Consider the following 71,246-nt stretch of genomic DNA (forward strand, 5'->3'; position numbering starts at 1 on the left):
TTGTTTGTGAACATTTGGGTAAATGCCCCAAAGTGGGATTGCTGGGTCATAGGGAAGCTCTATGTGGAGTGGTTTGAGGAACCTCCATACTGCTTTCCAAAGTGGTTGAACAAGTTTACACTCCCACCAACAAAGCAGTAAGGTTCCCTTCTGTCCACATGCCCTCCAGCATCTGTTGTTATTAGAGTTCTTGATTATAGCCATTCTAACTGGGGTGAGGTGATATCTCAATGTTGTTTTGATTTGCATTTCTTTTATGACTAGGAGGTTGAGCATTTCTAGATGTGTCTACTGGCCATCCTTCTTTCCTCTTCAGAGAAGTTTCTCTTTAAGTCTTTAGCCCACTTATTTATTGGGCAGTTGTTTCTTTGAAGATTTGTTGTTGGGGGATTTAATTTTTTGAGTTCCAGGTATATTTTAGATATGAGACCCTTGTCTGTTGTCTGGCTAGTGAAGATCTTCTCCCATTCCGTGGGCTTTCTATTGATCTTGCTAGCTATGTCCTTTGCCATGCAGAAGCTCTGCAATTTCATGCAACCTTTCTTTGTCCAACCTTTCTTTGATTTGTTGTGTTTCTGGTTCTCTATTAAGAAAATTTCGGCCTGTGCCAAGGAGACCTTGGGTTTCTCCTATTCCATCCTGTAATGATTTGAGTGTCTACTTTGACTCCGAGGTCTTTGATCCATTTGGTGGTGATTCTGGTGCAGGGTGATATATAAGGATCTAGCTTTAGTTTTCTACAAATAGTTAACCAATTTTGCCAGCACAATTTACTGAAGAGGCTGTTTTTCTTCAATTCTATTTTTTAGCTCCTTTATCGAAGATTATATGGCTATAGGTCTGTAGGTTCATTTCTGGGTTTTCAATTCTATTCCGTTGGTCCTGAGGTCTGTTCTTGTGCTAGTACCAAGCTGTTTTGATTACTATGGCTTTGTAGTAGAGTTTGAAATTTGGTATTGATATTCCTCCAGCACTGTTCTTTCTGTTGAGGATCGTTTTTGCTATTTATTGTTCCATATGAATTTTTGGATTGCCTCTTCTGATTCCTTTAAGAATGAGGTTGGAATATTGATAGGTATCAATATTCCAATGGCAATACTTGGGAAGTATTGCCATTTTCACAATGTTGATCTTTCCAATTCAGGAGCATGGGAGTTTTTGCCACTTTCTAAGTTCTGTTTTGATTTTCTTTTTCAGGTTTTTATTTTTTATTTTATTTATTTATTTATTTTTTGGGTCCGGTCGTGGGGCCTGAACTCTGGGCCTGGGTGCTGTCCCTCAGCTCTTCAGCTCAAGGCTAGCGCTCTACCACTTGAGCCACAGCGCCACTTTTGGCTTTTTTCTTTTTGCTTATGTGGTGCTGAGGAATCGAACCCAGGGCCTCATGCATGCAAAGCAAGCACTCTACCACTGAGTCACCTTCCCAGTCACTTTTTTCAGGTTTTTAAAGTTTTCATCATAGAGGTCCTTCACTTCTTTGGTTAAGTTAAATTCCTAGGTATTTTATTTTTTTGTGGGGCTATTACGAATGGAGTTGCTTTCCTAATTTCAGCCACACTTTTCTTATTGTTGGCATACAGAAAAGCCATTGATTTTTTGAGTGTTAATTTTATACCCTGTTACTTTGCCAAAGTTTTGAATCAGCTTGAGTAATTTGAGAGTGGAGTCCGTGGGATTTTTTAAATACAAGATTGTCCCTGAGCTTTTCTGCTCAAGGCTATGGCTCCACCATTTCAGCCAGGGCTGTGCTTCTGCCTTTTTTTGGTTGTTAATTGTAGATAACAGTGTCATGGACTTTCCTGCCCAGGATGGCTTTGAACCGTGATTCTCAGATCTTACCTTCTGAGCAGCTAGGATAACAGGCGTGAGCCACTGTAGCATGGTCATAATTTTTTAAATTCCCATCCACTTTGTCTCCCCTCTGTAATCTGGCTCTCCTGTCTCACCACACAACAGACATTAATAAATTAATTCAAACATTTGTGAGTATTCACTTAATAAATAGGCAGATTCGAATCTGAGCCTTTGTCACAATATGCTCACTTGCTAACCCAATTATCTAACCCATGACTTCCTTCCTCCAGCTGTACTCTGTCTGACTTGCTTGACCTTCCTTCCCACCCTGCAGCTTCTCTGCTCAGGCTCCCTTGGCTCTCCTGCTCCTTTGATCTTCTGTATCTGCTTGGTGCTTTCTTCCTCATCACGTGATTCCCAAGGCAGCTGTCTTCAGCTCTTCACTCTCTTTTAAGTCTAGGCTGTGAACTTCCTGTCATTATACACCACATTTGATGGCATGTGTGTCTCTTCCTCACAGGGGAGTTTGTAGATTTCACCTGGCCTCTAACTCATTACCATCAGCTCCTGCTTTAGCCTCTGGGTGTTGGGCTTACAGTGTGAGCCACCGACGCCTGGCTGTATAATTTTCTTGCAGGAGTCATGCACTGGTGATCTTGGATTCCTCAGCTGTTAGGACAGAGCTCATCTCTGCCTGGTGAGTGGTGGAGAGATGAATAATGAATAGCACTCTCACTAGCACCACCCCTCCCTGAATGCTCATTCCTCTCTTCCTTGACCTCCTCAACAACTTTCCAATTGTGTTGTTTCTAATTCATACCCTGACCATCCTGGTGAACAATGCACTGATACCCATACATCAAAGCATTCCTAGAGATTTGCAACTCTTGCCATCATTCTTTTCAGGCAAAATGAACAACTGAGTACACCACTAGAATTCCTTCCATTGGATAGATTTTTTTTTTCTTTACTACTTTCTTTAAGCCTTCCTGACTTTCAACCCCAAACTACCCCACAGTGAGACTATACTGCAAAGCTAATTACTTTCAGGTAATTTTATTGCACTGGGAAGAACTAACTGTAAATCTGGTCTTCAATTTTTATTCCCCAAGCAACTGGACTTAGGGTGTTCTCCACAGTGTTGGGAAAGAAAAGTAGGTTGGGAAAGAGAAGATAGTGTGGCAGAAATATGGACTAAGTACACTATCTGCACAATTTCTCAAACAACTCACTTGTATCTTCAAAATGGACTTGAGCTTGTGCCTGACATATGCATTTGCTGATCAAATGAAGCAGTGGCCATGGACATGAGTTATGGATTAGACAATGCTAAACTGGGTAATTCAGATTTCATAGTGACTTGTTGTCCAAGGTCTATAGTCTTTGTGAAGGCACAGTAGCAAGCCAGAAGATATTTCTCAGGGGAGATAATTCCCCTATAGAACTTGGAACAAATTGGTTCCAGAATCTTAAGGCTGTGTGTTGTGGTTCACTGATAGAGAGCTGTCAAAAGATGATGGAACATCCCTAACATCCCAACATTTCATGTTGGATACAGTAAGTTACTCAGTCCACATGTCAAGAGTCTTTGTGTGTTCTGGGTCCCACTTAAATCTAGCAGCTTATTAGGATACCCAGTAAATGGGTCAATATTGCATGACCAAATGAGGCATGCTGTCTCCAAAATCCTCAGTGGTTCCCTAGGTTAGAGCACTAGTGCATCAATTACCCTTTCTGTTGGAATACCTCACTTGATACAGAACACTGACTCCTAGAAATGACATAGTCCCATTTGGCAAAGATTGGTTTTCTTGTTTCTGTATTTGGGTATAAATATTATGGGTATTATTTTGCTTTCCAGTCATTTTTTAGTAATTGAGTTATTAACTAAATAAAGGTGAAGAACCTAATCATAGTACTTGCTCACTAGTAAGTAATTAAAAGACAAAAACATAGTGTCAGTTTGTTCTGGTTTATGGAACCTGTCATTTTAAAGTCTTACTTCAAATGGAAATGGACATTTGTGAAGTTTTAAAAGACTATATAAGTTCAAAGCCACTGCAGGCAGGAAACTTTGTGAGACTCTTATCTCCAATAAACTACTCAAAAAAAGCCATAAGTGGTGTTAGCTTTGAGCAAAAGAAGCTCAGGGACAGTACTCAGGTCCAGAGTTCCACACACACACACACACACACACACACACACACACACACACACACACACACACACACACACACACACACACACACACCCAAAGACAACAAAAAACTTCAGGCCATCGAGATCATTCCCAACGAGAGATTTGTTGTGTGACCTGTGTGTAGCCCAGACAAAAGACCCTAGCTCCCACTGCAGTGGTAGCAGTATAATATAGAGAAGCAGATAAATTACAGGTATTGTGGTATTACAGCCCCAAAGAGCCAATTACATTTTGGATGTAGCTGGGGAAAAATCAAGACGACTCGAAGAATTTTGGTGATTTTATATGTATATGTATACATATATATGTATATATACACCATTTATTAGTTATTGTGGTTTTAGGTATGTCTGAGGGAAGGAGCGAAGTTGAGAGAACAGAACGTTATTCAGAAGAACATTTCAGTCTTACCATGGTATCATCATGAAGGCATCCTGGTGGAGTGGTCCTGTTGTTATTTGTGATAGATCTGCGCTGGATTTTTTTTTTTTTTTCTTTTCTAAACTCTAGATAGGGCTGGGAATGTGGCTTAGTGGAAGAGTGCTTGCCTAGCACACATGAAGCCCTGGGTTCGATTCCTCAGTACCACATACACAGAAAAAGCTGGAAGTGGAGCTGTGGCTCAAGTGGCAGAGCACTAGCCTTGAATAAAAGCAGCTCAGGGACAGTGCCCAGACCCTGAGTTCAAGCCCCAGGACTGACCAAAAACAACAACAAAAACCCTAGATAACATGTTAGCTATTATGAATAATTATTATTGTTATCATCCCAATAACTTAGTTTCTCAATCTCTTGTGGTGGGGGAAGGGGAATAGTTATGGAAAAGGCGACTCTCGCCCAACCTTTCCATTCATCCTTCAGGGCTGAGAAACTGGAGCGTCCAATGTCCAATCATCTTCCAAGATTCTTGCGTCGGCGAGTGGGCGGGGCTCCGTTGGATTTGAATCTCTCCGCTTCTCCGGCTGGGCCACGTCCGAAGCTCTGCAGGTCCTTGAGGATACATACTCGAACAACTATCTATTAAAATAAATCGAGCTTCTTCTTCGAGATGAAGTCGCGAAACAAGAAGGAAAATATACATATTAGTTATGTCCTAGGCGTTGTTTTTAACTCCTTTTGTTTTTCTTCTGTAGATATAAACACTGCTTCCCAGCGTCGCGGACCTGCCGGGTCTTTCTTTGCGCGTGCGCAGATGTCAGGGAGGGCGGGCCTGCTTCCGGGTGGCGCGTGGTGGGGGCCTGAAGGCCCGCCAGCTGGCCCTGCCGCCACCAACATGGAGGCCTTGTACCGGGTCCCGTTCTTGGTGCTCGAATGTCCCAACCTGAAGCTGAAGAAGCCGCCCTGGGTGCATATGCCGTCGGCTATGACGGTGTATGCGCTGGTGGTCGTGTCCTACTTCCTCATCACCGGAGGTAACTCGGGCGGTCGGGGCCCGGCGAGCTCCGGGGGGCGCCGGGGTCCCGCCGGCCCGGGCCGGGGAGGGGCGGCCCGCCCTGCCCTCGGAGGGTGTGGGGGGGGGAGACGCTGGGGTCCCGGGGGTCAACGTGCAGGAGGTTTCTGTGCCCTCGGGTCCTGTCCGAAGTCTGGAGGGAACGAACTCCTGTTCTCTCCTCGTCTCTTAGACCAGAGACGCGAGTTGTGCATGTTTTGAGGTTCAGATGGATGATTTGTTTTTTTCTTTTTAATTTTCACTGTGGATATTCTTGTGGTGTCAAAGGACTCGGGGAAGTCCACGATTGCCTGTGTGTGTGTGTGTGTGTGTGTGCGTGTGTGCGTGTGTGCGTGTGTGTGTGTGTGTGTGTGTGTGCGCAGGCCTGGGCACCGTCCTGAGCGCCCAAAGGCGAGCACTCTACCACTTGAGTCACTCCTAGCCTTTTGGTTTTTTTTGCTCGTTAATGGAAGATAATCCATAACAGGCTTCGAACTGCCATCTTCCGATCCCAGCCTCCTCCTGAGTAGTTAGGATGACAGGTATAAAAGCCCACTGGGCCACCCGGCCTGGGACTTTTAACTTCTCTTTTGTCCTGGCCTCTGGCACCTTGGATGAGAGTTGACAATCCTTAGGTTTCTTTAGGACACTTGGGTGTCTACCTTCGTATGAATTGGGATCTCCTGAGACCAATCTGAGACTGGAGAGGAGATTTGCAGAAGACACTGTGTTTCAAAAACCACAAGTGGAGAATCTTTAAGAAAAACGAGAATCAGTAAGACAGTTTTTACTGTCAGGAGTTTTTTGATTATCATTCCATCCTTCTTCAAGTAGCAAATTGCTAAGGGGCGTGGCCTGGTGTAGTGGTGAGTTGGCAGTCTGACTGCAGTCCTCTGAGCAGCCTCCTTCCCAAGCTACCATTCCTAAGATTTACTTAGGACTGCTTTTAGAGTTTGGACAGTGGTATACTTAACTTGGAATATAAAAGTAAAGCTCTTCAGGATAGCAGAAGTGGTTCTACTTGTAGGAGAATAGTCATTTTATTGTCATTTTCATAAATAGGCTATGAGAATACTTGCTACCAAGAGAGAGAAATAGGAAACTGATCAAGTGTGTGCAGGCGTTAGTGTGTGTGTGTGTGTGTGTGTGTGTTTGTATGCATGCATGCATACGTGTGTGTGCCCTTGTGTGCCACTGCTGGGGATTGAATTTAGGGCTTGTGTACTGGCCTTAGTTTTTTCACTCACAGCTGACATTCTATCATTTGAACCATAGCTCCAACTCTGGGCTTTTTACTGGTTAATTGGGGATATGAGTCGCAAGGACTTTGCTGCCTGAGCTGGCTTTAATCCTGGATCCTCAGATCTCAGCTCCTGAGTAGCTAGGATTACAGGCATGAGCCACCTGCACCCCGGCTCTTAGTTTTCTGTGTTTGCAGGAGAGATTCTCTGTCTCAGTCTCTGGGTAGAAAGTGGAAAGGACAGTCTTTAGTGGTCAAGGTCATGAAATAGTTTGTACATGAATTAATCACTGGAAAGGATTCTCTTCTAAAATTTTGTGAGTGTATAGTGCGTGCCAGTGGCTCACACCTGTAATCCTAACTATTCAAGAGTCTGAGATTGTTATCTCCAACTCACCAGCAAAACTCTATAAATGGAGCTATGTCTCAAGTGATAGAATGCCAACCTTGAGCTTAAAAGCTAAGGGATGATGCCCAGGCCTTGAATTCAAGCCCTAATACTGGCACACACATATGTGATGAGTGTACATTTATAAAGTAACAATTTAATTCAGGGATAACTGAACAAGTATAATGATCTTGCCCACTTATAATATCATAATTCAGGTGTGTGTTAAATATATAATTTTTTTGCCATTACAAATTGTCACAAATGCAATGGAGAAGATGAATAAGTGAGATAATAGAGTTAGGAGGATCATTTAGAATAGAACATGATTTTTAAGGAAATAGCATGTAAGCCCAAATTTGGAGTGGAAAGGGCATGGTAGGCAGAGGGAAAAGTGTGGATAAAGGTAGGCTCAAGGGACAAATGAGTGGTTTGGGAAGTCTACTTAGACTGTAGTAGGTTGGGTGGTAGGGATAATACACATGGGGCATGATATGTGTAGACTGGAAAGTTCTGGGAGTTGAATAAAAGAAAGAATAAGAAGGAGAAGGACTTGGACCAAACCTTGAGGGACTCCGATATTTAGTAGTTATATAGAAGAGGAGCCTCAGGGAGGTTGCAGGAAAATGGGGAGTGTCACAGAAGCTGTAAGAAGGGTTACATGTTAGTAATTGACTGCCTGCTCCTGGGAAGATGGTAGCTGAAAATTGTCCAGTGAAATTGGCAACATGGAGGTTCCTGGCGAGCTACATAAGAGTACCATTGATGGTGGCAGTTGAAGGGTGAATTTGCTTATTTTTTTCAGAAAGAAGTCTGGTTTTCTTTAGAAAAGGAAGGCTTGAAATTGTATAGGTCTTAAGACAAGGGAGGGTTGATATGAGGAAGAGCTGGAAGAAACTGGAGAAAGAGATGTCTAAAGGGATGAAGTCCCTGAGAGGTAAGGGGGCATGGAGTCCTGATCATTGCAGAGAAGGGATCCTACGTTGTTGAAGGGGGGGACAGCAGGGTGAGAGATAGAGGTACCAGGAGTTTGCAAAATATATGGGAAGGCAGGGCACCAGTGGCTTACTCCTGTAAATCTTAGCTACTCAGGCTGAGATCTGAGGATTGAGGTTGTAAGCCAACCTGGGCAGAAAAGCTTGTGACACTGATCGCCAATTAACCAGTAAAAAACGATAGGGCAGTGGCTCAAATGATAGTCAGTCTTGGGTGTGAAAACTAAGGGATAGCTTCCAGGTCCTTAGTTCAAGACTCAGTACTGGCACCAAAAGAAAAGAAAATTGTTTGAGAAGAAATTTTATCTGGCAAGGGCAAGGGAGACAGGCCTGCAAGGCTTTAGAAAAGCAGGACCTGAGGGTGTTTAAGAGCAGTGGAGGAGGTAAAAAGTAGATATTGACAGTGGAACTTGAAGATGTTAACAGTCATGACTGAGACATAACCATGGGCATTAATATAATAACTGTGAATCACTAGTACCATGTGTCTGCCAGATGGTATGTTTTTAAATGTACATTTACACAAGAAAATGTCTCTAGCATCTCTCTCAATTTATAGAAACAAGTCCAAGGATATGTGGGACATTTTAGTGAACTAAAATAGAACCTTTAATGTTAAACGTCTCTTACTATGGAGTCATTCTTTGAATATTAGCAAGTATTACTGAGTAACTTTCTTTTATGAAATTGATAAATCTTTTAGAGATGATAGTGGTTTTTAGAAGTTACTCTAAAACAGAGTTGTTTCTAGGATGTTTAGAAGAGTAGCTAGACCTCATCTGATGATAATAATGTGATCAAAGCAGGCTTCTTTAATGTAAGTGGAGTGAAATGTAAGTAGCTGAAATGAAAACTGTAATCCTGTTTTTAAAAAAATTAGAAATTTAAATCTAATCTGTACTATTGTCTTACATTCAGGAATAATTTATGATGTTATTGTTGAACCTCCAAGTGTTGGCTCTATGACTGATGAACATGGACACCAGAGGCCTGTAGCCTTCTTGGCCTACAGGTAAAAAATACCTTTTTGAATGACTTGGTGGTGGGAAAGAAGGTTGCTGGAACGTATGTATTTATTTAAAAATACAAAACTGGCGTGTGTGTAATTCTAGTACTTGGGAAGTAGAGGCAGGAGGATCACAAGCTTAAAGATAGCCGGGGCTACATAGTGGAGTTCAAGCCTAACTTGGTTATATAACAATAGCTTGTCTCAAGAAATAAAAATCTAGCAAAAACTGTGCTTTAAAATGTATAATTCTAAAGTGACAGGAAGTGGGCCAAGAATAAGAGAAGTGTATTACTAATTTATTAGAAAATAAGAATACTACAAGCTGGGCTCCAGTGGCTCACAACTGTAATCTTAGCCGCTCAGGAGGCTGAGATCTGAGGATTATGGTTCAAAACTAGCCCACAGAGTAAAATCCCCATGAGACTTTTATTTCCAGATTACCACTCAAAAACTGAAAGTGGCACTGTCCCTCAAAATGGTAGAGCACTACTTTTGAGCAAAAGAACTCAGGGACAGCACCCAGGTTCCGAGTTCAAGCCCCATAGCTGACCCCCCCAAAAAAAAAAGGAAAGAAAAGAAAAGGAAAAAGATTATATATCACCCTTTAAAGGAGGGTAGTTTACAATCATAGACTATTTTGAAGGTCAGCAAAATGTAGACTTTTTAAAAAATTATATATTTTTTTTATTGTGAAAATACCATACATAGGGGTTACAATTACATGAGCAAGGTAATGAGTACATTTCTTGTCAAGCATTGTTGCCTCCTCCTTTGTTTCCCCTTCCCATCCTTGCCCTGGACTTTTTTTGGTAAATAGAATTTTATTGGAATTAAGTGTGTCCATACGATCTGTGACTACTTTCAAGATGTAGTAGTACATTGAGGAAGTATGACAGACCATGTGCCCTAGAAGTACAGAGAAGATTGAATGGGGGGCCTTACACAGTATAGGCAAGTGCTTTATCACTGAGCCAAAGTGTCAACCCTTTTAAGATATTTATTACACAAACAGTTAAAAAATTTGCTGGGTGCCAGTGGCTCATGCCTGTAATCCTAGCTACTCAGGAGGCTGAGATCCGAGATCATAGTTCAAAGCCAGCACAGGCAGGAAGGTACGTGAGACTCTTATCTTCAATAAATCATCAGAAAACTGGAAGTAGCACTGTGGCTCAAGTGGTAGAGCGCTAGCCTTGAGCTGAAGAGCTGAGGGACAGTGCCCAGGCCCAGAGCTCAAACCCCACAACCAAAAAAAAAAAATTTGTAGGAAGCTGGGCACTGTTGGCTCACACTTGTAATCCTGGCTACTTCATGAGCCTGAGCTTTAAGGATCACAGTTCAAAGCCAGCCTGGGAAGGAAAGTCCGTGAGACTCTATCTCCAAAAACTACTTAGACAAATCAAAAGTGGGGCTATGCTTCAAGTGGTAGAGGGCTAGCCTTGAGTGCAAAGAGCCTCAAAGACAGTACCCAGGCCCAGAGTTCAAGCCCCAGAACTGGCAAGAAAAGAAAAAGAAAAAGGATTTTGAGATCTTAAGAGTTCCCTTTTCATAATGAAACACCATTCCAGTGAGCTTTGGTTCACTGGAGCTTATCCAGTCCTCTAAAATCTACTTGATGAACATCTACCTAAATATCTATATGTTTATATTTACAGTAATGCTTTTGGACACATAGAATACGCCTTGGCTAAAGGTGGCCTTGCTCAGTGGTAGGGCAAGACCCTAAGTTCAAACCCCAGTTCTGTCAATAAATGATATAAATAAGTAATAATTCTAGAAAGACATTGTAGATCTCTGGAACAAACTGCTGATTGGCGTTCTTATGTCAGGGAGACTGTTTAATACTCTCTTCTTCAGCTCTATTTGAATTTGAATACTAAATACAATTTTTTTTTTTTGGTGCTGGTCCTGGGCTTGAATTCAGGGCCTGGGCGCTGTCCCAGCACTTTTGTGCTCAAGGATAGTGCTCTACCACTTGAGCCACAGTGCCACTTTTGGTTTTCTGGTGGTAATTGAAGATAAGAGTCTCATGGACTTTCCTGCCTGGGCTGGCTTTGAACCACAATCCTCAGATTTCAGCTTCTTAAATAGCTACAATTACAGGCATGAGCCACTGGTGCCTGGCCTCTCAATACATTTTTTTTTTTTTTGTCAGTCATGGGGCTTGAACTCTGGGCCTGGGCGCTATCCCTCAGCTCTTCAGCTCAAGGCTTGCACCCTACCACTTGAGCCACAGCACCACTCCCCACTTTTTTCTGCTTATATGGTGCTGAGGAATCGAACCCAGGGCCTCATGCATGCGAGGCAAGCGCTCTACCACTGAGCCACCTTCCCAGCCCCCCCCAATACATTTTTAATAAAAACAATTAGTTAATGATAATACATCCTGTATTATCTAATAACTTCTGTATCATACCTGTATGCTTTTAAAAATATATTTTATTGTTATTGTAGAGGTGATGTACGGAGGGGGTACAGTTACATAAGTCAGGCAAAGAGTACATTTCTTTTTGGACAGTGTCACTACTTCCCTTACTCTCTCCCTGTTTTCCTGTCCCATTCCCATCTACAAGTTGTATAGTTCATTGTCCACATAATGTCTAATGACTATCACTGCTGTATATGTTCACCTGTTCACCTTGTCCCACCTTTTCTGTAAACACCCCCTGCAACCCTCTCTTATTCCCCCCCTTCATTCCCTGCCCCCCGCTCCGGTATTTCTTTTTTTCTTTCTTTTTTTTGGATGGTCATGGGGCTTGAACTCTGGGCCTAGGCTTGGGCCTGGGCGCTGTCCCCTCGGCTTTTCAGCTCAAGGCTAGTGCACTACCACTTGTACCACAGTGCCACTTCCAGTTTTCTGAGTGGTTTATTGGAGATAAGAGTCTCACGGCCTTTCCTGCTTGGGCTGGCTTTGAACCGCCATCCTCAGATCTCAGCCTCCTGAGTAGCTAGGATTACAGGAGTGAGCCACCAGTGCCCGGCTCCCCATAGGTATTTCTTAAATGGAGAAATTTGGAGGTCCCTGAACTGAAAATTTAACGAAACTGTATTCCTAGGAAAATCAGACTAGCATTGAGCCATGTCTCCAGCCCTAATTTTTGTCATTTAAGTGGAGATGGAGTCCTACAGATTTTTCTTCCTGGCTGGCTTCAAACTGTAGTCCTCTAGTCAGTCCTAAGCCTAAGATTAGAAGCTTGAGCCACTGGCACTGGCAGCTTCCAAGAAACATTTCTTGGAAAGTTCAAACTTAATTAAAAAAATCAATTGAAAATTAATTTGAGATCACAAGCAGAAATTAAAGTAGCATAACATTTGAAAGCTTTGCTTCTGTGTTGAGTTCAAATACATAATTGACTTTTAAGCTAATAATTAAGATGTATATTGATCTTATGTAGACATTAGTTGATTTTTTTTTTTTTTTTGCTTTTTTGGTCGGTCATGGGGCCTGAACTTGGGGCCTGGGCACTGTCCCTCAGCTCTTCAGCTCAAGGCTAGCGCTCTACCACTTGAGCCACAGCACCACTTCTGGCTTTTTCTGCTTATGAGGTGTTGAGGAATTGAACCCAGGGCCTCATGCATGCAAGGCAAGCACTGTACCTACCACTGAGCCACCTTCCCAGACCCTACATTAGTTGATGTTTTAAAAATACTTTGAGGGGCTGGGAAGGTGGCTCAGAGGTAGAGCGCTTGCCTTGCATGCATGAGGCCCTCAGCACCACATAAGTGAAAAGAAAAAAAAGCCGGAAGTGGCGCTGTGGCTCAAGTGGTAGAGCGCTAGCCTTGAGCTGAAGTGCTGAGGGACAGCGCCCAGGCCCAGAGTTCAGGCCCCATGATTGGACCCAAAAAAAAAAAAAAAACTTTGAACATAAACTTTATGAAGACAGATCACTCCTTCCCCCAGGAAGTGGGGGAGTGGGGTAAATCCAGGCAGCTAGGCATGTGCTCTACCACTGAGCTACATTCCCAGCCAAGACAAAGGTTTTTGTCTGTTTTATTCATTGCTTGCATAGTTAGAACATACTAGAACAGTGGCTGGTATATATATATATGCCTCTTCATAAGTATTTGTTGGATGAATGTGCAGATGAGTGTGCAGAGGCTTAATGAGTGGTTGTTAAGAGTTAGAAAAGAAGGTTAGCACAAAAACAGTTTTGTCAACAGAAATTAAATTTTAATCTACGAGGAGCTTTCCTTTTCTAAAAATGTTCATCTGTGTTGCCATGTTCTCTCTCTTTCAGAGTAAATGGACAATACATTATGGAAGGCCTTGCATCCAGCTTCCTGTTTACAATGGGAGGTTTAGGTTTCATAATCCTGGACCGATCCAATGCACCAAATATTCCCAAACTGAATAGATTTCTTCTGCTATTCATTGGATTTGTCTGTGTCCTTTTGAGCTTTTTCATGGCGCGGGTATTCATGAGAATGAAACTGCCGTAAGTTTAAATACATTTTACAGAATAAGCAATTTTAACTTTTGGTATGAACTGCAAAAGAATTACTCAGACAACATAAAATCAGGACAGTTGTTTAACACTCATTTAAACAGATGAAAAATCAAAGGAATTTCTAAAATTATTGACTTGCCTTAGGTTATAGTCGTTTTGGTTTTTTACCCATGCGTGCTCATGAAAAACTTTATTTTCCTATAGCATTGAAACTGGAGATGGTTTGTTTGTTTTTTCTTCAAAATGCCTAAAATAAGACTCTAGTATTAATAGTAGTAAGTAGTAATAAGTAAAATGCCTAAAATAAGATTCCAGTATTAATAGTAGTAAGGAAGATTTTTCAAGCCAGTAATTGTTGTTGCTCTTGCAGTGTTGGTTTAAGGTTCTGCATTTCTGTCCCCAAAGACCAGAGTGCAAAGCTTTCTGACCACCAGCATAATGTCATAAGTGGAAAATTCTAATCTATGAAACTTTGTTTCAGGCACAGAATTATTAAAAGTCTTATATAAAATGACTTTAGGCCTGTGTGTAGGTTATTTAAAGCATAAAAATACAACATAAAACATAACTTTATTTTTATATTTATTATCTTTAATTGGTTGCACAAAAGATTTGCCAGTTGACAAAGCAGTTTGTATATACAATGCAGCTTGATCAGTGTTACCCCTTACACATTGTCACCCACCCCTTTTAGCCCACTCCTTTCCTTAAGGAAAAAGCTTAGGTTTTATAATAATTATATATATAGTTGGTCATGAGGCTTGAACTCTGGGCCTTGGTGCTGTCCCTCAGTTCTTCAGCTCTACCACTTGAGCCACAGCGCCACCTCCTGTTTTCGGAGTGGTTTATTGGAGATAAGAGTCTCACAGCCTTTCCTGCCCCGGCTGGCTTTGAACCACGATCCTCAGATCTCAGCCTCCTGAGCAGCTAGGATTACAGGCATGAGCCACTGGCATCCATCTATAATATATATTTTAAAGATTATTTTAACTCAGGATATTTAAAATACCTTTTTTCTTTAAAAAATTTTATTATAAAGGTGATGTACAGAGGAATTATAGTTACATAAGTCAGGTAAAGAGTACATTTCTTTTTTTTTTCTTTTTGTCAGTTGTGGGACTTGAACTCTAGGCCTGAGCACTGTTCCTCAGCTCTTCAGCTCTAGGCTAGTGGTCTACCACTTGCCATAGTGCCACTTCCGGTTTTCTGAGTGGTTTATTGGAGATAAGTTTCTCACGGTGACCTTTCCTGCCCTGGCTGGCTTTGAACCGTGATCCTCAGATCTTGGCCTCTTGAGTAGCTAGGATTACAGGCGTGAGCCACCAGCGCTTGACTAAGAGTACATTTCTTTTTGTACATTGTACCGCTTCCCTCACCCTATCCCAGTTTTCCCCTCTGTCCCCACCAAGTTGTATAGTTCATTTTCAACATAGAGTCTAGTGAGCACCACTGCTATATTTGTTTAAAATCTCCTTGGCAGAAAAAGAAATTGGCTTTGTAGAAACATATTTATATTTGGCATCATTAATTTGAAGTGTAGGTGACTCTGATCACATAAATAACTAGGAACTTTGGACAAGCATCCCCAAAAGATAAACTCTTGGTAATTTTATTTTATTTTTTAGGGATTGCATTAAATGTCAGATACCACCATCTATGTTGATTTCCTAGTGTGTTTGAATTTTAGAAGTTTGCTTGTTCTATGCCTCATTCTATCTGTCGTCAGTAACATCTGGGGTAGAATGGAATGGGTAGGCTTCTCTTAGAAAGTCAGGCCTGCTCATCCTGTAGTCATGTTCCTGAGGTAGCTCTGGCTGGATGGAAAGAGACTGCATGTAGATCTTTTTCATTTGGTTTTTTATGTAGCCATGTAGCCCAGCAAGTTCCTTTTTCAGTGGCTGTTAACTTTTGACTGGGGAAACAGTTCTGATCAATGCCTAACTATGTGAAGACTTAGGTACTTCAGCTGTTTTATCTTCCTTTTTGCACTGTTCATATTGGAAATAACTCATCACAGCCAGTAAAATATATTGGTGTTGGAAGAGGCTTTTCCATAGCAGAGGAGCAAAAAATGGAGACTCCTACCCCATTCTCTAGCAAACAGAAGTGAGCTGTTTTTGTCCATAGGATGGGTTCTGCTCTTACTCTATCTAGTTTTCTTACTTGTTATTTTAGTTGTGGGTTCTATCCCTAGGAAGTATGTTAAATGAGAAAAGAAGTGTTTGCTTTTTAGCTCAGGCATTTGATTGTTAAGTTAATTGAGCCTATTACCTATTGCTTGTAAAAAAAAAATCCTTGGAAATTGTATAATCCTTGGAATTGCTTCTTTTGCAATGATGTAAATGTTTGTCTTTAATTCCTGGTAGAGGTCAGTACTCAAGATTGTTGATTAAATCCAAGCTTGAGGGTAGGGAAATCAGATATAAAGATGACAGGAAATTGTCTGGAAAGAATCCTCTTTAGAGAAAGACAGCTAGGGAGATCCTTCTGGACACACACACCATCACATGCTTACTTTGAATCTTGTCAGCTATTTCTTAATGTTGTGAAGCCTAGGTCTTAAAATATCCTTTTTGTTGAAACATTAGTTATAGTAGTTTATGCGATATCATCCAAATCACTGCATATATCTAAAGGGCCTTTTTCTCATTTTTTTCAATGGTCAGGTGAGGAAGTTGGGAAGTATTGGTTATATTAGGGTTGATGTATTAAAGTGTGGATTAGTCAGGGTATTACTGTAGAAGGATAAGGGTATGAATTCCACGTAGGTTGCCTTGGCTGTACACAGCCTTGTATGGAGTTAAGAAATTAAGAGGAGGAAAATCAGATTGTTGAGTGTTTGCCATTAGCGAAGCACTGTAGTAGGCACTAGTTTTGGTTTGGTTTTGTGCTGGGTATTAGGGTTTGAACTCAGCACCTCAAACTCTCACTTGGGTTTTTTGTTGCTCACAGCTGTCTCTCTTTCACTTAAACCACAGCTCCAGTTCTGGCTTTTTGCTGGCTAATCAGCTAAGAACCTCATATAGTTTAGCTGGCTTCAAACCTTGATCCACAGATCTCAGTCTTCTGAGTGGCTAGGATTAAAGGTGTGAGTCACTGGTGCCTGGCTGGCTTCACTAGTTTTTAATCCATACCTTTCAGGTGAAGAAAATTGAAATTCTATTAGAATAATAGGTACCATAAAGCATAAAATACAATGCAGTAACTTAGTTTTACAAATTAGAAAACTGAGTCAGGCTTCCCCAGCCTTCTCCTAGTGAGTGGCAGAGACAAAGCCACAAAGAGAGGTTCTGAAGCTGTCAAGGTTTTTTGTTTGTTTGTTTTTTTGTTGTTTTTGGTTGGTTGTGAGGCTTGAACTCTGGGCCTGAGCACTGTCCCTCAGCTCTTCAGCTCAAGGCTAGCACTCTACCACTTGAGCTACAGCGCCACTTCCGGTTTTTTGGTGGTTTATTGGGGATAAGAGTTTCATGGACTTTCCTGCCCAGGCTGGCTTTGAACCACAACCCTCAGATTTCAGCCTCCTGAGTAGCTAGGATTACAGGTGTGAGCAACCCGTGCCCGGCTATCAAGGGTTTTAGATCCTTTCCCAGTATGCATAGTATCACATAGTTTTTTTCTATTTTTCTGATCCTGCATATTACCTCTTAATAGATCCAAGAGTTTATCATAACATGAAAAGCTTAGAAGTTTATCATGCCAAATATAAGCCTTTCATTTAAAGGAGATTTGGGGGTCTAGCTTGTCTGTTTAATAAAAGGATCTTCTAGTTGATGACCATGAAGTGTGAGTTCATCAACAGGTACAGCAAAAGCCCCTAGCTGTTCCCCAGGTATTTCCGAAACAAAGAGAGGTGCAGAGGCTTCTGCACATTCTTGAGGGCTCTGGATGTCCCTCGGTGAGTAGCTCCCCATTCTTTTTGTCCCTTCTGATAATAACTAGGGTTTTCAGAAATCCACGCCAATTTTCATTAAAAAGTTTAGTTCTGACTAAATTTTAAGGGTCCAAAGAAGATAGGACTTTGATTTTCTGAGTAAGGTCCCGCTGTGCATCGTAGGCTGGACTCCAGCCCTTGATCCTTCTGCCTCAGCCTCCTGAGTGCTAAGATGCCAGGCGTTTGCCACCACACCTAGTTTGCTTCTGAATCTTAACTTTTACATACTATTTTCTTTGCTTATTTTTCTTAATCTGTATATTCAGTATTGCTTTGTAACTTTATTCTTTGAGGGGAGGAATAATAGAACTGAGGCCATGTCATTTGTTTTTTTGGGTTGTTGGGGGAAAGGTCTTAGCCAGAACTGTAGTGCGAAGTAACAGTTATATTTTGAGATTGTTATTTGATTCATCATAAAATTTGACCTTTTGCAGCGTTGCTTTCTGCTCACCTGTTACATGTATTCATTTTATTTCTGCAGAGGTTATCTGATGGGATAGGGTTCCTTTTGAGAAGAAATCAGTGGACTCCAGACTTGCTCCTGTGAATGAATTTTGGAAGTCTGTACCAATCCTCTATGAAATGTGGAAAGGAATGGAGAACAGCAGGAAAAGAAGCCTGAGTGAAAACCTGGGAAGCACATTAAAGCCCATACTAGAATTTCTTGGTATCAGAGACAAGTTTATCACAGTATTTTTTTGCTGCTGAGCTGTGCTGATAACCCAACCATGTTAAGTGGCATTTTCTTAGTTTTTCATTTCTTAAAGGAAAAAAAAAATACTCCACTTCTTAAACTATAATATTGAATAAAGTGATTATTTTTTACAGTCTCCTTGACATTGGTTTTTGGAGATGACATTTCTGATTTTAAGAAGTTTGACACAGAGGCAAGATCTGTGAGCTCTTGGTGGCTGAGTCACTTCTCCATTGGTGCTTTTGCCTTTAAACAGTGTGTGCTAGTATGCTTCTGTGGATGCGGATTTGGGACTGTCTCCTGGGCAGTATGATGTATGAAAAGAGCAGAAATAAATGATTTTTTTCTAATTAATACCTAGCTGGCTGATAGTACTCACCTTTTGGTCTGTAAATCATTCAGTCCCATCTTTTGAACTTCTTTAGGTATTTTTGGTAGTCTGAAATCTCAAAAGATAGTTGGCTGGATGCCTTGTGAGGTGTCAGCTATACATCTGCAAATAGTCAAACACACATTTCTGTATCAGAGTTGTGAAGCTGCTACAGCCAGTTCCCATTTAGTCATTCATTTTCAGTAGTCGACATTTTGAATAGGAAAAACCATCTCTAGATAAGTATGGTCTTCTAATTTCTTCTAGTTAAGCCTTTCAGTTCTCCATGGCTGGACATAGCCTCCCTCCCCCGCCCCCCTCACACACACAGTGGCTTAGTTCATATTCTAAGATCTTTAGGCTTATAATAAAGTATTCTCTCAGGTGATACCTCTCCCTCTCCTCAAGATGATATACTTGTAGTCATTCATTAAAAAAATTGTTCATTCAAGAGCGAAATAAGTACCTGTTTATGCTAGGCAACTCCTAAGGATTTCCTCACAAATAATATACATAGGGCTTTGCCCTGGTAGAGCACACAGTCAACAATCAGTAGGTTAAAAATGTTTAACAGCATTATGGTACTGAAAACTACAACAGAAAAAAATACGTGAGGCAAGCTGTAACAGTGATAGGGAACTGAGAAAGGGAAGCATCCTGTATGTACTAAATAACTCCGAAGATTTGATTCATTATTATTTCTTGCCATAACTTAAAATCTTGTTTACATTTTAGGTGGACAGAAATGAATACAGGTAGTAGACCAGGTCTGCTTTCCTTATACCTTGTAGAAAACAGTCCCATTCCCTACCACCAGACGGTGCTATGAAGATTCGCTATGTTTTTTTTCCTATCTCAGAACTTTAATTACATCTTTTACCCAATTGAGTGAATCATACTTTACAGTGCAGCCACAAATCACAACCTCCTTCCCCCATACCAAATCTGGGCTTAGGTTCTGTTTTTAGAGCAAAGAGGTTTGTGCATAGTCACTAGACAACAAGTTCCTCCTGAACAAGAATGTATCTTGCTTACTCTGTTACTCAGCATCTGCTGACGGTTGTCGTTGGATAAATAAATGTATATTTCCTATCAACATGACTGGACACTGATCTTCTACACCAAAATACAGCATCACTTATTCGAATGAACAATGGCTCTGCTGTTCAAAAGACCTGGATTCAGTTCAAAGCCAAAATGAGAAGATGCTTTTTCTTTCCAACTTGATTCTTCAGGAATGTATCATTTCTTGCTCACTTATGTGACTTCACACTAATTTTGCAATGAAATATACATTAACAACAATTGTAAATCCGTCTAAGCAAAATAATGAGAATTTTCTAACATTACTGCAACAGTAGTTGCTTGTGTGCTTAATTTACTTTGTTTCAAATACTAATACACTTTTTGCCAAAATGTTTTACTCATTTTTCTCTTATTAGGTACTAAGTAAAACTAATTGCAAGGGAGAGATACTCAAGCTCTTAGGCAAAGGAAAATATATTGGAATACTGGAATATTTCATGATGCTAAAGACAGGTATGCTGCTAGGAGTGAGTACTCTGCAGTAATGTATTACTGTAAGGACTAGTCCATTTTTGGCAGGTTCTTTGGCATAACTTTAGGATTGGCCAATTGTAGTTGATGGTGAAAATCACTGCTATTGACTATCACTACACCCAGCAATTTAGAAGACATTTTCTCCATTCTGTAATAGATGCCAATACCACAAATTCCAGACTAACTGACTACTTTGGAGAAGGTACTTACCTAGAATGTTCTTTTGTTTTAGAAAAAAAACTTAGTTGTTATGTTTAAAGGGCTGTAGTAGATTAATATATACTAAGAGAAGATACTGTTGGTATTTCACAGTATTTTTAATTCTTAGCTAGGTGTTGGTGGCTCACTGCTGTAATCCTAGCTACTCAGAAGGCTAAGACCTGAGGATACGGTTTGAAGCCAGCCTGGGCAGGAAGGTCCATGAGACTCTTAGTCACAGAAAAAGCCAGAGATGGCACTGTAGCCCAAATGGTAGAATGCTATCCTTGAGCAAAAGGAGCCCAAGGACAGTGCCCAGGCCCAGAGTTCAAGTATATATACATATATATATATACCTTGTAACTGGTAAATTTGAGACTTTTTACAGTAGTTCGTGTTAACTGAAAATACATGTTATTTTAAAGTCATTCAAGTTATTTTAATTTTAAATAAATTGGAATGATTAAAATCTAATTATTAGAATTAAGCAAATATAGGCGAATGATCCTTACTATTAAAAAAACAAGAACAAGGGTAACTGTTATGTAGTAGTTGTTCAATATGATTCCACCAGACACATACTGTTATCAAGTGTCTGAAAGGTAGCTAGTGTGAATCGAGATGTCTTAAGTAAAATGTATATTAGATTTTAAAGACAACGCCCAAAATACAGTATCTCATCTATATATCTATATTTTTTTGTCGGTCATGGGGCTTGAACTCTAGGCCTGGGTGCTGTCCCTGAGCTCCTCAGCTCAAGGCTAGTGCTCTACCACTTGAGCCACAGCACCACTTCCGGTTTTCTGGTGTTAATTGGAGATAAGAGTTTCACTGCCTTTCCTGCCTGGGCTGGCTTTGAACCAACATCCTCAGATCTCAGCCTCCTGAGTGGCTAGGATTACAGGTGTGAGCCACCGGCACCTGGCATCTGTTTTTCTTTTGGAAAAAAAAAAAAAAAGAGGAAAGGGCCCTGCTATGACTCAGTAGTTCAAACTGGCCTAAAACTCATGATTCTCTTGTCTTCACCTCCTGAGCATGGGGATCACAGGTGTGTACCACCACTCCCAGCAGTAGTGTGTGTATGTGTGTGAGTGTGTGTGTGTGCAGCACTAGTCCTCAGGCTTGAACTCAGAGCTTCTTTTGCTAGCGCTCTACAACTTGAGCCAGACACAGCTCCACTCTGACTTTGGTAGTTTATTGCAGACTAAAATTTCCCTGTTTTGCTTGGGTTGGCTTTGAACTGTGACTTTCAGATTTCAACCTCCTGAGTAGCAAGGATTACAGGTGTGAGCCATTTATGCCAGGCAAAAAAGCCGATTAATTTTTTTTTTTTTTTAAAAGATTCCTCCCGGGCTGGGAAGGTGGCTCAGAGGTAGAGGTAGAGTGCTTGCCTTGCATGCATGAGGCCCTGGGTTCGATTCCTCAGCACCACATAAGCAAAAAAAAAAAAAAAAAAAAAGCCGGAAGTGGCGCTGTGGCTCAAGTGGTAGAGTGCTAGCCTTGAGCTGAAGAGCTGAGGGACAGTGCCCAGGCCCAGAGTTCAGGCCCCATGACCAGACCCCCCCCCCCAAAAAAAAGATTCCTCCCTTAATGTACATTCCTACCTCTTCTCTTTGATCATCCCCTGGCTCTCCTGTACTCAGTGGTCTGGCTATCATAAAATCCAGTGTTACTAAATTTATGTATTTGCTATAAAGCATGAGAGAAAAATCATAATTTCACTATGTGAAATGAGAGCTCTAGCTCCTATTGGCATTATCAATGGTGGGGATCTCTAGTTCTTGGGTGCCCCATTCCACCCTCAGATCACATTTTCAAAAAGCTATTTTTGGTGTTGCTTTAGTTAGCTGAGTTTTTGTTTTTGTTTTTGTTAGTTGTGGGGCTTAAATTCAGGGCCTGATTGCTGTGGAGGTTCATTGGAGATAGTCTCATGAACTTTCCTGCCAGAGATGGCTTTGAACTGTGCTCTTCAGGTCTCAGCCTCTTGAGTAGCTAGGATTACAGGTGTGAGCCACCATTGCCTGGCTAGTTAGCTTTGGTTCTATACTAATCATGGCTCTGGTACTTCATGTCAGCTATTATCACAGATATCGAAAGCTTGCCATGTGTCTACATTTTTCTCCCCAGGTTAACCCTTTCTAGTTGCTTAGTATGACTCCTTTAAGAATCTGTTTAGCTGGCTGCTGGTGGCTCACACCTGTAATCCTAGCTACTCAGGAGGCTGAAACCTCAGGATCGCAATTCAAAGCCAGCCAGGGCAAGAAAGTCCCTGAGACTCTTATCTCCAATTAACCGCCAGAAAAACAGAAGTGGCGCTGTGGTTCAAGTGGTAGAGTGCTAGCCTTGAGCTAAAGAGCTGAGGGACAGCACCTAGGCCTAGGGTGCAAACCCTACCACTGACCAAAAAAAAAAAAAAAAAAAAGAATCTCTGTCACACTACACCCTAATCAGATATTTGTGGCAGGTGAGGAGGCTGAGATCTGAGGATCACAGTTCAAAGCTAGCCTAAGTAGGAAAATCTGTGAGACGCTCCAATTAACTACCAAAAGTAAGTGGAGCTGTGGCCTAAGTGGGAGAAGCCAAGGTTCTGTGTTCAAGCCCTTTGACCAGCACACACCAAAAAAGAAGTTTCTCGAAACTGGAGCTGGTGGTTCACACTTGTAATCCTAACCATTGAGAAAGCTGAGATCCAGAGGATTGAGGTTCAAAGCCAGCCAGGATAGGAAAGTTCAAGAATACTGGCTCTACTTAACCAGCAAAAAGCTGGATTGGAGGCTTTGTTTAAGTGGTAGAGAGCAATTTGATAAGCTCAAGACCCTGAGCTCAAACCCTGATACCTACAAATGGGGGGAAAAATACATGTTCTTTTGGGAGTGCTTTTACTTAGATCATTTTAGTGGCTAGGTAATTCCAATTTGTTATCAATGTTTCAACAATGTTTACTATACATTTAGAGAGTCAACCCTGTCTAGCTGGATCTCAGCTATGTCATCTCTATCAAGATACTTTGCTTTGGAGCCTCAGTCTCCTCTTAGTAGAAGAGATGGAGCCTACCTACCCGATGGGAATGCTCTGAGAATTAAATGAGTTGGTGCACAGCCTCTGGAACATGTTCCCAACTTCTCCAGAGTTATTTCTTCTCCCCTTTTACTTAATGTGTGATTATACATTCTCCTCTGGGGACAGGCATGGTAGAAATCTGCCCACAGGCATGTGTGATAAATATGCTCAACACAGGAGCGTCTGCTTTCATTTTAAAGTCCATTTAAAAACATGTCTTGATGATTTATGTTGTATCTGTTGCAGTGTGTGGCGCCATTTCATGGAAGGCCAAGGCGCTGCCTTTGGATAATAGATGGCATCTCTACTTCATGAAGCCCCTGTCTTCAAATGTCTCCTGTTGAAGATGAACCTCCACACATGTCCGTGAGTGCTTACATTGGCCTTTGCTCTACCTCAGAAAATGTTTGCTCTGAACATCAGCCTGCAAGCACCAGTCTAAACAGAATGCTCAATGTCTAGCTGAGATAATAGGTTGGAGGGGCTATAATTTACAGTCCCCAGTATGGTATGTATTATTTTAACAGAGATGATTGTAGTTTCCAAAGATGGCCCTAACAATAGCTCCTACTCATACGCCAAAAAAAAAAAAAAAAAAGGTTTTCATTTTGTGCTGGAACTCAAACTCATGACCTTACATTCTCGCTTGACTTTTTTACTCAAGGCTAGTGCTCTACTACCTGACCCACATCTCCACATCTGGCTTTTTAAAAGTTGATTAATTGGAGATAAGAGTCTAAAATTTTCTTGTCGCGGCTGGCTTCGAACTGTGATCCTCAGATCTTCGCCTTCTAGGTAGCTAGGATTACAGGTGTGAGCCACCAGCGCCTAGCTACTCATGTGTTTTATATAAAGCAACCATGCCACTTTCTACCAAGCAGTGGAGACCTTGTTTCTATTACTGGTGAAGTTGTTTTGACCTGCAGAAGATACCAGAAGTGACACCTGCTAGTGCTGTATGGTTTTAAGCCAGCCTGGCAGCCCCTGCTTCCTTCCTCATAGAAGGCTGGTTGTTGGGATATACCACCTGCAAACCCATCTTTGAGATCATAAGAGTCCCAAACCACCTGCATGGCTGTTGCTGTCAACACCCGCTGAACTTGGAGCTGGACGCTGTGTCAGCACTAGTCCTGCAACTGAACTGCCCGCCCAGCCTTCATCTGACTGCAGCCTAGGGAGACAGTTGAGTAGTGCCGGGCTGAGTCCTGCCAGCCTCCAGGGTGTTAGGAGAAGAATGTTTTTCTACTATGGGGTTTGAAATGGCTACATTGAAATGACTATGAATCAAAGAAAGATAACAAAGAAAGCAAAGATTACAATTTTAATCATCTATTTTTTAGGGGGAGTTGAGTTTGTTTGTTTTTTCAATTGTGGGGCCTGGGTGCTGTCCCTGAGCCTCTTTGTGCTTAAAGCTAGCACTCTACCACTTGAGCCACATATCTACTTCCAGCTTTTTGGCAGTTAATTGGAGAGTTCGGAGAGTTCATGTACTTTCCTTCCAGGGCTGGGTTTGAATCTTGATCTTCAGATCTTGGCCTGCTCAGTAGTTAGGATTTACAGGTGTGAGCCACTTCAAATACACTTTTAAGGCCTTTCAAATGAGCCAATCACACAAGACTGTGAAGTTAAATTCTGGCCAATAAGAACAAAGGACAGTAACTCATTAGGGATAAAACCTGGGTAGACTGCTCCCTAGCCTGATAACTTGGTTGGCATCCTGACAGTAGCACGTCCTCTTGCCCCAGCGAGCTTTGCTTTTCCAGATTCCTTTTGAATTGGTGTCCTTATTCCTGTAGGACACCCTAATATTTTGAGACATTTCAACTGGGATGTTTGTCTGGGATCTTTCATGTTACCGAGGAGGTCTGGCAGTCCCTTTGACATATCCTGTTGTCCTGTTGTTGCAGCCTCCAGGTAAGACTGCAGGTTGATTGGGAACTGGTGGGGATGGGGCCCAGACATCCCGAAAACCAGGTTACTTTGTACATGGGCCAAAGCAAGAAAAAGTGAGCTGTAAATGCTGCCTTGGTAGTTGGGTATTTTCAGAGGATGAATGTATATAGCTGAGATGTGCCCTAGACATGGAGCAGGAACAGAGTCTGGAGCTGTGGTTTCATGCTTCCACTAAGGAGGAAGAAAATGCTGGTGATGGAGGAAACAATCCCAGTTGTGCGTGAAACCTCTAGTAGGTGTGGGGAACAGATTGAGTTCATAAAGGATGTGCAAGAAATCTCCACTGTGTGTGTGTGTGTGGGGGGGGCACTAAGTGCGTAGAAAAACTTAGTCACAGAGACCTGTTAAAAGTGGGAAGCGGGGAATAAGAATTCCAGGCCTAGGGAAACCAAGAAAAGTGGAACGAAGGAGTCTCCATTAGATCTTCCCCTGATTGTATGCATGGAAATGTTGAGAAAAAAGTCTTGAGTGTACTCAATACTGTCAACTTTATTTTTTGAGCTTAATTTTTATGCATATTTTATGTGTCCAAATGAAAACTTTGATAGGCATGTGTGTAATGGCTTGTTCTCAGTATATAAAATTAGGCCTAACCAAAGCACAAGCCATTTGGGAATTGTCTCCAGCTCAAGCCAAAAAACAAAAACCAAAGGGTGCTTGAAATTTGGACAGTAAATCAGTCTTGAAATTAGGTTATTTACAATGTCTGGCTCTTAATAAGTGTGTGTATAATCATTATTGCATAGAAAATGGTCTAAGATGGTGTTTCTTTGTGCATAGACTATTTTAAACTTAAAAGCAATGTTTTTAGTTTCCAAGTAGGAAAGACGTGAAAAGGTATGAGGACGTGTTTTTGGAAAAGGAGGTAGTTAAGAGGCAAGTCAAGATTGTTCCCTGGTGTGTGTGGTAGTGGTGGTGGGGGGAAACAGAAAAAGGATGATTAATACCTCACATGACTGTCGAAACCCAGCCAAATTCATAATGAGAAGGCAAATTGTCATTAAGCTTGACTGCTAGAACCTGATAAAATACCAGATAAAATACCAGACCCATAGGTCCAGAAACCTCCTTTGAGACAGATGATACTTTTTTATGGATGGTTCTTCTGGGTAATTGAACAGATAGGAGCCATCTGATTGTGGTTGAATGAGGCCAACTACATAATAATTGTTCTGTTCAAACCTGCCAGCCATTAACAAGTGAGCTTTCATCAATGGCAAAGAGAAAGATATTGTACATAAAATGCTTACCATTTAAGTCCCAGGAAACTTTAAAAAGTTGCCTGGAGGACTTTGTGCTGGGCCTCTTTTCGATTTTGCTTTCTCTTCTTGATTTTGCTTTCTCTCTGGTTGCAAGGACTTTTGGTTCAAACCCCTTTGAGTTTCCACCTCATTCCACTCTCATTGACCTAGTGTCTGTAAATACCTGCAAGGAAGGTAAACTCTTATTTATCTGCGAATGACCAAATCAAGTCCTGCTCCCAACCAAGTCAGCTGTTTGAATGGTGGAATGAGATTGGACTCAGTACTCTTGATCCAGGCCACTCAGGCTCCCTTTGAGAAGGAACAATAAGTAGACTGCAGTTCCACATACCGACCCTAAAGCCTACAAGAGGGGTGGTCCTAGTTCCTGTAAATTACAAATACAGGGTTCCTTAATGTGACCTTCCTTGGCCCTGAGGCCAAGATGAAGTTTTGATTGGGGCCTCAGTCTTAGGATCTGACCCCATGGGCAAACTCCAAATTCAAATAATCCTCCCCCCACCCCCAACAGGCCCTCCTGTGGGAATCCTGGTGCTCCTTCAAATAGCAGCACTAAAGCAATCACAATGGAGGTAAAGGACTTGAGACAGGATACAGGAGGAGACCAATGCTTGGGTGGAATGGATTCAATCAATATTCTGTCAGAGCATTTTGCTTACATGGCAGACAAGCTGGAGACTGAGATGGTCCCATTCCCTCTGGGCTGGACCTTCGACCTCATGGATGGAGTACATGGTTTCTATCAGGAAGACACAGTTTGACCCTGTTGTTACTGACATTTAATGGTTCCCTAGATCTGGCCCCTTCTCCTGAGGCTAGTTATACCTCTCGCCTCTCTAGGTGGAGAGCTGGAATACTTGGCATTTGGGGAGACTTGTCTGGATGCTGTGAGGACTGATGCCCTGAGATAAACATCAGCACTAACCGCAGCCAGGGCATAAGTCTGGTGGTATTTCGGAGGACAGCTGCTGGAGACCTATGGACAACTGGCATAGAACCTGTGCTTTGGTCCAGTTGGCCATCCCTTTCACCCTGGCATTTTGTCACCCAGTCTCAGATACCTACACCAGGTAAGGACAGATCTCCTCCCTGGTAGGACATTTGACCCTTATATTTAATGTTGAAAGCCTCACAGTTTAAAGCCAGAAAAAAAGATAGAATCAGGCCTTAAGCCCATTCTATTGTGGTGTCCTACTGTACATTAGAATGTAGACTGGATAATCAGCAGAGGTCTGTTAATTACACCAGTGACACTGTCAAGGGAATGACAGATCATCATTATACTGCCCCATGACACCATTACAAAGGCCTTACAGGGACTGAACAGTGTGGCAAATTCCTTAGCTGAAAACGCAAGGGGAGATGACCCATTCACTACTAGCTTGATGGGACAATGGTTTGGAAAATGGAATCATATTGTCTATGTTTACCTGTTTAGTAATTGTTTTCAGAGCAATGATTGGTTGGTTGCTATATTTCTTTCATAAAAGGACTGTTCAGAGACAAACTGCCCTCACCAAATACCTGCTTTTTATCAAAATACCCTCCTATTGGGTACTGCTGACCAGATCTGAGGAAAAAGAATATAAAATAGAAGTGGACAGGGACTGTAGGAGAATCTTGTCTCAAAGTGTTTGCTTGACATAAGCACTATTATTTTAATGGCTGCCACTACCTTACAAGAAACTGTTTTGGTTAAACCCACGTCCTTCTGTAAGAATTATTTTTGGCCAGGCACCAGTAGCTACTTAGGAGAGTGAGCTCTGAGGAGGTTGGATTGATGCCAGCCTGGGTAGGAAAGTCTAAGACTTTTATCTCCAATAAAAGCTACCAAAAAAGCTGGAAGTGGATCTGTGGCTCAAGTGGTAGAGTGCTAGCCTTGAATAAAATAAACTCAGCAACTAGGCCCTGAGTTCCAGTCCTAGCACCGGAGGGCATGGCTCAAGTGGTAGATCTCCAGGTGGGTCAGAATTTTTTTTAAAGCAATTTGTGTCCCAGTTTTAGTTGATTGCTCAGTAAACTTTTATCCCTTTTCAAGTTGGCCAATGGTATAAGACTGTGAACTTAAATTTGTGAGAGATAAAATCTGGTGGACTGCCTGCCCAGCCTGCTTCCTTACCTGTTGGTAGTGATCCTTTCTGTAGAAGTAAACTTTGCCTCGCCAAGTTCCTTTTGAGATGCTGTTATTCCTATGTGATATTCCAGATCCGGGAACATTTCCAACAAGATTGTCAAAAATGATACTCCCTTTAATATTCTAATTTTGGATGCTTCAGTTTATGGATCACTATTTTCAGGGCTGCAAATGAATTTTCTTTGACCAGCAGATGGGGCTCTTGGTAATTGAGTAGTACTTGAGTTAAAGCTTATTCAGATGCTGTGTCATTAGTTTATTAATCATTGTTGTTAAGAAGCACTTATTCATTGCCTATTGTATGTGTCAGGCATCAGCTTGGATATAATCCTGCTGCTGCTTTACTATATATGTAATTATGTTCTTAGGCCCATCTTAATCATAGCACTACATAACCTAGACAAACAACACTCTGACCCCCTCGATTCCGCCCCCCCCAAAAAAGAAAAAAAGAAAACCTAGCATTTCTGATAGTATTCTCTTTTTGATCTCTTTTCAATTGTAATTTTATAAAAGTCACATTCAGTTATAAGGTGGTGGTTATTACTGCACTTTAACATTTCTAATGCATAGATCAAAAGCTACATTTAAAGCTGGGCACCAGTGGCTCATTCTTATAATCCTGCCAATCTGGGCAGGAAAGTCTGTGAGGCTCTTTATCTCCTAAAAAACCAGAAGTGGAGCTGTGGCTCAAGTGGCAGAGCACTAGATGTGAGCACAAAAGCTTAGGGGCAGCATCCAGGTCCTGAGTTCAAGCCCAGGATCAGTACCAAAAAGAAAAATAAACAAAAAAACCCCTGCATTTAAGCTGACCATACCACTTAAAACTGCTTTAATAATCAAATAAAAAATCTGTCAACCAGTTAATCACTCTCAGAGGTAGGCCAGGACAAACTATTAGTTCTTCTAAATAAACTTGGTTGGTATTACGTCTCTTCTCTGAGGTGTCCAGGGTTGAGTAACCAGTGCAGGTCATTGTAACACGCCCATCACGTCTGGACCACATGGACTCTAGGCAACTGGTGCCTGGCCAGATCTTTGAGAAGAGCAGACTTTTGTACCCCCAAAATGCTGAATATGGCTAGATCTCTGCATCTTCTGGGCCTAGCACTCACAAGCAGGTTTACTTTCTACCCCCAGTGGTTACTAATGCAAACATTTATTTTTTTGTTGGTTGTGGGGCTTGAACTCACCTCTTTCACTCAAGGCTGGTGCTCTGAAACTTCAAGCCACAGTGCCACTTCCAGTTTTCTGCTAGTTAATTGGAGATAAGAGTCTCACAGACTTTCCTGCCCAGGCTGGCTTTGAACCATGATCTTCAGATCTCAGCCTCCCGAGTAGCTAAGGTTATAAATGTGAGCTACCAGTGCCTGGCTGTTTACTTTCTTGCTCCTAGTTTCTTCTTCAGACAGCTCTTCGGCTGTCTGAGGCTCTTGACTTTGGCTCTTCCTATTCCTAAGTTCATCTATATACCTTATGCCCCTGATTTTTTTTTTCGTGGTTTCCCTCTATATTATCATCTACATCTTTAACACCATCTAGTTCTATTGATGGTAATTTCTTCAGTTTACTTCAAACCACAAACAGGAATTAGAAATTAAACCTTATGAGTTTGATTCCATATCCTTGAGACTGATGAATTCAAAGTGCCTGCAGAATCATATTCCTAATCTTGTAGACTTGAAGCAAAAGACTATAGACATAATTTCAGGTAGCGTTTCTAAAGAAAACCAAGTGATCTGGAAAAATTGCTATTCCGTCACCTTTGGTTGATCCATTTACTCATGATAAAAGGTTATGTTTGAGTTACTTTCCAGTGTGAGCTGCCTTAGTTGAACTCATGGGTTTGTGAGCAATAACTGACAATAGACTATAGTTGGGACTACACATAGCACCCTTTATACCTGAAGTGTTTATGTCCCTGTAGGATGTTATTTTATGAAGTTCTTGATTAATTTTCTTGCTTTCTGTATCATTTGAGTCAATGAGTATTTAGCTACTTGCTGGGGATACTGACTTTTGTCACTGTTGTTTTCTTGTACTCTACAACCTGGTTAAATTCTTCCAAAATTGACAGTGCCAGGGGCTGGAATTTTACCCTGTCTGCGGGTGAATGAGCCAGACTGTTATTGTTTCTTGGTCCCTGACAGAAGACAAGAGAGTTCTGGTTCAGAGAAAAGGACTTTGTTATTCCCAGCAGAGGAAGCAGTATGAATTTCTGGTTGGCACTGCTCTGCCAGCATCCATCTAGGCCCCTAGGGTGGAGGTGGATGGCATGCATAACAGAGGCTTGTGTGATGCTGAGTTTGCTGGGCTTGGAGAATGGAATCAACTTGTTGGTGTGGTGAACATCAAGCACAACCTTAGAAATGGACCAAGTAGGCCGGGTGCCAGTGGCTCATGCCTGTAATCCTACCTATTCAGGAGGCTGAGATCTGAGGATTGTGGTTCAAAGCTAGCCTGGACAGGAAAGTCAGTGAGACCACCAGAAAATTAGAAGTGGCACTGTAGCTCAAGTGGTAGAGTGCTAGCCTTGAATTCAAGAGCTCAAGGACAGCGCCCAGACCAGGAGTTCAAGCCCTACAACCAACGAAAGAAAAAGAAATGGACCAGGTAAAGAAGGTTCAGGGACACGGAGACACAGGGACATGGTGGCTGCCTTTCCCCTGATGCAGATAGGTGGCAAGGCATTAAGTTGCATTAAGAAAATTTCTTCCTCCTCCTCTTTTTCTTTCTTTTCCTTCCTCTCCCTCTTCCTTTTTTCTTTCCTGCTCCTATTTTCCTCCTTCTTACTCCCCTCCCTTTTCCTCCTCTTCTTCCTTCATCTTCCTTCTCCTCCTTTTCCTCTTCTTCCCTCCTCCTCTCCCTCCTTCCCCTCCTTCCTCTTCTCTCTTCTATCTCCCCCCCTACCTCCTCTCCCCATCATGGTCTTCTTCCTCCCTTTCCCCCTTCCTCCCTCTTTTTTCCCCCTCCTCCCCCCATTGTCCTTCCCTATAATACTGTCATGCTACTTCCCTCCCAGTGGGAGTTAGGGGTAAAAGTGGTACTGTTGGTGATCCCAAACAGCATCTGTTCCACAGGAAACTATACTGTTCTTTCTCTTTCAACCAGGTCAGAATCTGATTCAAATAGAGGTCAAGAGGCAGGCTTTCTTCCCCGAGAGGCTGAGCAGGGTGCTCAGAAGTCATGGAGCACAGTGGCACAATGTAGGGGTGCTAGGTCAGTCTGCCTTTAGTCTCCCCATCTGCCCAACTCACTGTGTGAATTGAGTAATTTCCCTGAAAGAAGGCACAAATCATACTACTCCTCAGTGGCACTAGTGATGGTTAGCAGATTCAGCTTATTAAGCACAGCTCTAGAGAATGTATCTTTTCAGACATAGAGAAGTATCTTTTTAGTTGCTGCAATGTAGTAGTGAATGGGTTAAGTTCCAAGTCTGGAATTCTTCCTCAATGCAGAGAGGGGATAGATACTTTTTGTTTGTTTTGTGATGATTCTGGGGTTTGAACTCCAGCCTAACATGCTGTTCATTAGCTTTTTTTTTTTTTTTTTTTTTTTTGGGGTGGTTAATTGGAGGAAAGAGTCTCATGATCCTCACCCCTTAGCCACCCAAGTGGCTAGGATTATAGGTGTGAGCCACTGGTGCCTGGCTAATATGGTAGATTTGAACACTTCCATAAAGACTCATGTTTGGAGTTCAAGTCACAGCCCTTGAAGCCTCTTTAAAAGTAAAACTTGGGGGACTTATGGGCTGCTTTACACATAAGTAGGTGTTCATCAAGGTCAGACTTTTGGTGCTTGCTTCCCCTAGCTATGCAGGCCCTGTGTACCTCAGCTAGGGAGGGAGGGGTGGGGATGAGGATGGAACAATGTTGCTCATTACAGGTCTGGCTTGTGTAATGCTGGGAATAAGTTGTGCAAATTTGACATGCTCACTGTCTTCCTCTTAGGTCCTGTTGAGAGACAAGGTGACCTACACCATGGGACATGCTGGCAGAGGGAGGGTAGTCCCCCTGTCAGGTCCTTGACTTCCTCAGGGCTGCAGAGGTCCAGTTTGCCCGAAGCTGGGGGCTGGGTTACAGCTCTAACAGTCTGTGCAGCCAAGATGGAAGCGGTGCTAAGGAGGCATCTTGAGTGAGTTTGTTCCAGTGCTGGATTCCTTAATCCCCGTCAGCACCATAGATCCAATGTCAGGAGTATGAATCACAAAAAAAACTCTTAAAATCACAAGTCAGTTTTTTTTTTCCTGTCCTGGGACTTGAACTCAGGGCTTGGATGCTGTTCTGATCGTTTTTGTTTGTTTGTTTTTCTCTCAAGACTTATGCTCTATTCCTTGAGCCACAGCTTCACTTCCTGCTTTTTTGGTGGTTCATTGGAGATAAAAGTCTCACAGACTTTCCTTACCTGGCTGGCTTCAAACTGTGATCCTCAGATCTCAGACTCTTGAGTAGCTAGAATTACAGGCATCAGCTATCAGTGCCAGCCACGAGTCATTTTTATCTGGAGCTCCAGAGAGCTGTTCAATCTCAAGGCTGGCAGGCAGTAGGGGACTCTTGGTTTGTGTTGTGTTGGGGTAAAGCAGATGGCATTTAGTGTGCTGCTCAGGATGGACCTGTCCTTTTCAGATCACAGCTTGTCATCTCTATATAGTCTTCCCTGAGACCTCATTGCTCAGTGTCCCATGGGGCTATCCATGATGGGGCTTGTAACAAGACATTGTGTTGAATCTACAAGTTTCTTTCCATCTGTAGGCTTTGATCTTCTTAAGGCAAGTCCTGGCCTCTTAGGTTTGTGTCCATTACACTGCCTTGTAGTTCTTTGAATGTTTGATATCATACTTAAATGTTGACACTCATGCTGACATGAACAGCAAAACTATAGAAGTGGTAAATCATAATATGACCAGTTCCTTAGGAATTTAGTGAACTCACTGGACGTGGTGGCTCAGCTTGTTATCCTAGCTACTCAGGAGGCTGAGATCTGAGGATCACAGTTCAAAACCAGCCTGGGCAGGAAAGTCTGTGAGAGAAATGATTACCAGTTTGGTTTGGAAAAGAACGGTAGAGGCAAAAGCCAGGCAGATTGATGGCTGATAATCTTGGGGAATATTGGAAAAGGAGGAAAGTTTATTTGCCTCTGTTTCTTAGTTAATAGTGATGAGATTGACAGACACTCTGGGAGGGGCCGGGCCTCACTGGGTGGGTCCTGAGCTTCTGGAGGATGAATGCTGTCCTCAGCCTCAATGTGATGCTGAAAAGTTGGGGAGGGTTGCTGTCCATCTAGCCATGTCAACAGACAGACCACAGGAACCCTAATTTACAGCAAAGAGAGAGCTTGATGGTAGTATTGAAATTTTATTTCACAATAAGGCAATTCCAATAAGCTTATTTGTCTAGTTTGTTTCTTTATTAAGAAAATATATTAGGGTTGGGAATGTGGCCTAGTGGTAGAGTGCTTGCCTAGCATGCATGAGGCCCTGAGTTTGATTCCTCAGTACCACATAAAAAAATTAAAAAATGATTAAATGCTTGTGCTTTTCTAGAACTGGTTCTAGGCACAGGATAAAACAATACATGAAACTGACAAAAAGGTCTTCATGCAGCTGACATTCTAGGGTGTAGATCTCATAAACAGCAGTGAACCATGAAGACATATGATAAATTAAAAAGGAAAACCAAGTGTGGTAGAACACACCTGTATTCCCAGCAACGTGGAGGCAGAGATTGGGAAGATTACTGTTTTGAGAGCAGCCTGGGTAAGACCTCTTCTCAACAAACAAGCTGCCTATTGTAGTTCCTTCCTGCAACCCCAGCTTCAGAGGAGAGGGAGGTAGGAGATTTCACTTTTGGAGGTAGCCCAGGCCAAAAAGCATGAGACTATATGTGAAAAGTAACTGAAAAAGGGCATAGAGGCATATAGAAAGTGGAGGACAGAGCAGATTGACAGGGTATAAGCCAGTGAAACCGTGACTGAGAAATCCCAGCAACACCAGAAGCAGGACTGTCTACTACATGAGGTAAAGGAAATACTGAGCAGGGGCTGGAGGCATGGCTCATTTGGTAGCAGGCTAGTCAGTGAGCAAAAATGTCAGATACAGAATGCAAGTCCTGGTCTCAGACCTAAAAAAACCAGGAAGTACTGATCATTTCAGGAGAGAGGAGACAAACACCCAGCTCTTCCTGGTAAAAAGGAAGAACTCTGTTACAGTTAAGAAGTTTACAAAATGAGTGAGCCCTTGATGGAGAGGTGTAGGTACTGATAGGATAGCATTTGCTGCAGAGGTCTTGTAAGGTAAAGGGATGGGTAGGTGTTCTTTATTTTTTTGTGCCCATACTTGGGCTTGAACTCAGGGCTTGGGCACTGTCTCTTAGCTTTTTTGCCCAAGGCTCGCACTCTATCACTTATACCACAACTTTACTTCTGGCTTTTTGCTGGTTATTTGGAGTTAAGAGTCTCATAGACTTTCTGCCTGAGTTGGCTTCAAACTTCTGTCCCCAGCTCTCAGTATCCTGAGAGTCTAGGATTACAGGCATGAGCTATTGGCACCAGCTTCTCATTTCTTTAATATTTATTCTTCCAAAGGCTTTTGTCTGGAAGGACTGTATTTACATAAAGTCAGTGTTAATATACAGATATACATGCATGTAAACACTTGTATTTAAATGTTCTGATTTTACATGAGTCTTTTCATCAGAAACATCAACAAAATGCCTCATAATAAAAGTAGAAGGAAATGGAATTCACCCAAATCTGAAAAAAAATTAAGAATTTGTATCTTGATATCCTGAGGGAACACCTGCTATTCCATAACAACTGCAAGTCCTTCATAATCTTAAAATCACAATATCCATTGATTCTCAGCACTCCTGCAACGGCTGGGAAATTGCCTCATTAACCTTTATAATGCCCTTGTGGGGTAGGCAGGAATTAGATGAGATTTCCATGCTCCATGGTGGGCCAATGGAGACAGAGATTTGAAGCAAACTGTAGACATTTCTCAAGTCTAAGTAAATCTTGTGTTGAGTCCCCTGAGAGCTATCTGTTTGGGGCATAAGAATGAATTAAAGTCTATTAATCATCTTAAGATGAATCAGCCATTTTTAACTTGTGTCATAGACTTCAAGAATACAAAAACATGTTAGGAGAAATGGTGAGATGGAAGGAGAGGGAAAATGAAATCTAGCCAACACTTTCTATTCAACTTTCCCAACATTATTAGGGCTTGAACTTGGAGCCTAATGCCTGCTGGTATTTCTTGCTCAAGTGGTGCTCTGCCACTTAAGTCTTGCCTCTGCCTTCCTTTTTGTTAGTTATTTTGGAGATGGAGACTCATGATTTTTCCAGCCTGGGTTGGCTTTAATTCATAATTTGCCTGATCTCAGCCTCCTGAGTAGCTAAGGATCATAGGAGTGAGCCACTGGTACCCAGCTCTATTGAGTTTTTTAAAGTGTCTTAGGTGTTGTAGAATTAAGGATGTTTCTGTATAGCAGACTCTAAACAAGAGCTGGGGTTCTACAAGCTGCTACAAGGAAAGGAGAATGAATCGGAACAGGAGGAGCTAATGTAAGTTGGGAAGGAACAAACTCTGCAATTTGATGTCTGGGAAAGCTGAGCTTACTGTGAATCATGGGAGTTTTGAACTGGAGTGTGTAATGGGGTGACGGAAGGAAATGATGATCTATTAAAAATAGCATTCCTGCTTCGACACTCAAGTGGCTTTCCATGCATCAGTAGTAGCTCACATTTATTGGGAACGTATCATTTGCCATGTGCTCGTCTTAGCTCTTGGCACAAATAAACCCAACCCTTGCTGCCTATCTATACATTAACAATGATATTTATTCTGTGCAACTAATAAGGTGTGCAGGTAAAGTAGCCTGCCCATACTCAGTTATTACATGGGGCAGCAATAGCTCAGTCATTTACATAATGCCTGTGAAGAGAAGCTACACAGTAGGCATATAGTAAACATCACCTAAATCACTGGACCAGTGAACAAAAGACCCAACAGTGTTCAATGCCATTGTGAGAGCCAAACAATGCTCAAAGTGTCCAAAGTCCTAGATGAGGCCTTTTGCCCGTTCATCTTTTGTTTTGGACCCTCCTTACCTGCACACCCTATTTCCTCCTATCCCTAACTCCTCATTTGAGTCTCAGTATGGAACCTTTTTTTTTTTTTGTACAATACTGCAGCTTGAACTCAGGGCCTAGGTGCTGTGAGCTTTTTTACTCAAGGCTGGTGTTCCACTCCTTGAACCACAGCTCTACTTCTGGCCTTTTGCTGGTAATTGGAAATAAGAGTCTATGGACTTTTTTGTCTGGACTGGCTTCAAACCATGATCTTCTCAGCCTCCTGAGTAGCTAGGGTTATAGGCATGAGCCACTGGTATCCTGCTGAAACCATCTTTTTTTTCCCTGGAAGTTGAAGTTTTGTGATTACGGACACCACAAACCTCTGTTTTCTGTGATATACAGAGGGGCTAGAGTTACATACTACATACATAAGGTAACCTGTTTTTGATCTAGTCTTCAATTCCTATGTTCAAAATTTGCATGTCAGAGAAAGTTCTCACCAAGCAAGGACTAGGGGCAAACACACACACACACAAAAGTCCTTGCAAACATGTGCTCAGCTTTATTCATTTATTGTCTGTAGAGTGGTGGTGGGGGTACTGGGGAGGGCCCAAGTTCTTAAATATAGTAGACAAACACTGTACCATCAGCCCATAGCCCCTGCTCACAATGTGAAAAGCTTTCAATGAATCCTTTGATTTCAGAAAATCTGAAAGCGTGGGATTACCAAGTTTCTGTAGGGAGGAATCTTGTCTGGCTTTTTTGCTCAAGACTGCCACTCTACCACTTGAGCCATAGCCCCACTGCCTGATTTTTGTTGGTTAAGCAGAGATAAGAGTTTCTTGGACTTATCTCCCCTGGCTGGCTCTGAACCTCCATTTTCAAATCTCCACCCCCTGAGTACTAGGACTATGGCTATGAGATTATAGATCTGATTTTTCAATCTAAGTCACTTCTTAGCAGTTTGATTTTTTTTAATGTACCTTGAAGTTTTATATAATATACTCTACTTATGTCACTGTCTCAATTGCTATTTTTCCATGTTACTTAACAATTTATTGAACAAACTATCACAAGATTTGAGTCTTCTTTCTGATCTATAACATCATTTGTGTTACTTCAAGGCTTTCTTTAGGTTTATACATTCTTACACGTATTTGTTTATTTACTCAACACACAAGTGTTGAAAGTTGGATCCAAATATATTTATAAGCTGGGTACCAGTGGCTGATGCCTGTAATCCTAGCTACTCAGGAGGCTGAGAGCTGAGGATCACAGTTCAAAGCCAGCCTGGACAGTGATGTCTGAGACTTTTACTGCCAATATACTATCAAAAAAGCCGGAAATGGAGCTGTGGTAAAGCATTTGGGTTGAGCAAAAGAAGCTCAGGGACAGTGCCCAGGCCCTGAGTTCAAGCCCCAGGACCAGCAAAACCAAACCTAAACACCACCCCCCCTCCAACCCCCAAATATATCTGTAAGAGAAAAGATTGATGTTATAGCCTTGGATTGTTGATTGGCTGTTGGTCTCAGTGTGACAGGCAATTCAAGGTGGGAGGAGAGAACTGGGGAGGAAGGAGAAGCCATAATTCTCCCATTGGCAGTGAAGAGACTCAGAGGGGCTGTCCAGATTCCTTTCTAACCACAAGTATGGTTGGATAAAATATTGTGTGCTATTAAGTCTGAGAACTTACTGTTTTCTCATTATAGAAATTTTGATGGGTGGGCATTGTGGCTCATATCTGTAATTCCAGCTACTCGAGAGAGAGGTGGAGACTAAGGAGAATTGCAGTTCTAGGTCAGCCTGAGCTCCATATAAACAAATAAGCCAGGTGTAGTGGTACAGGTCTGTCATCTCAGTTAAGAAGCAAATGTAAGTATGAAGGCTTGGGGCAAGATTTTGTAAGACCTAATCTGAAAAATAACTGCATCCAAAAAAAAAAAAAAAAAAAAAGGAGGGGGCGGGGGAATGGGAGTATGGCTGAAGGTATAGCACATTGACCTAGAAAGTTCTAGGCCTTGAATTCAAGTCCCAGTACTTAAAGAAAAAGAGATTAGCCTCCTGAGTAGTTAGGATTACAGATTGAGCTACCATTGCCCAGCCAGCAGCTCATTTAGCATAAGAAATTAATACTCATTGATGAAGGGGAGTGATTATGATTATTTACCAAGTCTATCATATGAAATATTTAACCGCAGATAAACAACAGAGACAGGAGAGAGTTATTGTTATTATGACAGTCACCTACTGCAGAAAAAAATGTAGCATGGCATGTGAGCCCGTTTCCATGCATAGATATGCATGCATAGCCACCACTTCACCCGAATTTGTCATTATGCAAATTTACATACTTAGTAAATATCACGTGGTTAACGTGCCAACATACAAGGGTAAACAAATTAATCTTTGAGATATCCTGGAATCAACTGAAGATATCTTAATTATTACTGCTTTTGTTATTTTGGGTATTTTATTCATTAAGGGGCCAACGTTGGTCCCTAACTTAGAACTAAAAAGGTCTATCTCAATTTCTATATATATCTAGATCTATAAATATACCTATCTCAATCTCTATGTACATATATATCTACATCTCTATATATATATCTTAATTAAGCATGAGTTTTTTTTTTTTTTTAACTACTACCATTTGCTACAATCTAGCAGAGTCTCACAGTAGGGTCAAAGATTATAGGTCCACTTTCTCTAGATCCAAGGACAGAGTGACTGGGGTGTGGAGAAAGCCCTTTGCCAATTGGTGACTGGCAGAGGGTGGTTTAGAGATAAGCTTTATTATTGAACCAGCTTCACTTTGCCCTACACCTAAGGTGATGAAACTGGCAGGTCGTGGATATAACCCCTCTGTCAGGTTAGCATGGGAATCTGCCTCACACAGGTCAGTGTAAAAGTCCATGGCTGCATATGCAGGACTCTGAATATGCAACTCTCCTGGTTGCTGCCTGCTCATCTTGGGCTCTGATCCTCCTCGATATTTTCTGGCCGTCTTCATCTAACTTTCACTTGGACTGTGGTTGGCTGAATAATGGCCCCCAGAGATGTCCTTATTGGGATCTCTGACACTATGAATGTGACCTTATAGGACAAAAAGACTTTGCAGATGTGACTAAGGCAAGGATCTTGAGACCCAGAGATTATCCTGTCTTAACCACCTGGGTCTGGTGTAGCCACAAGGGTCCCTCTGAGAGGGAGGCAGGAAGTCAGGGAAGGAGAAGGCAATGCCAGACGCTGAAGCTGTCCCGTTGTGCTTTGATGAGAGAGGAAGTGGGCCCCGAGCCAAGCCATGCAGGTGGTCCCAACTGTGGGAAAAGACGAGGAAACCGGGACTCACCAAGGCTTCCAAAGTCATCAGTTCTGGCCATACCTCACTCTTTTAATCTCCCAGGGTTTATTTCAGATCTCTCCAGGTCTCCCAAGGAAGAATTTCTCTTGTTCTGAGCTACCAAGTTGGTGATAATTTGTGATGGCAGCAAGAGGAGCTGATAGAGTTCCAGCCACTTCCAGACTCACATCTTTGTTCTCTCCACTACAGCCGCCTCAAAGGAAAAAAAAAATCATCAGCAATATTGGGGCTTGAACTTCAGGCCTCATGATTGCTAGCCATGCTCAGGGCTTCAAATTTTTCCTTGAGATTGCCTGAGACTTCACTCCTCCTACACTCCCAGCTACTCCTCCGAAGTAGCTAGGATTACAGACGTGCAGCCACTCCCACCTGAGAAATGTTTGTGTTTGTTGAAAGCTATGCCTCGATCTCCTCATTGCTTTGGAGAAAAATCTCTTCACAAATTGCCTTCATCTCTTCAATTTTTACCCTCTTCCATTGTCCTGATTTCCTTCCTCTCTTTCTCTTTACTTGCTTTGGTTCCCACTCAAGACCTTGGGTGTTCTGTGAGTTATTCCTCTGTCTGGTGAGTGCTTTTCTTCCTTCCTTCCTTCCTTCCTTCCTTCCTTCCTTCCTTCCTTCCTTCCTTCCTTCCTTCCTTCCTTCCTTCCTTCCTTCCTTTTCTTTCCTTTTTTTTCTTTTCTTTATCTTGGGGCTTACACTCAGTCAGGGCCTTGGTGCTGTCCCTGAATATTTTTGCTCAGAATTAAGACTCTACCATTTGGAGCCCCAGCTCTACTTCTGGCTTCTTGGTGGTTAATTGGAGATAGGAATCTCAGATTTTTCTGCCCAGGCTGGCTTTGAACTGTGATCCTTACATCTCAGCTTCCTGAGTAGTTAGGATTACAGGTGTGAGCCACCAGTGCCCTGCCTTCTTTTTTTTTTTTTTCCCATGTACATTTTTTTAAATTGTGATTAGTGATTACATAATTTCCCGAATTTCACAGTATTGTGGAATAATGATGCTCATTTAAAGTCACAAGTTCATTCTAACTTTCCTGGAGCAAATTGTCTATCACAGTCTGTAACATATAACGGTGTTCACATGTTATACACCATATATGTGATCAGCAGCGTGGGGATATTTAGTAGTGGTTCAACCAGATGAGTGGGAGTTCTTTGTTTCTTAAGTCCTGTTAGTTTTGTCGCATCACCTAACATTTTGGATTTAGCATCCACTTATCAGGGAGACCATGTACCATTTGTCTCTTCGTTCTTGGCTTACCTCGCTCAACATGATTCCTTCTAGCTCCATCCATTTCCCTGCAAATGCCATTATTTTGTCATTTCTAATCCTGCCTTCTTTTTTAAAAATTCAAAAAATATTTAATACCCCTTTGACCATGAAGACCTTGGGACTACTGCAAATGGGCCAGCTATATACCCTTTTTACTGTACCCACAGGATTTTCTTTTCTTTCTTTTTTTATTTTTGAGTGTAACTTCTTTCATAAAGGTACCATACAGAGGGGTTACAGTTCCACGAGTAAGGTAATGAGTATATTTCTTGTCAAACATGTCAACTTGTGTCACTACATCTTCCTGGTTTCTAGTGAGCCACCCTAGCTGGCCTTCCCTCCAGCACAGCATACAAGGGCTTTGCAGTGGCTGTTACCCAATGTTCCTTAGGTCAATCAATCACAGGCTTGTAAACCAGAGAAAATGAGTGGTAGATCCAAGTGGTAGAATGCTTAGTTTGAACACAACCTTGTGTTTACAGACACAAATACAGAACTTGGAGATAGTTTTAGAAATGAAGATGTAGAATTTCAAACTATGGGAAGTCAAAATTAATACTTAACCTTGAATAATCTTAAAATACTGTGTATTTAAATACTTAAAATACTATATATCATTTAATCTTAAAATACTTATATAGACATATAATATATACTTGTGTATAATATATATGTAACAATAGTGAAAGAAGACAAGATGCTTTGGCAAGACCCCTGGTAGCACTGGGACATTGTCACTTATTCATTTACCCTCACCCGTTTCTCAGCCTGGGGCATTAAGGTCTTTACTACCATTAATTCTTTGTCTCAGTCTTGGGAGTACCAGCAAATGAATAGGACCTAATAGATCCAGAAAGGTGGATAAAAGTGAAGATTAGCCAATCCAAAAGGAAAGTTATTAAATCAAACTGTGAATATTGTCCTGATGGAGTTCCACATCACATAGAGGCTTGGGGGTGAATCCAGGTTTTTGGTGGATGATAAAACTTACATAATATTGAGTTCTCCTCAAGAAAAAACAGTCATCAAAGTATTATTTGTAATTTATAGAAACAAATGATCAACGGGCCTGGGCAATGGTTCCCAAAGCATCCACTTCACTTCCCAGTGGACCCTCTTCTGCAGGGCCCACATAGCATCCTCCTACCCCCAAGGCCTGGTCCTGGTGTCAGTAGTGTTCACATTGTTTTTGGATCATGAGTAGGCTGTTGTGGCTCCTGCAAAGACTCATGCTGTGTAAAACTTAGATGTGATTGGCCATCAGGGCTCTAAGCAGGGTGTCTAGGAGATCATTATCACAGCATTACTCAAAGAGGTAGGCTTAGTTTCTTAAAAAAAAACAGCACCTTCATGGCAATCATGCAGACTTTTGCCAATGGAGGAGAAAGGGAGGGAGAAAAATGCTCCATCTTCCATCCCTACAGTGGTCCAACTCTAAACTGTGTCCTTCTCATTGGTTAAGACAGCCTCAGTCAGCCCAGGAGGGTAAACTTCCACTTTCTCCCTTTCCAGTCTCACTTTCCCCACTTCTTTTTGCTTCCTGGGATTAGCTTCAAAGCAAATGGTCTGGCCCAGGTCTTTGTCTCAGGCTCTCCTTTTGGGTCCACTGAGATTGAAAGCACATGGTTTAAAGTTCAGTTATGGGGTAGAGAGAAGACAGTATTCTATGCCTTCATTTAGAAGTCTCACTGAGTGTAATAGTCACTTATATCTCCAAGGATGGTCCGCATCCCTTTCCCACTGATTGGCAGCCCTTCCCACTCCATGGACCATATCTGCCCTCTCAAATTACAGCACCCAGAACCAGTAATGCAGGACTATTTTCTCTCACGCTTACATTTGACTTGTGATGGTTTCAAAAAGACACATGGAAACAATTACACTGTAAAAGATTTTATGTCTTTGTGGAACAGTGCTTATGTATGCAAATTAACTTTATAGTTGGATACCATCATGTAAAAGGATTTTAGAGGAAATCTTTGCCTTTGTTTTCAAAGGTATAGGTTTCTTTTCCTATCACCTATAATTTTTTTTTTGTAAAAACAAAAATGACCTAATTTGACAGCTCCCTTAGAATTTTGTATTCTTCCCAGGAAATTTTCTCCTACTGAATATGCAAATTGATGCTTTCATTTGAGAATTCCCAAAGCAGTTCTTGTTAACAACATCGCTTTTCACATTTTCATGCTGAGGCAAGCCTCCTGTAAATAACCAACTACAGAAGCTTTAAGCTTTTTCCTAATCCATCAAAGCTGCCTTGACTTTTCTGTTTTGTTCTCATAACTTTGAATATCAGGAAAAAAATCACCAACTTCACGTTCCTTTTAAACCAGACTCCATGGGACTTCCTTGATTAGAAGAAAGAGAATTAATTTAACCTTGAGCTGTCAGGTAACTTCAGAAACCCTGGTGGCCCTGAAGGATAGAACTTCAATTTGACTTTGAGGAAGAACTTGACTACCCCACCAGACGTTCTTTATCTGAATAGAACATAAGAAAATACCAGCTCCTGTGCTAGTCACAGAAGTGGACCTTTACTTTTCTCTATTAAAATGGGGTTGCAAGAAAAGGGTACCTTTGAGGGCTCCTGGAGAAGTAATTCAGTAATTCTCTATGCCAGCTTACTCCAAATCATGTATAGATATGACTTATTTTGGGGGGCCAGTCCTGAGGCTTAAACTCAGGGTCTAGAGGCTGTCCCTGAACTTCTTTTTGCTCAAGGCTAGCACTCTATCACTTGAGCCACACAGCTCCTACTGTTCCTCTGTGTGTGTGTGTGTGTGTGTGTGTGTGTGTGTGTGTGTGTGTGTGTGTGTGTGTGTGTGTGTGTGTGTGTGTGTGTGTGTGTGTGTGTGTGTGTGTGTGTGTGTGTGTGTGTGTGTGTGTGTGTGTGTGTGTGTGTGTGTGTGTGTGTGTGTGTGTGTGTGTGTGTGTGTAGCTAAGAGTCTCACAGACTGTGTGTGTGTGTGTGTAGCTAAGAGTCTCACAGATTTTCCTGCTTGGGCTGGCTTCAAACTACGATCCTTAGATCTTAGCCTCCTGAATAGCTAGGATTATAGGCATGAGCCACTAGTGCTGAGCTCAGATCTGAAGTTTTGAGTCAGAAAAAAATCCCTCTGTGTACATCATGCTATGGACTGAATGGCACCCTATGTAAGTTCATGTTGAGAGCAAGACCCTATCTCAAAAATAACAAATTCAAATGCTGGCAAACAGTAACTTATAACAAATGATACCTCATTCTTAGTCTTCTTGGGTTGTCATAACAAAATACCAAATTTATTTACTAACTAATATGTTAAGTACTATTATCTGGTCAGACAATTTACCCCTCTTTGCCCTTTATTTTGAAAATGCTTAGGTGTTTTGGCTACTCAGTATAAATCTTGTTGAGTCAAGTTAGCAACATTTGCTCACCTTGCTATTCTCACCCTCAACATCTGATCAAATTCCTCATCCTTAACATTGAATGTCTTACTACCCTGTCCTGCTTTCTGCAAGAATCTCCCAATCTTGATGTTTCTTTGTAGTAGTTTTCCACCTGCTAATCTCTACCTTGTCCCTTAGCTATGAGTCTCTACTTGTTGTGTTTGGAATTGAGCCCAATCTCCCTACTGAAAAACCTGTGTTGCCTTATGAATAGTCTCCCTTACTGGCTTCAACAAGTTTTTCCTTGAAAATAATATCTCAAATCTCCTCATTCTCTTTAATTTTATGATCCAAAACTCACACAATATTGAAAATAATTTTTTTGTAGCAGTGTCCTTGCCTTTTTCCTGGCGTTGACTGCACAGCTATCTATTATTTTCTTTTTAACATAAGCTCTACCTTAAATTAACACTGCCAGTAACAGTTTTTCTGTTCTTTTACATTTAATATTGATTGTAGATTTTTGCTGTGTCTTTTGTGAGTGGCATATATATATATATATGTATATATATATATAATTTTTCTTTTTTGTCACTTAATGAATGTAGGAATCTTAATTCCATACATTCATATTAATTGTAAATATATTTGTTTTATGACCTTAATTATCTCAATTTGCTTCTATATTTTCTTATTTTTTTACATCTTAGGGTTAATTTAAGAAAAGCTTCAGTGTAATTTCACTTCCCTTAGTCTCCTCTACACTGATACGGTGAGGTTTAACTTTTTACTACTCTTAACTATTTATAATAGTTCCCCTTTGCTTTAGTTTTTAGCTTTTTGTGCCAATATAAAAGCTTACCAAGAAATTTGATTATTCCCTTTACATGTCTCTTGAAGTGTATCTTATACTTTTCTACAACTGAAATATTTCATTTATAACTTTCTTCACAGTGGATCTTTTGCATAGACAGAGAAGCTGGCATTCATGTATTTTGAAGAAAGCGTTTATGATGCCTACATATTTGAATGTCATTTGTCTTGATATAAAGTTCAAAGGGCATTTCTTTTAAAAACTTAAAACATTTCATTGTCGTCTTATACTACTGTTGAAAAAATTGGTATCAATCTGATTGTAGTTTTGACTAATACATGTTGTTCAGAGGGTTTTAGAATTCTCTTTTGATAGTGAGTGGATTTTTTTTTCTTTTTGTCAGTTGTGGGGCCTGAATTCTGGGCCTGTGCACTATCTCTTAGCTCTTCAGCTCAAGGTGAGTACTCTACCACTTGATCCACGGTGCCACTTCTGGCTTTTTCTGCTTGTGTGGGCTGAGGAATCAAACCCAGGGCCTTGTACATGCAAGGCAAGCACTCTACCACTGAACCACCTTCCCAGCCCTGTTGAGTGGAGTTTTAAATCTTATTCTCCGTGTTTAGGCCTCTATGAATAATCTTTTCATTCTGAAATCTTACTGTTTCCTCCCTTGATTTTTTTTACATCTATTATTCCTTCAATAGATTAAATTTCTCTTTAGGACTGTGATCACCTGGCATCCATATATGCCTCCTTATATCTGCCTAGCTTGTGAGTGAGCAGTTTTCAAAGCACAGTCCTCAGAGAAGCAGCACTGTTTTTACTTGGGAGCTCTTTAGAAATGAAAAGCTCATCTTCCTACCCATCCCCTAAGGAATCAGGTGATTAGTTGCTTGGATTATTTGTTTGATGTTTATATTGAGTCCTTTGTATATTCTGGATATTAATCTTCTCTATTAGATGAATACCTAGCAAGGATTCTATTCTATAGGCTGTGTCTTCACAGCGTATAGTTGTGGATGGTATGTTTTTCTGCTTTTGAATTTTCATGCAATCCCATCAGTCAATTCTTAGTCTTTATTATTCTTTTTTTTCTTTATTATGCTTTTTCTTTTTGGGTCCGGTCATGGGGCTTGAACTCTGGGCCTGGGTGCTGTCCCTCAGCTCTTCATCTCAACGCTAGCACTCTACCACTTGAGCCACAGCACCACTTCCGGCTTTTTTCTTTTTGCTTAGGTGGTGCTGAGGAATGGAACCCAGGGCCTCATGCATGCAAGGCAAGCACTCTACCACTGAGCCACCTTCCAAGCCCCTTCTTTATTATTCTTTTTTTTTTGGTGGGGGAGTCCAGTCGTGGGGCCTGAACTCTGGGCCTGGGCGCTGTTCCTCAGCTCTTCAGCTCAATGCTAGAGCTCTACCACTTGAGCCACAGCACCACTTCAGCTTTTTTCTTTTTGCTTATGTGGTGCTGAGGAATTGAACCCAGGGCCTCAGGCATGCAAGGCAAGCACTCTACCACTGAGCCACCTTCCTAGCCCTTCTTTATTATTCTTTAAGGTACTGAAATCCTATTCAAAAAGCCATTGTTTATATCTATATTACCAAGCATTTTCTGTATGTCTTTCTCTTGTAATTTCAAAGTTTCAAGTGTTGAATGAAGGCCTTAGATCTTTTTTTTTAATTGGTTTTTGTACAGGGTGAGATAAGGATCTAGTTTCAGTCTTCCACAGGTGGATGTCCAGTTTTTCCAGTACCACTTGTTACAGAGGCTGTCTTATTTCCAGTGCAAGTTTTGCCACCTTTGTCAACAATCAGATAGTTGTAGCTGTGTGGGCTGGTTGTGTGTCTCTTGTTTTTGTGCCAATATGCTGTATTTGTTACCATGATTTTGTAGGATAACTTGAAGTCGAGTATTGTGATAGCTCCCTCAGAATTGCTTTTGTGTGTATGTGTATGTATGTGTGTGTGTGAGAGTGTGATTTCATAGAAGTGTTAGGATTGCTTTTTCTTTTTTTTTTAAATTTTATTTTATTTTATTTGAGAACATACTGTACAGAGAGGATTGCTTTTTCTATGTAAAGAAATGTCACTGGAATTATGACACTATTGTGTCTTGCACTTGAATCCTGGCTATAGGAGAAATAGTACCATATCACCATATGTGGTCACAGATTTAGATCATGAACTACATCCTGGAGATGGTTTCTCCAGACTCGAAAGGGATTGACATCGATCTGACATAATCACTGAACTTTCAGAAGGCCATGGCTCTGTGTGTGTGTGTGTGTGTGTGTGTGTGTGTGTGTGCGCGCGCGCGCGTGCGAGCATGTGTGCACGCAAGCAACAATTTGTGGACTTGAGCTCCGGTCCTAGGCTTTTTTGCTCAGAGCTGGTGCTCTGCCACTTGAGGCACAATTCTACATCCACGTGAGTCGCATGGGCTGCTCAGGCTGGCTTCAAACTGCAATGGTCAGATCTCAGTCTCCTGAGTAGCTAGTATTATGGGTGTGAGCCAAACAGCACCCAGCCATTCCACTGTCCTTACAAGCTAGTTGTTTCAGGATGATGAATAGAAGGCTTTCAAATATTGAGTATTTAAAAGGAATGGATACTTGGTTCCCTCCCCTCATCTTATGTCTTGTTTCCTTTGTAAGTTCCTGTCATAGTGAGAGCAAAGGCATGTGTGTGAGGCACATCTGGGTCTCACTGATGCTCAAGGAACCAAACAAGAGGACCATGGCTCTATGTAAATTGATCTTGCTTTCCGGTCTGTACTTATGCTTCCACAGTGCCACTTGTACTCCAAATCCTGTGCCATGATTTCAGTTTTCTCCAAAGGATGGAAAATTAACTGAGTATTTACTTTTATTTCATTCCACAGAAGATATTGCTATAGATATAAAAGGTAGCCAGATGCATTAAGTGAGAAGTTGGTGACTAGTGTTTCATTATGTTCAAGTTAATATGGCCTCGTAGAATTCTTGTATGTGAGGTACTGTATCACTTGGGGGACTTTTCCTAGTGAACATTTTCATGCCTGTCACTGATTGATGAACAACATTTTGCTTTTTTGCTTGTGAGTAGTTAAAAGCCAATTCATCAAAAGCACTGTGTTTACAGCATTTCATTAGTAGATTTGACTATCCGTGTCAACTGATTCCTCTTTAAAGCTTCCGATCAAAGGGTACAGAAGCAAAGGCACTGGGTGGGAGTCAGTCATCAGATGCCAGTCGTGGCATGGCTTCTGAGCACATGAGGCATCTTAGCCAGTTTCCTAACATCTGTGGCCCCCACTTTCTCCATCTGTGAAACATGGGGCTGAGGCCAGGCACTCACACCCTTTGGGGTGTTCTTTAAAGGAAAAAAAAAAACAACAGAAAAAGACCCAGAGAAATATAGGTCCCATAGTTTCCCTTATTTGCAATAACTAGTATACATCTAGGATAATCTTACCAGACAAGCAGAAAAGGCCAAAAGCTATGTACATATGACCATAGAAGATGATGCTAAGCGAAATAAACCCCAACAGGTTTTTTCTTTGCTGCTGCTTTTAATGTACTATGTGATTTTTTTTTTGTTCCTTTTGTATGCTCTTCCCCAATGGTATAATCCCTGTTGCCACTCTATTTGATTTCTAATTTGGTGAGGGGAGGGGGAATGGAAACAGCAAAATGCTGAAACAAGTATACGAGTTGACCCATTGTAACAATGAGATGTATAAGACACTATGTTGAAAATGAACTTTACAACTTGGTAGGGTGGGGTGGGGGGAGTGAGGAATTGTAGAGGTGGAGAGGGAAGGTATGGTAGGGGAAAACAAAGGAGGGGTAATAATGCTCCATAGGAAATGTACTCATTACCTTATGTATGTAACTGTAACCCCTCTGAACAGTATCTTTACAATAAAAAATTACAAAATAATTCCAGACAGTAGAAATGAAAGACAATGAAAAGCAAAAGTGAAAAGTAATGACAAATATATTCAACTCTATAATATTGAGGTGTGTGTGTGTGTCTGTGTCTATGCCAGTCCTGGGGCTTGAACCTGGGGCCTGGGAACTATTCCTTTTTCATTCAAGGCTAGTATTCTACAACAGTTGAGCTTCTAGCTCCAGTATTTTGTGGTTTATTGGAGATAAGAGCCTCACAGACTTTCCTGCCTGGACTGGCTTTGAATCTCAATCCTGAGATTTCAGCCATCTGAGTAGCTAGGATTACAGTGTGAGCCACCAGCGTCTGGCTTTGATTCACTTTTTAGTATTTGCTTTATATGAATTTTTTTCTCAAATGATTTTCATTTTATCACCCCCCAATTCAACATTCCTTGCAAGAGTAAACATTTACTAGTAAACATTTTTGTTTATATCATGGTTTTTTTTATTGTAGTTCATAAATACTCTTACATCCTAAATCATTAAATTAATATTTTAAAGAACTCTTCAAAGTTAAGGCATCTACTATACTCAACTTTCTAATTTTAAATATTACAACATACGTAAAGATGCCAATTTTCTATTTGCAAGCTTAAATTTGGTGGAATAAATTGGGTAACATCAGAAATTCCAAGTAAATTAACAGGGTAGAGGCATAACTAATCATGTTTGTTTGTTTGTTTGTTTTCAGTACTGGGCCTTGCACTTGCTTGGCAGGCACTCTACCATTTGAGCCATACCTACGGTCCTGTTTGGCTTTAATTTTCAGATAGGGTCCTGTACTTTTTGCCTAGGGATAGCTTGGACCTCAAAATTTGCACTTATATTTCCAGTGTAGCTGGAATTACAGATATTTTGCATCATGCCTGGTATCTTGGTCAAGATGGGATCTTGCTAACTTTTTCACTCAGGCTGGCTTGAACTATGTTCCTCATGATCTCTGCCTCTCTAGCCTCTGGGATTACAGATGTGTAAAACCACAACTGGCCTCTGCTAAGAATTGTGACAGTTTATTACTTGGTTTATTCTTGTTAAGTCATTTACCTTTTTATTTATAAGTCTAAACTGAATGAATACCCTTCAAGGGTACAATAGGGTTATTAAGAGATGACAAACTCCCCCATTCTTTACAACTCTGAACATCTGTCTTGCTTTATAATGTTCATCTATCGTGTCTTGAGAGCTTCTTACTGAGTGGTGCATGCTTGCTTGAGCACATGCCATTTCTCTTTCTGCTGGGATTTTCTGTGTGGTCAGTGGTGTTATTGCTGAGTGGGTCTCCATGTTCTTTCTCAGGCATCTGCAAGACAGGCAACAAAACTTCCACAGCTGTCCTCTGCCCCTACCCAGTCTCTGCAGGAGAAATGAACAGTCTATGCCCACCAAAACCCCCAGGGAAAATGGGACAAAACCACACAGTTATTCCTCACTAACCCCTTGTTAGTGCCTTTAACAGACCTTGGAAATGCAAGGTCAACAGAACACCTCCAAGTTAAAATCTCATACACAGGCATCTGTGCGAACTCCAGGGTGAAGCTTCTTGGGGTGAACTTTTGGTGTTTGAAAGATCCTTGACAGTGCTTGATAAATCCATTGTGCACCTGTGACTCTGTCCTGGACTTGATGAACATCTCTTCCACTTCAGATGATAGACACTATATGCCATTAGTGGAGATGAAAATGAGTACAGCCACTATGGAAATCAGTATGGAGGTGTCTCAAAAACTAAGAGTAAATTTAACATAAAATCTTGCTATGCCACTCCTGGGCATACTTCTGAAAGAATGTAAGTTAGCATACAATAGAGATCAATAGAGATGCCTGAATACTTTTTTTCTGGCAGTACTGGGTTGCAACTCAATGCTTTATGCTTGTTAAGCAGGTGCTCTGCCATTTGAGCCACTCCCTTCATCTTGTTTTGCTTTTAGTTATTTTACAGGTATGCTCTTGTCTTTTCACTAGGCTAGCCTGAACTGTGATTGCCTTACCAATGCCTCCTGCTTAGCTAGAATAACAAGTACACACCAACATGCTTAACCTTTTGGTTTAAGTTGGATCTCATTAGCTTTTTGTTCTGGTTGGCCTTGAGCCCTGAGCCTTCCAGTGTTTACCTCCTGAGTAGCAGGGATTATAGCTATGAGTTACTGTGCCTAGCCAACAGTCACAGCTCTTATGTTCAATTCCCAATAGTAGCTAAGTTATGGAATCTGCATAGGCGCCAATCAGCTGAAGAATGGATAAAGAAAATGTGGTATATGTGCACCATGGAATGTTATTCAGACAAAAAGAAGACCAAAATTGTTATGATAGGACATCCTGTGAGATAGATAGACACACACACACACACACACATACACATACACACACACACGTACTCATATATCACAAAATAACAGATTTCCTGGGTTCCTACAACTGGTTTGAGTAGTGTGAAGAGACTGGAGCAGTTAGCAAATCATTTGCTCTCGCCCTAACAGCCTGGTGAACAGGACTTTGTTGTCTTCTCTGGCCGTCAGGCAGGCTCTAGGCACTGAGTGTTCTTTCATGCATCTAAGTCATAAACAAATAACAAATTATGCAATGAAGCCTCCCTAGTTTTTGTTGTTCTGTTTCTCAACCCCAGGGTATTCTTTCTCATACACTGGGCAGCTCGGGAGGAGAAGGAGCAGCCCCTGTGCTGGAAGTACATCAAATGTAGAAACTAGGCCACCGGGGCCGGATGATGCCAGGCCCCTGCTGCTGGTCAGGCTTCCACTTAAGCTCATTTCTGAATGGAGCTCTCATACTTTGGAGCCCCACAGCTAATGTCCCTGCTGATGGTGAGCCCGGGGTGCTGTCAGATGACCCTCAGACCAAAAGGGAAGGTGCTTTCTCAGTCCCTTTCTTTCTATTGCTCTCCGTATTTTAAACTTATTTGCAGACTACAGGAGATTTTTTTTTTTGGGGGGGAGTCCGGTCATGGGGCCTGAATTCTGGGCGCTGTCCCTCAGCTCTTCAGCTCAAGGCTAGCGCTCTATCACTTGAGCCACAGCATCACTTCCGGCTTTTTTCTTTTTTGCTTATGTGGTGCTGAGGAATTGAACCCAGGGCCTCATGCATGCAAGGCACTGAGCCACCTTCCCAGCCCCAGGAGATTTTTTTTTTGTATTGTTTGTTTGTTGTTTATTTTATTAGGGGAATGTATAATCTCCTAAGAATACTATTTTGGCTTTCTCTCAGATGAGATACTGGTTTTGGAAATTTAATCCTGACCTTAAAATTGCAAAAATTAGTTCAACCTTAGCATGCATTAGTTTTTGTTTGGTCTATCACTATATATTTTCTTTTTGGTAAGTTCTCAAAACTTTAAACTTTTCCCCTAAAACTACAGTAGTGGAGTCTTACCTTTGTTCTGCATGGAGTATTCGCAGAGATTGAACTTTCAGATTCACTTCCTGTTGCTTCTTCTAAAACTAAATAAAAGTATCACAGAGAAGACAGAATAACATGAAAGCAAGAATGAAATTTAGTATCTCTAGGGATATACTTAAAAAAGCAATCAAAAGGCAAGTATGTTTTCAACATAGTGTCTTGTACATCTCATTGTTACAATGGGTCAACCTGTATCCCTATTTAATCATTTTGTTTAGAAAATAATCTTTATCATTCACAATCGGCATTTAGCTCCTTTACCTATCTCCAATTCATGCTATTTAAAGGAAATTCTATTTTCACCCGTGTTTGTGTGTGTGTGTGTTTGTGTGTGTGTGTGTGTGTGTGTGTGTGTGTGTGTGTGTGTGTGTCTATGTACACGCGCGTGCGCGCGCCTGTGCATGCGCTCACATACATGCTGATATCAGCATACGTGCTGATACTGGGGCTTGAACTAAGGTCTTTCACTTTTGATTGGCTTTTTCTGCTCAAGGTTGGCACTCTACTACTTGAACCACAGCTCCACTTCAGATTCTTTCATGATTAATTGGAGAAAAGTCTTTGAGATTTGTCTGCTAAGGTTGGCTTTGAACCTCAATCCTCAGATCTGAGTAGGATTATAGGCTTGGTACTGGTACCCAGCTGGGTTACTTTTAATAATTCTTAGCTCTGAGAATAACATTCAGCTCTGAGCCAAAAAGAAAGAACCAGCTATGAATTACAGGTTGATGCTTAAGTTTCTAAACATCAATTATCTCTGCTAAAATGATCCCTGGCTTCTCAGCCTTCCCCTAACCTCCAAAGCAGAGGAACCATCAGAATCTTTATGAAGATTCAACAAAGCAATCACAAATATGAACTAAAAAATATGTTCCAACAGTGCTCTATGATTTTCAATATAGTTTTATAACACTGAGTTACTTTTTAATCTTATTTATGGTCAGAGCAGAAAAATAAGTGGAATGAATTGCACATATGAAAAATTCTTAATGATAGGCTATAATTTTGAATGACATATGGAGGTCCTTATAATTGGAATAGAACTCACAGTACTAAGGGTTAAATTTAGAGCTCAGGGCTTCATTCTTGCTCAGCTTGCTTGGCTGACACTTAGCCATTTGAGCCATACCTCCAGCCCAGATTTTTGTGGTTAATTGGAGATGGAGAGTCTTGAGAAATGTTTTTCCTTGGTTGGCTTTGACTCTCAGTCCTCCAGGTGAGTGCTCGGTCTTCTGAGTAGCTAGGGTTACAGGTGTGAGCCACCCATGTCTGTCTAGAACTAAAATGTATTAATATGTTTTCAATATTATTTATTTTTTTGTTGTGGGCCTGGAACTCAGGACCTGGGTGCTATTCCTGACCTCTTTTGCTCAAGGTTATTGCTCTACCATTTTTTAAAATAAGTTTTTTTTTTATTGTGAAAATACTGTACAATTACATTTACATGAGCAAGGTAATGAGTACATTTCTTATCAAGCATTGTTGCCTCCTTTGTTTTTCCCCTACCATCCCTGCCCTCCCATCTCCACAACTACTCTCCCCACCTCCATCCCCCCAGCCAAAGTTGTAAAGTCAACATAGCGTCTTGTACATCTCATTGTTGCAATGTGTCCATCTGTACCTAGTTAAATAATTTGTTAGCCACAGCTCCACTTCTGGTTTTCTGGTGGTTTATTGGAGATGAGTCTCCCAGACTTTCCTGCTTGGGCTGGCTTTGTATCGAGCCCCTAAGAACTCAGCTTCATGAGTGGCTAGGATTGCAGATGTGAGCCATCAGTGTCTGGCTTATTTAAAATCTTAAAGAGCACAAAGTCAAATGATTCGACATATAGTAAAAATAATTAAGACAGAATCTGTAACTTTTAGTAAAAATATTTCAGTTATCTTAACTGTCTGGTTCTGAATCAATACACACTGTATTTGTGGTGTGTGATACAGGGAAGATATTTTGTTTTAAATATCTATTTTTTTCCTGTGGTAAAAATGGTAAAATAACACATTGGTAGCTGGTGTATGGTACACATCTGTAATCCCAGCTCCTGAGAGGCTGAGACAGTTGGATCAAACTCTAAGAGACGAGTGGTGCTGGGAGAGATGGGGAGACTGATGGAAGGGATGACCTTGATCAAGATGCACTGTAGTCATGTGGTGCTGGGAGAGATGGGGAGACTGATGGAAGTTAAGTGCACTGTCATCATAAACTGACAGGTTGAATTGAAATTCTTTTGTACAACTACTTACAGATAATAAAATTAATAAAGGAGTTCAAATCCAGCCTGGGTAATAATGAGACCTTGTCTCAACCAACCAACCAACCAGTATGCTATGTCAGTAAAAATTTAGATTTGAAGTCATGTGAGCAATAGCTGAGTGGGTTAAAGGGTCCATGTAGTTAGTTCTAACTGGAAAGTTCTCCATTTATTTCTGCCTCACTTCCATGGGGGGAAGACAAGAAGCCAGGGGAGAAGGCAAAGAGACATCTTTCGGGTTTGTGCACCAACCTGTCAGGATACCATCAAGTTGGTCCACCATGAACTTTGCATCCTCCTCTGTGAAGCACAGGGGTGGTTTGATCTTGAGCACGTTTCTGTGCGGCCCGTCAGCACTGAGGAGCACTCGGCTTTCTTTCATTCTAATGAAGGCAGGAAACAGATGGGAGGGCATACAATGATAAAAGGAGTACTTATGCACATGAAGCTAGCACAGACAAGTGTTCTGCATCCAACATGTCCATGTTTCTAAACTGCTTGGCTTAACTTTATCTTTTTTCTTTGAGAGGTAAGAGGGGAAAAAGCGAACATTCAAGGGGGTCAAGATACCAAATAGATGTGGAGGTGCATTTACTTGTAGATGATGTGTTGAGCTTCTGCTGTGGCTGGAGTTCTTTTCTCCTGGTCCTTCACTAAGTCAATTCCAATGAAAAGGCCAATGCCCCTGAAGAAGGTGGAAAAAGTTAATATACACACATTCAGTCAACAATACAATGCACTGTCACAGAAAATCAACACTGTCCCCAAGCAGTTTGTGTGTGTGGGTATGTGCGCGTGCATGCACGTGTGCATGTATGCTGGTACCGGGAATTGAACTCAGGACTGAGCACTGTCCCTTAGCTGGTTTTGCTCAAAGTTGGTGCTATAGCACATTAATCACAGCTCCACTTCCACCTTTTTGATGGCTTACTGGAAACAAGAGTCTCATGGACTTAATCTGCCCAGAATGACTTTGAGTTGTGATCTTCAGATCTGTCTCCTGAGTAGGTAGGATTACAGGTGTAGAGATTGGTGCCCTGCCCAAACATGTTTTAATTTGAAGTGAATGTGATGTCTCTAATTGATTTTTAATGAATCCAAAATACTAACTCTGTCTACAGTTGCTTTTAGCTTTTGGTTTCTGGGGAGCAGTCAGTACTGGTGGAGTTTGAACTCAGGTGCTTGAACTTGCTAAGCAGGTGAATTACTGCTGAGCCACAGCTCATGCCATTTAATTTCCCTATCTATTCATATGCTTGTAAATAATTATATATATTAATATATAGAAAAGTTCATATATCTATATACCTACAAACATAAAATATCCACAGTTTTAGGATTGCATTTAAGTAATTTTCCATGAATCATTTAGATTTAAATTTCTTCCTTTTATCTCTCTCTTTGGGTACTAAAATTATTCTGGCTTTATAAAAAGGAAAGTAAATATAAAAATCAGGAAAGATATATACTCACATTTAACTGTGCTGATACCTAGGTTCTGCATTAAGATTGATTTTTGCTTTGTCTGTTTTTCAGTGTTTTCTATAATAGGTTTCATATACTTTATTTCAACTATATATGATAAACACTTTGGAAAAATGATTAACTAGATGATAACTTTGAGATAGACATACCGAATATCTCCTATCAAAGTATGTTTAGCCTTCTGTCTATTCAGTAACTCAATAAGATAATTTCCTACTCTTGTAGCATTTCCTTGAAGGTCTTCATTTTGAATTACATCTAGGACAGCCAAACCAACAGCACAAGATACTGGATTTCCTCCATACTGTAAAGGAGAAAAAATAATGAAAATTTAATAGGTGAATTAGTGGTACTGCTTTATCTCTGAAAAATCTGGTTCATATACATACCTGAATCATAAGCCTATGTATTTCACAAATACTGAGAAAATATAATTTTAGTAGAATTTTTTTAATATGTTAATTTCTCAGACTTGGAATATAGCATTTGTGTGGGGTTTTTTTGTTTTTTGTTTTTTGTTTTTGTTTTTGTTTTTTTTTGCCAGTCCTGGGGCTTGACTGCAGAGCCTGGGCACTGTCCCTGAGCTTCTTTTGCTCAAGGCTAGCAATCTACCACTTGAGCCACAGCACCACTTCCAGCTTTTTTTGTTTATGTGGTACTAAGGAATCGAATCCAGAGCTCCATGGATGCTAGGCAAGCACTCTACCACTAAGCCACATTCCCAGCCTGGAATACAGCATTATTCTATCCATCAGATCGAGAAAAATTCACTCCAGATTTATGTTGCATAACTAGTATGAGGGACTATTGAGGAATTTATTGATTCATCTAAACAATAAGAAAAAATTATACTGTGAATTAAAGATTTCAGAGTGTGGCTCAGTAATGGAAATCTTGAGGAGCTGACTGAAAACGTCCCAGCAAGGACTTTTCCCCCCAAAATGTCCTTCGATTTGCATTTTACTTTAGCTACAACAAGTGCTGTTATACTGTTATGCTGAGCAGTTTACCGTGATTTTTTTCCTCAAGCCTAAAGCGTATTACTTTTTGGGGAGTAAAGCCAAGGAAATACATATCCCAGAGATAAAAAGTTAGTGTCTTTTGTGACAATTGAATAACATTTACAGTATTGCATCATCTAAATACTTTAAATTCATCTATATAGATATAGATATCTATATACCTATATATTTATCAAAGAGACTCACACTGTTAATGAAAATATAACCTCTGAAGTTTAGGAAGATAGCCATCTATCACTGGAAAAATTATTAAGACCATATTAGGAAGAGGAAAACTGTACAAGAAAAAGAGGAATTAGCTCTTGCAGGCTCATGCCTGTAATCCTAGCTACTCAGGAGGCTGAGATTTGAGAATCATGGTTCAAAGCCAGCCCGGGCAGGAAAGTCTGTGAGACTCTTCTCTCCAATAAACCACTAGAAAACCGGAAGTGGAGCTATGGCTCAAGCGATAGAGTGCTCACCTTGAGCTGAAGAGTGCAGGGCGCTGTGTGCAGGGCACTGTCCCTGCACAGCGCCCAATCCCAGAGTTCAAGCCCCACAACTGATTTAAAAAAAAAAAAGGAATTATACTAGATAAAATCTGACTAGATCAAAGTTTGACTTCAATTCTGGGGTAGCTAGCTGGTACCTCTGAGCCTTATTCTTTATTATTTGGCAAAAAGTATAAGAATATACTTTCCTCTCCAGATTAAAGTTGTAGACCACAATTTACCGTATTGAAGTATTCCATCCCAGAGTTGTTGAAGGCTTCTGCAATTTCTCTGGTCGTCACCACACATGCTATTGGATGTCCATTGCCCATTGGTTTCCCCATGGTGACAATGTCTGGGACAAAGTCTTCCCCATGCATTTGGAAGCTCCAGAAATATTTCCCAACGCGGCCAAAGCCTACCTGGACTTCATCAGCTATAAACACTCCCCCTGCATTGTGCACGTACCTGAAAGACAAAGATGTTTTCATGCCTACGGGACACCAAAATTCCCCAAACTTGCGGTCCCGCAATCCTAGCTACTCAGGAGGCCCAGGTCCTGAGTTTGAGCCCCAGTACACACACATATACAAAATGACCTGAGACCTTAATCTGCCTTAGTGATAGTCTAGTATTCAAAACCTCTAACAGACTCTACAATATAATCACATTATTTCTAAATGAGACACCTTTCATTATTTGATTTGTGCTGCTTAATATATACTATAAGGAGGTATTTTAAGTGGGAAAAGAAAGACAAGTGGTTTTTTGCAGGTTTTTTTTTTTTGTTTTTGTTTTTGTTTTACTTTTCTACAAATTCTTTAGGCTTTGGTACCACCAGCCAATGAGAAGGGATTCAAGGCAAGGCTTTAGAAGACCGCTTTGCTGGTCTGTGAGTCAATACTTTATTTGCTGGATCTTTGGAAAGGTCAGAGTAGCATCTGAGAGTCCTGAACAGACAGAAAGCCAGTAGTGCCTGTTTACCACCTAGCCTGAAGTACTTTGACATTTTAGCCATTAGTATTGGCCCTACAGAATTTTCACAGTGCCCTCAGACTGACCAAGGATGCATAGGGAAAGGACATACTCCGCCACTTTCTGGAAGTAGCCTGCTGGAGGAATGATTTGGCCACCACAGCTCTGCATCGATTCAGCAATAAAGGCAGCAATCTAAAAAGAAAAGATGGAGGGGGTAGTCAAAGTTCACTAGGTTCCCCTCATCCGCTGTAGAAGAACATTTCTTATAGGATAGTTGATTTTAAAAGTAGCCAAGAAAAGACCTACAGTGATGCCAAACAGGCCTTTTGATTAAAAAAAATAAAAGATGCCGGTGATAGAGAAGCAACTGATGGAAAAGCACTAGTGTCAGAAGATCTAGGGTACCAATAAAGCTATCAAGGGACATGGAGAGGAGAGGGTGAGTTCTACCTCTTCATAATTACTTTAAGCTCCGTGGGGGTAATTAGAATGTGCTGCAGAAGACTGATGTTTTGATCGGTCTTTGATGTGACCATCTAAAAAGTTACCCAGGTGCCTGTTTTGAAGTTCAGTAAAATAGGATTGCTAGAATGGGCACTGAGCAAATGGAAGGGTGGCCTATGGCCTATACCATAAGTCAATCTACTATATTTCCGGGCTCTGCCCTGAGCCAAGGCTTACCTAAACAGGTAGGCAACTCAGATGAAGTTGTCTGGATGGAAAGGCAGAGAAAGAAGGAAATGGATCACCATGACATAAGAGGACAAATTACATGAAGAATATGAGATAGGAAATCAACAGACCCAAGATCTCAGACTATTCCTTAACAGTCAAATTAGTTGGGGTTAAACCATTCACTAAATAACTAAAGAAGTTATTTAGTGTGCTAGCTATAGAATGAGGCTGTTGGACTTGAGAGATTTTTGATGTAATGTTTCAAGACTTTGCAAACATGTCTAACACTCAAACATCTGCCTTCTAGTTGCTCATTGCTTCTAGCATGGGTAACGAGATGGTATTAATGCAAGTGCTTCGGAATATTACAGCTAATATTCTTGAAAAATGCTTTGCATCCTCCTCCTGTAGCAAAGGTAACACATGATGTGTTTTTTTCTTCCTGAAAGCATTTATTTACTGCATTGTAAAGAGGTATAGGCTGTAAGAAAGGGAGACTAGAAAGCTCCTTTCAAGAGAGAGAGAGCTTTAGGTCTACATAGGCATCAAAGGAAAAGAGAAGGAAAGAGAAAAGGAGGAAGAGGAGGGGGAGGAGAGGAGGGAGAGGAAGGGAGAAAGGAGGAGGAGGAGGAGCAAGAGCTTAGAAATGTGAAAAGGCTCACCAGGTTCAAAAGACAAAATATTTGGATCTTTGGGCAAAGGAAATAATTTTTATTCCTGTTGATCTTTTTTTTTTTAGTTGCCATGTCTGTCGTCAGTCAGTTGAAAGGCAAAGTATTACAAGCTGTACTAAATATCTGCATTGCTAACCCCCAAATGCGCTGAGCATTGAATGTTAAGCTAAAGACAGTAAAGACCGAAGAAGTGAGATCCCTTTCCTGCTCTAGTTGAAGATTCTGGTTCTGTCTTCTAAGTTCAGGCCCAGTCTCAAGGATGTTCTTCTGTCTAACCAGGCACAGACCAATCTTAGGTTCTGGCTTTTTGAAGTTTGAAATAGAACCGAGGCTCCTTTGTATATCTGGAGATCTGTAAAAGTCCTGAGGCCCCAAGGCCACTCTGGCTCTTCCCCTCACCATCCATTAACACTTCACTTTTTCTCAATTGGAAGAGTTTGTCCCTGTCCTATCACCTTTCCTAATGCTTTCTTCTCCCATCCTCTGGACCAGGCCCTGCACCACTGAGGTCAGAAGTAGGTCACCAGCCCTGGAAGGAGCATACAGTTGCATTTCTAGGATCCCTAAAGGTGACCAGTCTTAGTGGCATGACTGTAACAATGCACTTTTTGAAATATGAACCAAGTGGCAAAACACAACAGAGAACTGAAAGGAAAACTTAAACTGAAAGGAAAACTTCTCTTCTGACTGGTGTATTGCAAGCAATGTCAACCATTTAATAAAAGATGCCAACCTTCCTTCCACTGTTATGAGCTGCTTCAATAATTTTCTTCACTTCCTCTGCATAGGCGCTGGCTGGGTCTGGGTGATCGTCTCTGTATTTTCCCCTGTAAGTATCTGGAGTTGGTGCCTAAAAACATCAAATGATGTCATTTCTCATTATTTATCTCTTTGACAAACTTAGAGGCATTATCCCTGAGGGCATGTTAGAAAGGTAACCATGCTGACTTAAGTGACTACACGTTCTCTTGTTCTTTTCCTCCACATTTCTGACTGCCATAGAGATCTGATATCTTTGATTGTGAACAGGAGCTTGGTTTTGCTTTCAGACTCTTATAAATCAAGACTTTAGCCCTATTCCTATAAAAAGCAAATTTAGATCAACAAGTGCAATATAAATGTACATTTTATGACTATAAAAATGTCAGTGAATGGAAACTATATTAATGATTCTATATTGAAAAAAACCCAATACTTCACCATAGCACAAAAATATAATCATTCAGAAATCTAGAGGGGGACTTAGTTTTGATAGCAGCTCTTAGTCTTGAAGGAGGTAGTGATGTTTTCCTTAGAAAGTCTACTCATCTGGGCTGGGCACCAGTGGCTCACTTCTATAATCCTAGCTACTCAGGAGGCCGAGGTCTAAGGATCGCAGTTCAAAGCCAGCTGGGGAAGGAAAATCCATGAGACTTTTATCTCCAGTTAACCTCCAGAAAACTGGAAGTGGTGCTCTGGCTCAAAGTGGTAGTGCTAGCCTTGAGTAAAAGTGCTCAGGACAGTGCCCACGCCTGAGTTCAAGGCCCATGACTGACAACAAAAAAAAAAAGTTGTCTCATCTGGGATATAGCTCAGTGGCAACTCACTTTCCTAGTATGTGCAACGTCCTGGGTTCAATCCCCAGTACGAAAAAGGAAAAGACAAAAAGGTCTACTGATCATTTACATGAACAGAGCAAATGAATGCCACTATTTTGACTACTTGGTTAGCTTAATAGGTACTTTTTGACTTAATGGACCTATAATTCAGCACAGAGCAAGTTATTTGTTTTAGCAGTCATATAGATGCAGTTCAGCTCAAGATTTGAGTTGGAATCAGTTGTAGGAGAAGCAATGGTAGACCAAAAAGCAAGAGAAATAAAATGATACTTGGAATAACATGATACTTTTAAACTAACTTAACTACTGTGACACTCATCAATGAGCCTTAAGACATGTTCTGTCATTCTGTAGCCCTTCAACTTGAGCAAGTTACATACTGGTATAGATCTTCATTTCTTTTTCTATGGTTTTGTTTCAATGTAAACGTTGGGCTGAATCATCTTTAGACCTCCATCTAGTGCTAGCATTCTGATCGTAGGATACTAAAATACTTACCACATGCACAAATTCTTTCTTGACATCTTTGCCCTTCTGAAATTTATATGGGCTGATCTCAATTAAAGATGACAAATGACCATGGTAAGCACTAAAAAGAAAAAAGAAAAAGGCTCCAAGAATGATACTTTTCTAGCATGTAAACTAAAGTGCTGCATTGACTCATATGCAGCCATCCAAAGGAAAGCCCAACACTGGTGCCAGAATTAAAATCTAATTTTTTTTAATAGTAAGACTGCACATTTAGTTTATCCATTTCCTCTTACACCTGTAAGAAAACACATAGCCAAATAGGTGTCCTCAAAAGCAATCTCTTTGGGTAACATGATTTTTTTGTCATGGCTAAATTAGTCTCTAAATGTGAAAAATTGTTTTTATTTTTAATGCAAAATTCACATCTCCATAGAGATGTGATTTTGTAGGCTTTTTTTTGCCCAGGCTAGCCTGCAACCTTGATTCTGTCAATCTCAGCCTTCCATATAGCTTAGATTGACAGGTGTGCCAATGTGCCCACCTATGGTTTGAGAAGGGAGTTTTTCATGCACATTTCTGCCCAGGCTGGTCTCAAAATTCCACCCTCCTGATCTCAGCCTCCTGAGTAGTGAAATTACAGAAATGAGCCACTGGCGGCATCTTGCTTGATTTGAGATGTGCTGTTGGTGTAAAACATACCTTGGGCTTTCCACATGGTACAAAAAGAAAAAAGGGAAGTATTTTAGTACCTTTTGCATAGGGTATAGATTGAAACGATAACTTGGATGTCATTATTATCACCACTTAAAGTTGTTTATGTGGCTCACATTATATTTTTACTAGACTGGCTGAGTTAGAAAAACAGAACAGATATCTGAAGAGGCCCTAAACCACAGAACTAAGGAGTAAAAGGTGGCTATAAAGAGATCTATAGCAAATTTTGAAAAAAAGTACATAAAGTAATAATACTTTACATAAGATCAAAACAAAATACACTTAGAATTTTTTAATACATGGTGCAGAATGAGAATAAAAGAGAAATAATAGCCAGGTGACTCACACCTGTAATCCTAGGTACTCACCAGGCTGAGATCTGAGAATGGCAATTTAAAGCTAGCCAGGGCAAGAAAGTCTGTGAGGCTCCTATCTCCAGCTAATGACCAAAAAATCTGGAAGAGGACTTGTGGCTCAAGTAGTAGAGTGTTAGCCTCAAAGAAAAAAGCTCACGGATAGCATCCAAGCCCTGACTTCAAGCCCCAGAAATGGCACCAAAAACAACAACAAAAACATAAGCCTGACTCTTTCATGAAACTTAGTGATATATTTTATGGCAAAGGGGATTTTCCTAATGTGATTAATTCAATGGATTTAAGCTGATCTCAACACCCTACTGTATAATTTAAAAAATATGACTCCATTGTATGCATTATCCTGCCCATGTAATTGTAGCCCCTCTGTACAGTATGTTCTCAAATAAAATAAAATAAAATTTAAAAAAAAATTAAAAAAAAATATGACTCCAGGTATCATCCCTTCTCCACTTGGATCTATGGTGGTATCTGTGTGAGTAGAGCAGTATAATTTTGTCTCTAAAGACCTTCTTGCCTATAAACCTCAGGACTCCCAAGACTTACTGGTCCAGAGTGATCACATCTTCATGGCCCTGGAACTCACGAGCCAGGCGTAAGGCCAAGTCATTGGCTTCAGATCTGTTAGGATAACACAGGAGAGAGAGGAGGGGATCATGTGACCATGTTAGTTATGTTAGTGATCAGATTACACGAAATCAGAAATCCAGGGTCAGTGCTCAGGCCCTGAGTTCAACCTCCAATATTGGCATGAAAAAAAGAAAAAAAGTTCACTCCTGTTCAGCCCACCTGTTCAGTCTATCAGTTACTGTGAGGACATGAAGAAGTCTCCCGCACTAAGCCAAATCTCAAGAGGAGAAATGGGAAGCTGAGGGCCCAGTAGCTTGCCTGAAAAACTATGTTGCATTGACTCAATATTTGATTCATTTCTTTACCTATAAAATGAAGATCACATTTTATTTCTGTCTAGTTCAGAGAGACTATACTACCCAGACAAAGAAAATAACCATTTGTGGAATGTGCCAAGTGTTTACGTATTTTTACCACAACTCTGCAAGTGCTATCACTTCTTTGTAATGGATGAGGAAAGCAGTCTTAGAGAAGTTTAGCAACCAGAATAAAGGTGCACAGCTAATATGAGATATGGCTGGGACTGAGATTGAATCCCATATAATGGGAAGTACTATTCTTTCTGATACATATGCTGTGTCACACGGTAGGAGCTAGAATTTTTTCTGTCCAAGTGCCTGTTTGACGTGAGCATGTCATTTTAAGGGTAGCTGCCATTTTATAAGAAGCTATTTTAGTTATAAGAATTGTTGCTCTAGCTGTTCTAGCTGGGTGCTGGTGGCTCATGCCTGTAATCCTAGCTATTCAGGAGGCTGAGATCTGGGGATGACGGTCAGCTCTGGTAGAAAAAAATCCATGAGACTCTTAAACAACTCAGAAAAAGCCAGAAGTGGTGCTGAGGCTCAAGTGGTAGAGCACTAACTTTGGGCACAAAGAGGGTCAGCGCCCAAGCCCTGAGTTCAAACCCCAGGGCCAGCAAAAAAATATTCTAGGGGCTGGAGGTGTAACTCAAGTAGAGTTCCAGCTGAGTAAGAATTATTTGCCTGATTTCCTGCTTTGGCCAGGTGTCCTGGTTTTGTCTATTTAACCGGAAGCCAATGTCTAACCTCTGAAGATGGCTGAAGCGGTACTGAAGTGTTGTCTTCCTGTGCCTACTATGTAATAAACTCCTTTCTCCCCATCACCATGTTGCTTTATTGGCCCATAGTGATACGAGCCCAGACCTAACGTAGGACACCTGGACTTTGGGCCTGGAGTCTAAAAACAAAAGTTTTAGCATATTTAGGAGAGCCATGTATTTGCTGAAATTTCTTATGTGTGTTCTGAAAACATTATCTGCATCTGTTTATTGTCTAAAAGGTGAGCATTATTTGATCAGGTAGCATTCAGGTCATGAGACAAAGCAAATAAAAGGAGCCAGGTCAATGGTAAGAACATTCTCAAAACGTTTTAGATATTGATGCTCTACCCCAACACAAAAGCAAAAGGGAAGAAGGGAGGGAAGAAGTGGACAGTTTAAGGGGCATGGGGTGCAGAGCCAGAAACGTACCCAGAATTGGTAAAATAGCAGACTGAGAGCTTCTCTGGCAGGGTAGCAGACAGGCGCTTAGCATACTCTACCATGTTGTCATGAAGGAATCGAGAATTTGTATTGAGCAGCTCCATCTGTTTGAAGGCAGCTTTGACCACTTCTGGGTGACAATGGCCCACTACAGTTTAGGAGACAAAACACTAAGTGCCTAGGAAGTGAGTGGAATCTGCAACAAAAAATTAAAAGGCACGTTCTCGGGTCTTGCACATTTTGAGACAACCTGTCCAGCAATAGTGGAGCTAGTACAGCTAGTGCCAGCCCTGAGATAAGTATTGTGATAAACAGTGACATAAATACTGTCTCCTTCAAAGCATGACACACAGGACATTTACCATGGGCTACGTTGTTAATGCAGTCCAAGTACCGTTGGCCTTTCTCATCGAACATGTACTGCCTCTGAGCTTGCACTATTTTGATGGGATCCGCAGCAAAGAAAACTTTGCATGAGGGCCTAGAAATAAAGGAAATATTTTGGCCTGGACGATTCAGTATTTTTCCTTTTAGATGGGGGTTACTATCAGTTACATAAAGGGAAGAGAAAACAACCTGGGTGACACACAGTTTTCGTGTTTTCATTTCATATCAACCTGGAGCCTTTTGCCTTAATCCCTAAGTCATGCCACTGCTCATATTTCCTAAATCTTGCTATATTAAATTTGCTATCATTTGACAGCTCTGTTTAGAGATGTACGAACCAACTCACTCAATAGTCATAATCCCACAAACCTTTCCTTTGGGGAATCCCTTTCCCCACCTTTTTGAGTCTTACTATATGCCAAGAAACTATTGCATAATTTACAGATATTATCTTAAGTCCTCCTAACAATCAAGTGAACTGAAGACTGGGTAAAGGGGCACAGAAAAATAAATTGGATCAGGTTATACACAGTAAGAAAACCATATTTATAGTCCTTCTTCCAGAGAATTTGCTTTGCTAACCTTGTTTTGCTAAACCTTGCCAGGTTTTCCGTGAAACGGCATAAAACGGAAAACAAACAGAATGAATGGTTAGAAAAAGTGGGTGTGATCAGCGTAATGGGTAGGAAGTTGGTCATTTTACAAGAGAAATCTGTCAGTCTCTTCAATCATGTGCAAACCTTCCTGATGAGGTTAGGAGTTTCATCAGTAAATGAATCTGCCAGCATTTTCCTACAGGGCCTACTGTTTTTGTTTGTTTGTGGGAGGGTCCCTTGGTCTTCTTTTGCTCTGGGATCTGTTGCACCAGTTATTTGAATATTGCAGAAAATTGATTTTTACAGTGTTGGGGCTTGCAGTTGCACAATCAGTAATTCATGTCCATCTTTTAAAAACACCAACACTTCTCACTCCTATTGGCTTGTTCCTGTAAAAGTAGAACGCTATTTTATTGACGTCAATTAGAAGAGGCCTCTCAGACAACATGACACTCATATAGGACCAGAGATCAGGCCAGTCGTGTAGACTCCTTGCCTCATGAACTCATTCATAAAAGGACAAAGCAAAAAGCAGTCTGGGAGAGACATTTTAAAATCCAAGTGAGGGCCTTGCTGACCGAAGTCCTGACGTTTCCCGCAGAAGCTGGTTTAAAGTTTTGTTTTGGGTTTTTTTTTTTATAGCTAGATTAAAGCTTTCACTGATGAAGCAAGTATGCAAAACAAACAAAAAAGCATACAACTTGAAACAAAATTTGGAGCTTTCTTGTTTTCCTAGACATCATGAAAAATAGTTGAGTTGGTGGATTGCGGGCTTTGGGATTGGGTGGGTTTGGGGGTGTACTCGGCACCACCCTCTCTGCAGTGTGCAGGAGAGTACTTGTACCCCGTTCCCACCTAGGAGGGGTCCCAGGAGTGGGGCGGGGAGGGGGTGGGGTACCCGGCCAAGGCACCAAGGCCGGGGCGCCAATGCGCATGCTCAAGCGCAGCCTGGGGCAGCGCAGGGAGGCGCACTGGCAGGTTGCTGCCCTGGGAGCTGTCAGTGCGCTCGCTGGTCTGGCGCGGGCTCTCTCTGTCTTTTGCAGCACCCCCCCCCAACTTCCCCTGCCCTATCTCTATTGCCCCCTATTTGCACCTCTCCTCCGAGCTGGGGAGCCCTTACCCGACGTGCTTCTCCCTCAACGCCAGGGTGTCCTGCTTGCTGTACAGCTCGCACATGGCTGAGGGTCGGGGGAGGGAAGGGAGCTCCCCTTTCTGCTCGGGTGCGTCTCAGCGGCCAGGTCTTTCCTCCCCTTACCTCTCGTGGGGGCACCAGCCCCCCCACCTCCCTTTGCCCTGGGCGTCGGAGGTCACTGATGGCATCAACCAGCCTGGGTCACCCTCCTTTTAAGGGTTGCCCTGCCTTTGCCCTGCTCCAAGTCCCTCCCTCTCTTCCCCTCCTCCGCCTGGTGCCGGCTTGGCAAGTCACCCGTCTGGCCGCCTGGCCGGCCACCTCCGCCCCCAGACTGGCTGCCTGCTGTCCCTGCCCCTTCGGTGCCCACAGCTCCTCCCTTTTAACCCTCCTCTTCTCTTTCTGCCTTTGCCTGGTCTTGGCCCTTCCTCCTCTTCCATTCGATTTGCTCCATTTCCCTTTCTCAACTCTTTTGAGTGTATTCCTTTATTTTTTTTTTTAAATTAACCTTTTGTTACTATAAAGGCGATGTACAGAGGGATTACAATTACTTGAGTCGGGTAATGGGTACATTTCCTTTTGCACAGTGCCTTTTGTTCCTTCCCTCTCTCCCACTTCCTCCCTCCCTCTTTAATTTTCTTGTAAAATTTCAGAGAGAGATGCTCCCTGGACCTACAAAGAATCAAGTTTTCTGCATTAGGTAGGAATTTATCAAGCACTACACACAAGGAGCATATAACTGGGCTGTGACCTGGTGTTGCAGTTGGGAGGTGATATATAGAGCGTTGTAAATATTTAACAGTGATTATGTGTTTCGTTTCTAACACATTTCACGTGGCATATCTCGCCCAGCCTTCCAAACAGCATGTGCCTGGGGACAGAGGGTGTCCCTTAGTCCACGATCATTTGTCTCCCTCGGGGAGAACTTGGGGACTGTCTCTGGGTTGGTTGGTGCTTGACTTTCCCCTAAACGGATCTCACTGGAATCTCATGTGATGTGGACATTTAGAATCCTAAACTATTATAATGTTGCCATCTCACTTTTTCCCTCTGTTCTGTTGACCAGAGCCAGGAGGCTTAGGAAACATGTGGTCTACTCCAAGGCAGCTGGGGGAGAATTGGTGTAGAATTGGTGTAGAATTAAGACTAAATTATTTTATCTGCTCCATTTTGGTGTTATCAGAGAAAGCCTCATTGGTTTGTTATCAATACATTTGATAAATACTTGCAAATGATGTTCCTCTAGTAAGATTATTTATACTAATTCACTGCTAGAGGAAGAGAATTTTATGTTCTAGGGTAGGTGGAGAAATAGAGTCCTATGAGGAACAAGAGCCTGCTAAGAATTCTGGGTGTTGCTGCCAGGTACTGGTGGCTCTTTGGAGGCTGAGATCTGGGGATCACAGTTCCATCTCACTTTGAAGCCAGCCAGGCAGAAAAAGTCAGGGAGACTCTTTATCTCTAACCACCAAGAAGCTGGAAATAGAGCTGTGGCTTAGGTGGTAGAGTGTTAGCCTTGAGCAAAATAAGCTCAGGGACAGTACCCAGGGCTTGAGTTCAAGCCAAGGACTGGCACAAAAACAAAACAAAAAATTCAAGGTGTCCTAAACAAAGGATAGACAAGCACTTTGGAGACTTTCAAGAAATCTTGACTATGTCATCTTGGTCTAGTTCCAAACTTGAAAGATGCTGCTTACTGGATGTATACTCTCAAACCATCCTGGCCAGGCACACATACTTCCATGGTTTCTTATTCATCCTGTGCTTTGATCATTGAGGAAGAGTTTTAGGTTTTAGATGTGGCTAGTTTGAATTCTAGCCCAGCTTGTTTATGGAAGAAAGTGTGATTATTTTTTGTACTGAAAAAAGATCTCTGAGACTGTGAATCATTTCAAATAGGGCTTGACTGAAATCGTGATTTGGTGTTTCAGAGAAAGTCTCCAGAGCACTTTTCTTCTCTCTACACTCTGAAGTATATCCCATCATTCTCTTGGGTCTAGAACCCATCAATGTGCCATTTATATTCCTACCCAGACAATTCTTCTCAGTCCCAGACTCTTCTTATCCATTTTCTTTTCTCAGTCTTAAACTAGTCCAAAATGGAAGCTCTGATCCTCCCCATCAAAATGATCGCTCCAGTAAGTTTCTCATTACTAGCACTTAATGCACTTGCTCAAAATACCTCAAATGCAAACTGCCAGTTTGTTACTGCTGCCCCAGCAGTGGTCCAGAAGCCCCTGCCTCCCATCATCACTCCCACTCTGCATCTGTGCTGCCTCCTAGCAAGCTGCTAGCTATAGGTGGTTTAGAAGACTTCATAAAAAATATAAAATGTGTCATTCATTTTTTTATTGATTGTTGGAAATAACATTTTGGATATATTGGATTTAATAAAGATAAATCATTTCCCTGCTTAAAAAATGTGGCTGCTGGCAAGTTTAATGTACTTACGTCAGCTTCAGTTACTTTTTTTCTGTTGGACCACAGTATTTTAGAGAGACAAAGTGATATAGGTGGACAAACGATTTAACAGGATAATAGCTTTCAGTGTGGTATGTGCCTTGAAGGAAATAAACAGAGAAAGAGCTTAAGCCAGAAGCTTGGGAGTACTAGAGAATTCCCTTTTTCTTGTTTGTCTGTTCCTATGTCAAGCTATTTTCACACTTAGTTAATTCCACTTTGAAACAGATCTGCTGCCACCCTATTTTCACCTGTCACCTGTGTAGATCTCGCTTCCTGGCTGGTCTTATCCTTCTTTACCTTTTGCCAGCTTTCTTCTCTGGGCTCACCTTGGACCCTCACTGCATTGGTCTCGCGTGTGCTTAAATACTTCAGGGACTTTGCATTTGTTTGATAGTTCAAATAATATGTCACAGGCAGACTCAGATCATTCTCTCACAAATAGCTATCAATGAAAATAAAACTTCCAGGCACCTGTGGCTCATTTCCTGTAATCCTAGGCACTCAAGAGGCTGAGAAAGTATCTGAGACTCCTATCTCCAATGTGCATGGAAAAGCCAGAGGTGGAGCTCTATAGTGGTAGAGAGCTAGCCTTCAGTGGAAAAGTGCAGGGACAATGCCCAGGCTGTGAGTTCAAGCCCTCAGTGCCAGCACTAAAATGAACAACAAATAACATCCTCTTCCTTCCTCCAAACACCAAACCTTAATCTTTCCCCTATTTTCCTTGTCTACTTAGCAATGTAACCCTCTACCACAGTGCTAGGGACATGGTAGGCTTTGATAAAGATATGCTAACTGAATATATGACATGGAAACACATTTCAGTACTTGATACTTTGATTTAAAGATGAAAGTTTTAATGAGCTATATAGCCATCAATAATGTTTGGTCTTATTGGCTGCTCACTTGTATCTTTACCATTTCTTGGCCACTTA

The 71,246-nt window shown here is 41.3% G+C and overlaps 2 protein-coding genes across 8 annotated transcripts; one reads left to right on the plus strand and one right to left on the minus strand.

The window, feature by feature from the left end:
- The first annotated feature begins 5,202 nt into the window (after nt 1–5,202).
- Ostc (oligosaccharyltransferase complex non-catalytic subunit) lies at nt 5,203–19,591 on the plus strand. The gene is made up of 4 exons (XM_070022432.1): nt 5,203–5,406; nt 8,965–9,058; nt 13,291–13,488; nt 17,913–19,591. Exons 1-4 carry the CDS (start codon nt 5,268–5,270, stop codon nt 17,929–17,931), a joined length of 450 nt encoding a protein of 149 aa, XP_069878533.1. The 5' UTR covers nt 5,203–5,267; the 3' UTR covers nt 17,932–19,591.
- Nucleotides 19,592–49,515: 29,924 nt separating this feature from the next.
- On the minus strand, nt 49,516–68,051 carry Etnppl (ethanolamine-phosphate phospho-lyase). 7 transcript variants are annotated; one of them, XM_070022436.1, is made up of 15 exons: nt 67,843–67,857; nt 67,027–67,111; nt 66,102–66,220; nt 65,728–65,887; nt 64,155–64,229; nt 62,548–62,638; nt 61,185–61,301; nt 59,212–59,294; nt 58,367–58,592; nt 56,782–56,936; nt 55,743–55,832; nt 55,400–55,530; nt 52,872–52,939; nt 50,946–51,142; nt 49,516–50,787 (listed from the first exon to the last, which is right to left on the minus strand). In XM_070022436.1, the coding sequence occupies exons 3-15, from the start codon at nt 66,154–66,156 to the stop codon at nt 50,568–50,570; spliced, it is 1,668 nt and encodes a 555-aa protein (XP_069878537.1). In that variant the 5' UTR covers nt 66,157–66,220; nt 67,027–67,111; nt 67,843–67,857; the 3' UTR covers nt 49,516–50,567. The 7 variants fall into 7 exon arrangements, with proteins under 7 accessions (XP_069878537.1, XP_069878536.1, XP_069878535.1 ...); XM_070022435.1 differs by lacking the exon at nt 67,027–67,111 and having other exon boundaries at nt 67,843–68,051; XM_070022434.1 differs by lacking the exons at nt 67,027–67,111; nt 67,843–67,857 and adding an exon at nt 66,709–67,017 and having other exon boundaries at nt 50,994–51,142.
- Between the last annotated feature and the right edge of the window lie 3,195 nt (nt 68,052–71,246).

Source organism: Dipodomys merriami, unplaced genomic scaffold (assembly GCF_024711535.1).
Source record: "Dipodomys merriami isolate MVZ:Mamm:240054 unplaced genomic scaffold, mDipMer1.0.p SCAF_15, whole genome shotgun sequence".
Taxonomy (NCBI): domain Eukaryota; kingdom Metazoa; phylum Chordata; class Mammalia; order Rodentia; family Heteromyidae; genus Dipodomys; species Dipodomys merriami.

What these genes read in the sequence shown, in the direction of transcription:
- Etnppl (XM_070022433.1), bottom strand. Translation starts at nt 66,824, where the DNA reads ATGACCAACTTCCTACCCATTACGCTGATCACACCCACTTTTTCTAAC. An exon ending in ACTTTGATAGGAGATATTCG is followed by an intron (nt 55,833 to 56,781) that starts GTATGTCTATCT and finishes CACCTTCTTCAG; the next exon opens with GGGCATTGGCCTTTTCATTG. An exon ending in GTTGACCTTGCATTTCCAAG is followed by an intron (nt 50,788 to 50,945) that starts GTCTGTTAAAGG and finishes CCTGTCTTGCAG; the next exon opens with ATGCCTGAGAAAGAACATGG.
- Ostc (XM_070022432.1), top strand. Translation starts at nt 5,268, where the DNA reads ATGGAGGCCTTGTACCGGGTCCCGTTCTTGGTGCTCGAATGTCCCAAC. An exon ending in CTACTTCCTCATCACCGGAG is followed by an intron (nt 5,407 to 8,964) that starts GTAACTCGGGCG and finishes TCTTACATTCAG; the next exon opens with GAATAATTTATGATGTTATT. An exon ending in GTAGCCTTCTTGGCCTACAG is followed by an intron (nt 9,059 to 13,290) that starts GTAAAAAATACC and finishes TCTCTCTTTCAG; the next exon opens with AGTAAATGGACAATACATTA.